The 68,683-nt window shown below is 41.0% G+C and overlaps 3 pseudogenes; 2 read left to right on the top strand and 1 right to left on the bottom strand.

The window, feature by feature from the left end:
* Window positions 1–15,545: 15,545 nt before the first annotated feature.
* LOC119514717 lies at window positions 15,546–37,551 on the top strand (annotated as a pseudogene).
* Window positions 37,552–56,384: 18,833 nt separating this feature from the next.
* LOC119514045 lies at window positions 56,385–56,903 on the top strand (annotated as a pseudogene).
* A 35-nt stretch (window positions 56,904–56,938) lies between these two features.
* On the bottom strand, window positions 56,939–57,532 carry LOC119514715 (annotated as a pseudogene).
* Between the last annotated feature and the right edge of the window lie 11,151 nt (window positions 57,533–68,683).

The raw sequence follows: 68,683 nt of genomic DNA, 5'->3' as shown, positions 1-68,683 counted from the left end.
TGCAAAACACCAGAAATGGACTGCCTTTTATAAAGGGGGTTTATTTGGTTACACAGTTACAGTCTTAAGGCCATAAAATGTGCAAGGTAATGCGTTAACAATTGGGTACCTTCCCTGGAGAATGGCCAATGGTGTCTGAAAAACCTCTGCTAGCTGGGAAGGTACATGGCTGGTGTCTGCTCCAAACTTCTGGGTTCAAAATGGCTTTCTCCGAGGACGTTCCTCTCTAGGCTGCAGTTCCTCAAAAATGTCACTCTTAGTTGTTCTTGGGGTGTTTGTCCTCTCTTAGCTTCTCTGGACCAAGAGTCTGCTTTCAGCGGCCGTCTTCCAACTGTCTCTCATCTGCAGCTACTCTCTCAGCTTCTGTGCATTCTCCCAACTGTCCCTCTTGGCTGTAGCTCCTCTTCAATATGTCACTCTCAGCTGCAGTGAGTTCCCTCTGTTTGTCAGCCCATATATATGGCTCCAGTGATTTAATTTAGACCCACCCTGAATGGGTGGGGTAACACCTCCATGGAAATGATCCAATCAGAGTCATCACTCACAGGTGGGTGGGGCACATCTCCACGGAAACACTCAAAGGATTCCAATCTAATCAGCACTAAAATGTCTGCCCCACAAGATTGCATCAAAAAATATGGCTTTTTCTGGGGGACATAATACATTCAAACCAGCACACCCACCCACTGCTTAGAGTGCTGCCCAAAAAAGACCAGGGCTTCCCCCAGACTGAAGCTTGGAGCACTGGTGTACACACATGGGTTTTAGAGTCAGGTGTGACAAGTTTCAATCATAGGCTCTAACACTTATCAGAAATGTGATTTGGGCAAGTTAACTGATGTTTCTTCTCTAAAATGGAAATAACAATATTATGTCCCTTAGATGGTTGATGTAAAGATTAAATGCTGTTTTTCATATGCTTGGAACAAACATAAGTGTCAACAAACAGTAGCTGTTAAATTACTAGCAAATGCTCAGTATCTGGCATATGGTCAAAAAATGCAGTGATTGGGAGAAGTTACTTTGTCATTATTATCTAAGTTTTCTGGAGCTTAGTTTCTATCTAAGGATAAACAACGTACTATAAAATGCTTAGCACAGCATTTGGCACAAGACTATGTCCTCAGTGAATGGTGGCTACTAAGACATCCCCTGGAAACTGCCAGATATTTCTTCTTTTTTTCCCCCAATCATCTTAGAATTTTATTCTCTGTTAGTTTATACTAGACTTTGTTCCAAACATGCTTGGAGGCAGCCACTCCTTGGCTTGACATTCAAGGCTCTTCACAAGCTGGCTCCACCTCCTTCTTGGGTCTCCTTTCTGGATACAATTTTTTTTTTTTTAAATAAATTCAAAGTTATAGGAACAGTTGCAAAAACAATACTAGCCCCATACACAGAATTCCATTATACCCTGACCCCCCTCCCCCGATAGCCCAATCCACCAACTTTAACATGCTGTCACATCGCTATTTCTTTCCCTCCCTAACTATCATCCATCTTCTATTGCTCTGTCTTCTGAACATACGAGAGCTAGCTGCACACACACTTGAACAAACAGTATAATTCACATATACACTTCCCATGAATAAGAACATTCTTTTATGCAATCCCATTAAGCGCAGCTAAGAAGTACAAGAGATTCAACAATGATACAAAGCTTACATTCTATATTTCCTTTTCCTTATGTCTCAACTGTGACCCTTTGAGCCTCCTGTCCTCCATCCTCCAATCCCATCCAGGTTCATCCTTGGCATTCAATTGTCGTCTATTTAGACTGTCTTTTTTTTTTTCTTTCAATTGTGGAAACATATTTACAGCCTAAATCTTCCCATTCCACCCCCTCCCTAGCCTTCCATTAGTGGGATTAATCACGTTTAGAATGTTGTAATGCTCTTTCCCACCACCCATTACTAGAAATTTCCCTTCACCTCAAACAACAACCCTACACTCATTTCTTAACTCCCCATTGCCCCTTCCCCCATTTCTCTTAACCCATACTCTACTTTTCATCTCTATGGTTATATTCTCTATTAATTTCTTTGTGTTTACTGTGGGGCTTAAAATTAACCTCTTAAATCCATAACAATCTTGTTTTTCTTTGATACCACCTTCACTTCAATAGGACACATAAACTATGTTCCTATACTCCTCCATTCCCCCACCTTTATATAGTTGTCTAAAATTACATATTTTACATTGAGTTCAAAACCACTGATTTGTCCTTAGAGTTTGTGTATTTTATATCATGTTGGAAGTAAATAGTGGAGTTACAGTTCAAAAATTATTGACTTCTATTTGTATTCCATTGTGTTTGGAGAATGTGCTTTGAGTATATTCAATTTTTTTTTTTTTAATTTCTTGAGGCTTGTTTTATGTCCCAGCTTATGGTCACTTCTGGAGAAAGATCCGTGATTACTAGAGAAAAATGAGTGTCCTGGTGATTTGGGATGTACGGTACTATATATGTCTGTTAAAATTCTCTATATCCCTTTCTCCTTTCTTTGTTTCTCTGTTGGTAGGGCTCCCTTTAGTATCTGAAGTAGGGCACGTCTTTTATTGGCAAAGTTTGTCTGTGAAACAAAGTCTGTGAGAAACTCAGCATTTGTTTGTGAAAAATTTAAGCTCTCCCTCAAATGTGAAGGAGAGTTTTGCTGGATAAAGTATTCTTGGTAGATATTTCTCACTGAACAGTTTTCAACTATGATTTTTGGAAGCTTTGTCACCTGAGTAATTTGTATGTTGTAAAATTTCCTGCAATCAGAAAATTATCCACTCTGTCACATCTAGACAAAGTCCTGAAGTGATAAAGCTGGCAGTATGGGAACAAGATTTCATACAAATTGGATTTATGCAGCAGTCTGTAGTACTAATTTCTATGATGATCTGCCACCATACATAGTTTGCCAAGAGACTGTGATAATGGGAGACAGGAAATGGGAGTCCTGTAGTTCCCAAACCTGACTGACCAAAGGGTCGCCTGGGGATCTTAAAATATAGATTCCTTGGCACCACCACTTGAGGGTCTAATGCAGCATGCTTTAGGGGTGCCCTAGGATCTGCATTTAAAAAAAAAGATTGCCAGAAGACAGAAATTTGGGAACTAATTATCTGGTTCATGATATCTCAAACTCAATTCCCTCTAGTGCATAACACCTTTTCTTATAACTGATCAAAGAAAAATTTTTCATGCAGTTTAGGATATCACAGCTTTATTGAGTGATTCATGAATCAGGCAGCAACCATTTACAAAGTAGAAGAGAGCTCTGCTGAGGGGCTGGAAAGAGGGAGCTTATATAGGGCAAATGCAGAAGCAAGTGAAGAAATATTTTGATAGGCTGATGTTATGTTTCCAGTTTACATAGGGGGGTCTTACAAAGTGGGGAGCAGATATATATTGGTTAATATAGCATATGCTGGTTACTATAGTCATACACCATGCAAAGAGCAAAGAAACTGCCCATCTCTGCCAGATTTTCCAGAGGATGGGGTGGTTATGTATGAAAAAAGAATAAAAATTTAGATCAAGATGTAAAACAAAACAAATAAAATAAAGAGCAATTATGAACACTCTTACAGTGTTTCAGGTTTGGGAGAAACAATATTTAGCAGCACAAAGCAATGGTTCTGGACCAAGGACAGCGAGTGGTTTCTGCTCTTCATGCCCAACATTTTTGGATTTGCCAAGGTGTCCATTGACATCCTCTTTCCAGACTCCTAGAGACGGAAATCCACTTCCTCAAATCTAATGGCTTAACTGGCACTAGAATTTGATACATAAATGTCCTATATATGTGTAAATGTCTACCAAGGGCCCTTAAGTTATTAGATAATGACTACCCCAATTAAGATTTTTATTTTTTTCCCCTGACATAACTGAGGTCTTTGCATTCAATTGGATATTAAATTTGTATTTAAAATGTGTATTTTGAAAACAATCTGTGAATACTAAACATTTTCCAAGCTTGGTAAGTTCCATTTTAGTAGACTTTATTATCATGGAACAAATTATAATTGAAACAACATGCTACACTGTATGCTCACAGAGCAACAATCTATTATCCTTGTATAAAAATCAATTTATCAGGAATTCTATGAACAATTTGAAGAATAGATAATTCCAACACTATTTAAATTGTTCTAGAGCCTTAGAAAAAGAAGGAAAATTACTAAGTTATTTTTTAAGTGGGAGTAACAGTAATTGCAAAACTGAACAAAGATAACACACACAAAAGAATCTCAAACTGATCTTACATGAGGATACAAAGATAGAACTCTAGGAAAATGCAAGGAAAGATCAACATTAAAAGGGTTATTAGAATTCATCATGTCTATATTTCTATGCAGAAAAATTATATGGTTGTCTTCTAATACACTGACAAGGCATTTGAAAAATCTCAATATATATTCTTGATTTTAAAAAGCCTCTCAATAAAATAGGAACTCATAGATAACTTTAATATTATATTTATATGTCTATATCTATGTATCTATATCCCTCAAAGACCTTCATGTTAATGGGGAAATACTAGAGGAATTCTATTAAATTCAGGAAAAAAACAATCATGCACTATTGCAACTGCTATATAATATTCATTGGTCAATGCAATTATATAGGAAAGAAATTAGAGGAATAAAAATTGAAGAAGATACGATTATATATCTGGAAAATCCAAGAGAATCAAGTGAAAGACTACTATCAAAATAAAATAATTCAGAATTAATATAAATAATTAATTAATATTACTATTAATGTTATATGTTGATACAAATATTATCATCATTATATTATAATACAAATATTATATTATATAGTATTATAAGAAGAATAATGGAAATTAATATGCAGAATTCAGTATCCTTCATATAACACATAATGAAAGAAAATACCAAATTTATAACAGCAACAAAAAGTTAAAATACCTAGGGTAAACCTATCTGAGGAAAACTTTAAAACAATACTGAAGGACACAAAAGAATAGTGAACAATTTAAAACGTGTATGTTCATGGAAGAGAAAGCATCATAAAGTTGTCATTTCTCCCTAAATTAATTTTTAAATGTAATGAAACAGCATTTTAAAACCCAAGAGATTAATTTAACCTAGAGAAGCTAATTCTAAAGTTCCAATGGAAAATTAAACAAGCAAGAAGAGTCGGGCGGTGGGGCGGGCGGTACCTCAAAAGAATGATTAATATTAAATCATTAAAATCTCGGATTAAAATAGAGCTGTGCTGGCATATATTTAGGCCAATGGAGAAGAATAGGAGGACAGGAAATAGATGCAAATACATATGAGAATTTAGTTTATGATGGAATTTGCCTCTCAAACAAATGGAGAAAATGGATGTTTCAGTAAAGGTATTAGGATAACTGGGTGACTATTTTTTTTAAGTGGGATCCATACTTTAAGCTATATGACAATATATATTCTAAATGGATCAAGGATTTTAGAAGAAAACATGGGTAATTAGAAAATATCAAGATTCAAAATACAAGGTTCAAAATAATAAACATTGAGTATGTTTAGTCACTAAAAACATAGCCAAAGAGCTGTTGAGCTACTTGAAAAACTATTTTCAACTCAAATCACTACAAAAGTGCAATGTCTCTAATATATAAAGAGATTCCAGAAGTCAATAAAGAAAAATCAACAAAGACATTTCCGAGAAAATGAAGGTCAAATGGCTCTCAAACATTTGAAGTGCTAAACATAATAAAAATGAGAGACATGCAAATTAAAACTGAGGTATCATATCCACCCATTAGATTAGAAAAAACAAAGATTTCCAGCATTATCTTTTATTTGCCAGGCTTTGGGGAAAAAAGCTTTCTCATACATACCTAGTGGTGGTGCATATTGGTACAATCTTTTTTTTTAAATCATTTTAAAAATTGTAGAATATAACTTATATACATAGAAGTGATAACTTTCCAAGTGCAATTTAACAAGTAGTTAGAGAGCAAATTTCAAAGATATTATAGGTTACAGTTCCACAGTTTCAGTTATTTCCTTAATGTGAAATATAACATATATACAGAAAGGTAATATCTTTCAAAGTATGATTTAACAAATATTATATAGGAAATTTCCAAAGCTGTTATGAGTTACAGTACCACCATTTCAATTCTTTCCTTCTAACTATTCTAATACCCCAGCAACTAAAAAAAAAGAAAATTATATAGAGATTCAGTATTTGTAATCCTTTATTAAATTCCATCTTATATGTTGCTCCCCCTTTCTCTAGTTTAATCACTTTCCCTATCTTCAGGGATGTCTAGGCAGTGACCACCCTAACTAGTTCATGTTGAAAAGGGGTGTTGACTATATGAGCAAAGGGGATGCATCTAGTTGATGTTCTTGAAGAGGCTATTGCCTCTGGGTTTTGAGACTTAGTTGGCATAGAAGCTCTCTGAAGGATTTAAACGTTTCTGAAAAATAAACTTAGGGAGTGAAACTTTTATAGTCTCACATAGGGATCTGGGTATTCTTTAAGGTTTTGGGGACTACTGTTGACTTGGGCTTATCATAGTGTGATCACTTGGCATATCTAGGTGAAACTTGCATAGGAGTAACCTCCAGGATAGGCTCTTAACTCCATTTGAATTCTATTCGCCACTGCAACCTTATTTTGTTGCCTTTCTTTTCCCCCTTATAGTCAAAAAGGCACTCTCAACCCCTGAATGCCAGGATCAGGCTCATTCCTGGAATCTGTGTCCCATGTCGCCAGGAAGACTTATTCATCTTGGGGGTCCTGTCCCACGTCAGAGGGGAGGGTGATGAATTTATTTGCACAGTTAGCGTTAGAGAGAGAAAGTCCATATTTGAGCAACAAAAGAGGTTCTCTGAAGATGATTCCGAGGCATAATTATAGGTGGGCTTAGCCCCCCAGGCTCTGGGGTCTGGTTCTGAATGGGAGGCCAGTAGTAGAGCTGGTACCACCTCCTTCCTCTTAGAGAAGATACACCCCCTAGGGAGTATTAATTTGCATTTAAATAAGCTCATCTTTCTGACTCAGCTATCTCCACCCTGTTCTGGGTCAGAGAGCTGCGAACTGAAAATGGCTGCAGCTTTCTCCACTGGGCTGCCCAGGTTGAGAGAGAGAAAAAGGGACAGAAAGCCCCCTTTCAGGGCCAGTCCATGGTCCCCCCAGCTTCACCCGCTGGCCAGAGATAGCACCCAGTCCTGTGGGCTCCCTCTCCCGGGACAGAGAAGTCCGCCAGCTTTTTTTTTTTTTTCTTTTTTTTGCATGAATGATTACAGCACCTTTATTTATAATAGTCAGAAATTAAAACAACCTAGATGTTCGTTCTTCAATAGATTAATGTTCATCAGGGACAATGTGATATATGCAACAACCCAGTTGAATCCCTGAGAATTTTGCTGTGTGAAAAAAGACAATCCCTGAAGGTTGTAAACTGAATGATTCAATTTATCTAACATTTTAGAAATGAAAAAACTATAGAAATGGAGAACAGAAACAATTGCCAAGGGTTAAGGAGAGTGAGGCGGTTGACAAGTGTAGCTGTAAAAGGGCAATGTGAAGGATCTCTGTGGTGATGGAAATGTTCTTTATCTTGACTATATTCATGTCAATGAAGTCAATATCCTGGTTGTGATATTATACCTGGTTGTGATATTGTACTACAGTTTTGTAAAATTTTATCACTGGGAGAAAATGGATAAAGGGTAAACAGGATCTCATCTATATTAATTTTTACAACTGCACTTTAGCATCAGACTTATTTTAATAAAGACAGCTACCAACATCATTAATCTTTTGATTGAGTAAAGAAGTAAAAATTTAAAATTTATATAAGTTAAACATTTTCTAAAATCAACATGCTTTACTAAAGAAAAAAAATTAACTGGCATTAACATTTTCAAAGCACTCATGGGACAACTTTTTTCCCCAATATTTTATTATACAAATTTTCAAACAGAAAAATTTATGAAACAACTTTTAAAAATTGTGACAAGAAATGGCAACATGTTCTATATACTTTCAGCAGTAGCCACTCTCAGTTGTTTGAAGGTGGATATGATTTTTACAAAGAGTTCAAAATAATTTAGAACTCTTTCTGATAAATAAGGCAGGTAATCACAATGAGGTAACAAAACAAGGGCAGCAAGTTACTTTTTTGAACCTCAGTTTCCTCATCTGAAGGAAATTTGAAAAGAGGGAAAAAATACATTTTGATCAAGCATATAGTCTCTCTAAAACACTACTCAGAAGGACAATTATTTAGTTACACTTAATTAAAACCACTTCCATTATTATAGCCATAAAAAGCATTTGGCAAAATGCCTGACACCTTAATAAGCATTCAATAAATGTTAGCTGCTATTATTAGCTATTGGTAGTTATATTTCAAAAGGATATATTTCAAAAGGATAATTGAATCTCACAAAATTAAAACTTAACAGTTATTCTTTTGATTTACAATACTAGCTGTATTTCTTAGGAAAAATGGAATATATTGAGTATAATCATTAAATTAAGACTAGAAAGAACCGTCATCACTGGAATAATCTGTTAAATTGTTGTGCAGCCTTGTAAGGGACCTTTAACATTTATAGTATCTATTGACATTTATCCTAGTTCCTATGACAGGTTGGAAAAATTCTAAGAGACTACAGAATTGAGCACCATAGTGAAAACCAAGAAGTGTAGAGGTCCTCTACAAAATTATTCCAAAACACCTCAGACTAATTTTAATTACAGCCTCACTTCTCTCCACTCTTCTTTGGAATGCATTATGTGCCATCATACTTATTAATTATATACATTTTTTTTAAAGTCACAGCCAAAGTGTAAACCATCTTCTGGCATCTAGGAGCAGGGATACCTCTAATGTAGGTGTAGTAAGTCTATGTGGCACAGTGAGAAGGGCATAGAATTAGAATCAGACTTGCATTTGAACCAGGACTCTACCATTTACGAGCAGGTGTGACTCTCAGCAAGTTACTTCCCTGAATCTTTGTTTCCTTATTTGTATATAAAAAGGGAAAATAATAGCTATCTTATAGGGTTGTTGAGAAAATTCAATAAAAATATATGCAAAATGCCTACCACATAACAGGTAGTCAATAAATGGCAGCTATTATTATTGCCAAATTTTCATTCTCTTTTATAGCTGTGGATAAATTGTATTCCTTACTTATCAGAGTTTACAACCCCAAAAGATACTATCTTTTTCAACTTAAAATTTAAATAGAAGTAACAAGAAAATATTCAATATATAAAACCAGAATTTCACAGATGCATTGAGACTTTCCTAACTTCTTTTAAAATGTTTTTGAAAACAGAAGTACTAAATTAGCTATGATTTCTTATTTTCAAAGGTCAAAAGCAGAAACATTTATATATAGTTTATGTTTCCATAATAGTATTGATTCTCCCACTGTCAAATGAAAATGTATGGTATTTTATGCTAGCAGACTTCTAAAAGCATACTTTGGATGCTAGAGAAGTTATTTCTGCCACAAGAATGGCTTCTTTAAGCCAAAAAAGGGGGGAGGGGTGAGAGAGAACAGGTTGCCCAGATTCAAAACAGAAGAAGTCCTAAAGAAAATGCTTATTCCAATTTACACAGTAAACAGCAGGATAGCTATAAATAAATGAATTCCTTTTCCTGGAACAAGGCTCATCTGGCTTTTTCTGTTATTTCTCAGAAAACAATCAAATGGCCACACCAGTACTTCAAATAATCTAATGCCAATTAATATTAACTGCACACATTTTTTGTTTCCTTCTGTTTATTTTTTTACCATGAAAAGCCATGGTCTGAAGCAGCCGATCAGCCACCTCCTGTGGGAAAACTCCAGGTTCCTGAAGACACAATGTTCCATCTTGTCTTGCTGAACAGAACTTCTCGAGGTGAGTAGTCAGGAAATTCAAGCAGATATCAAGTAAGGAAGAGGGAGACGCTTCCTCCCTTTCTGTGTAGTCCACTAGCTTCCTCAACTTTCAGTTTAAGATTATGATACTTGTCAGATAAGAAGATGAGACCACAAAGTGATTCAAGCATCTACTTGGGCATGGCTGCGCCGGTCTGGTCCTCGGGCATGCAGCCTCCGTCCCGGGTTCGGCGGCGGGCCGAACCTGAGCCCGCCCCCAGGCTGAGCTGGCGCGGGGGCTCCAGCAGGCTCGGTCGAGCTGCGGCTCCGGGCTCGGCCCAGGCCTCAGCCTCCTTCCCTTAGAAGCTGCAAGTCCCGCCAGCTTTTTAAGGTCAGTCATCACTAAAAGATGCTGTCTGCTTCTTGGGGATTTGTAGCTTGTATTGAGCAGTCCATGTTTGTTAATCAAAACCCCAGTTGGAGCTGGTCTGAGGTATATTCGCTTGCTTGAGAGTGCTGCTCTCTATCACAGTGAGGCTTTGCAGTTTGGACTGCCATGGGGGAGGGGCTCTCGGTGTGGGTCCAGTATTTACTCATAGATTTTATGCTGCAATCTCAGGCATTCCTCCCAATCCTGGTTGGTGTATGATGTGTGGACAGTCACGTTTGTCCCCCAGCAGTTATTCCAGATTATTTACCGGTTGGTCCTGGTTGTTTATTAGTTGTTCCAGCAGGACAAACTAACTTCCACTCTTCTCTATGCTGCCATCTTCTTTCTCCTCTCTGTTGCTTTTTTGTTCTCCAGCTCATTTATTTCTGCTTTAATCTTTGTTATTTCCTTTCTTTTACTAGCTTTAGGGTTAGTTTGCTGATCATTCACTAGCCTCTTCAGTTGTTCAGTTAGGTCTTTGGTTTTAGCTCTTTCTTCCCTTTTGATATATGCATTTAGAGCTATAAATTTCCCTTTCAGCACTGCCTTCACTGTACCCCACAGGTTTTGATATTTTGTGTTCTTGTTTTCATTTGTCTCTAGATATTTACTAATTTCTCTTGCAATTTCTTCTTTCCCACTGGTTTCTTAGGAGTATGTTTAACCTCCATACATTTGTGAAAGATCTGGTTCTTTGGTGGTTATTGATTTCTACTTGCATTCCATTGTGGTCAGAGAATGTGCTTTAAATATTTTCAATCTTTTAAAATTTATTAAGACTTGTTGTGTGCCCCAGCATATGATCTATCCCGGATAATGTTCCATGGGCACTAGAAAAGAATGTATATCCTGGTACTTTGGGCTGTCATGATCGATATATGTCTGTTAAGTCTAATTTATTTATCACATTGTTTAGGTTCTCAATTTCCTCATTGGTCCTCTATCTAGTTGTTCTATCTATAGAAGAGAGTGGTGTATTGAAGTCTCCCACTATTATTGTAGATGTGTCTATTGCTCCCTTCAGTTTAGCCAATGTTTGTCTCATGTATTTTGGAGCTCCTTGACTGGGTGCATAAACATTTATGATTGTTATTTCTTCTTGGTGAATGCCCCTTTTATTACTATATAGTGTCCTTCTTTATCTCTTATGACATCTTTGCATTTAAAGTCTATTTTTTCTGATATTACTGTAGTTTCCCCTGCTTTCCTTTGATTGCAGTTTGTATAGAATTTCTTTTCCATCCTTTCATTTTCAGTCTCTTTGTGTTGCAGAGTCCAAGATGAGTCTCCTGTAAACAGCATAGTGATGGGTCATATTTTTAAATCCATTCTACTGGTCTGTATCTTTTAATTGGAGAGCTTAAATCCATTCACATTCAAAGTTATTACTGTGAAGGGAGTTCTTGAACTAGACAGTTTATCCTTTGGTTTTTAGTTGTTAGATCTATTTTTTTCCCTCTCTGTCTTTTTTTTCTTTAAGTCACCCTTACTGTTCAGTTCTGTGCTCTTTCCCAGACTTCTCTCTCCTTTCCTTTTTTCTCAGCTGGTAGATCTCCCTTTATTATTCCTGCAGGATAGTTCTCTTGTTAACAATTCTCTCAGTGTTTGTTTGTCTGTGAAAATGTTAAACTCTCCCTCAATTTTGAAGGGGAGCTTTGCTGGATAAAGAATTCTTGGTTGGCAATTTTTCTCTTTCAGAATTTTAAATATGTCATACCACTGCCTTCTTGCATTTATGGTGCCCACTGAGTAGTCAGTACTTAATCTTATGTTGTTTCCTTTGTATGTGGTAAATTGCTTCTCTCTTGCTGCTTTCAGAACTGTCTCCTTCTCTTCTGCATTTGACAATCTAATCAGAATATGTCTCAGAGTAGGTTTACTTGGATTTATTCTATTTGGAGTTCATTGGGCATCTTTGATTTGCATATTTATGTCATTTATAAGACTTGGGAAGTTTTCCTCAACTATGTCTTGAAACATTCTTCCTAGCCCTTTACCCTTCTCTTCTCCTTCTGAAACACCAGTGATTCTTATATTTGTTCGCTTCATGTTGTCCATCATTTTTCTGTGATCCATTTCCAATTTTGCAATCTTTTCCCATTTGTTCTTTTATGTGCTCACATTCAATTATTCTGTCTTCAAGTTCATGTATCCTTTCTTCTGCCTTTTCAAATCTGCTATTGTGTGTCTCTAGTATATTTTTAATTTGATCCACAGTGTCTTTCATTTCCATAAGGTCTGCTATTTTTTTATTTACTCTTTCAAATTCTTCTTTACGGTCTTATAGAGTCTCCTTGATTTCCTTTATGTCTTCAGCCATCTTGTTGAAATTGTTTTGGAGATTTGTTTGTACTTTAATTGCTCCAAATTTTGTATCTTTTGTGGCTTTTTAATTTGTTCATTTGGCTTGTCCATGTCTTCTAGATTCTTCATGTGCTTTGTAATTTTCTGTTGGCTTCAGGGCATTTGCTTTGTCTTGATAAGGTTATTTTAGGAAATGCAGGAGTATTTGAGCATTTATATATAATTTGGTAAAGCTACAGCTTGCTGTAGTGCAGTTTCCCTAACCTACCAGCAGGTGGCGCTGACAAGTCGGTCTTCCCTGAACTTCTCCTTGCGGTGGGCAGAGTCCAAACCAGGTGGGGAACCGATCAGTGCACCAGATCTCCATGTGCCCTGGGGACTGCCAGACCTGGGACTGTTAGGTTGGCCCTGAGCAGGTAAGTAGGGAGTCTGTGCAAGGGTACCCTGCAGATGGAATGTGGGCCCTGCCTGCCCACCTTCCTCCTGTGAGTATCTAGGGTATGGGAGGGGCTCCTGATCATCAGTATGGTGCCTCTCCCTTCCGCTGCTTCTCGCTGGTGGACCCCCCTCCCCGGTCTTCTGTGCAGGGAGAGCTAAAGCTGCCTGCTGGGTTCCCTCACGGAAGCTCCCCACCATCTGGCTGTGGAGAGTCACCTCCCTAGCCAACTGTCAAGGTAGGTGCACTGGAGTAAAGAGCTGCTGCTCACTCCCTTGTCCAGGGGTGATCTCACTGCTGGTGGCCTGGGAGGCTGTCCAGAGGGGAACAAACTCACCCTGTCCCTTGAGCTGCCATGTCTCTTGTGATTTTTGTCGGTGTCCCCTACATGTACAGTGGGGGGCCCTCTATGGCCTGTCACACCCTGAAACCACAGCCCCTGGTGACCTCCAGCCCCTCTCTAGTTACTTTCACAGAGAAACCCATTCTGTCTAATCTACTCACCATCTTCCCGGAATTTTGGTACAATCCTAATGGAGGACAATTTGGCTATATTTATTGTAACTACAAATGAATTTACCCTTTGACACAGTAATCCCACTGCTGGGAATTTATCTATACATATAAGTGCATGAATACCAAATGTACAAGATTACTCATTGCAGTTTTGTTTTAATAGCAATGATTGGGGGAAAACCCCAAACACCCATCAGTAGAGATTAGTTAAATAAATGATAATGTATCTATAAAATGTTATATTATATAGTTTGTTTTAAAAAAAGAACAAGAAAGTTCTTTATGTACTGATATTGAAAGATCTCCGACATACATTAAGTGAAAAAAAAGTAGGCATCAAATAATTTGCTACCTATTGTGTAAGAAAGGGGGGTAATATTTGCTTGTGTTTTCATAAAGAAATTCTGGAGGGATAAGCAAGAAAATAAAAAAATTTAAACTGTGATAGGGAAGCAAGTGGGGGGTGGGAAGTCAGTAATGGGGCAAAAGGGGTGGGGGTATTTTGGTATTTGAACTATGGGAATGCATTACCTAATCAAAGTTTATTTTTTAAAAAGCGCTTTTTAATTGTCAGGGTTCTGTTACTATTATTAGATTCTGAACATTAATGGTGATAAGTGAAATGTTTGTTTTCTATTTTGCAATTTGATCCCAAATATTAAAAAGAGATGCTCTCAGCACATTTTCACTGTTGAACAGCTCTAAAATCTGGATGCATCTCCTAATAGATACCATCCCATGATCACTGTCATCTAGGTTGCAAGCATAATCAAGTGGATGAATACCTGGTACAAATAATAAAGCACCAGCAATAATTAACAATAAATAATTACTCAATGAAATGTGGGTAATTTCATTTGAAAACCACTACAAATCTTTATTCTACTTTTAATCTGATACCACAGCAGAATGAAAATGATCACTTCATTTTTCTTCCTTTGGAAAAAAATGATCAATGAAATAGGTTTAAAACCCTACAGGCCAAGTATATCCTAGTGTCATATAATTGTTCCTTGTTCTCTGTGACAAAGCGAAGACTTCTGTGATGAGTAGAGTTTCACATTGGTCTATAAGTGGATGATGGATGAGTTCTGCTTCAGCACCATTAGCTCAGGGACTAACCTAAGGGTCTCTTAGTCCAGAACTAATTCCCTGCTAATAAAAGCTTTACAAGACTTGATCTTCTCCACAAATATGGCATTAATGTGCACCTTCTTCCTTGGTGGGCTCCTTCTACTCCCACCAAAGGGGACTATTTAAGGATATTTTGTGATTCAGATACTTTGAGGGTAAGAAGGAGCTCAGAACTAACAATTTCCCTAGCAGCTAAAATGAGCCAGGCACTTTATGCCGTTTTGTTTACTCCTCACCATAGAAGATGTGCAGTTGTTAGCTTTGTTTTACAGAGTCTTAAAAACTTAAGGAATTTCCCAGGTTCATAAACACAATAAGCATTGTGGGGAACTGAGTCTTCCATGTTGCCTGAGGCATATCTGGGGTGGTGGCTTAGAACGCTGAGCCGCAGGCCTGCATAGAATGCCATGCAGGCTCGCCCTGTAAAGATGTGTGTCTTGTGACTACCATTGTCTTAAACCTAGATTGTATTCACCTGATGTAAACCTAGATTGTATACACCTGATGTAAACATAGGTATTGTGGGCTCTCCCCCACCTGAGCACCTTTAGCATATATACCTGATCTTCTGAAATAAATAGCTGGAGCAAGGCTGCATTGTCGTCCACTTAGCACGAGATGCAAGTGGGCCCCCTGCTCCCTTAATTCTTAGCTTTGTGTCTGTGTCTCATTCCTGCGTCGCCCTGTCAGCAATAAAGCATATGGGTTTAGATGAGATGGGACAAATTTTTAAAGGCTTCTTTTCCTTTGTATGTGTATTATAATAATATTTATGAAAGAATATTTATAAAATATCTGTAAGTGATTAATCATAATAATAAATATGATTTTTTCAATGAGTCATAATTGTTTCTATGTCTAGTACCATCAGAATGTTTGTGATGCACTCCAGAATCCCTCTGGAAGGAGCTGTCCTCACATCATGAACGCCCAGAGTTGTTAATAAATAAGCAAAAGCATTCTTTCTCATGGAGAATTTTGAGCTTTTCTAGAAGCTTGGCTGTGGACCTGAAATTGGAAGACAAGCAGGGAGTCATCTGTGATGCTCTGCTGATAGCACAGAACAGGTCCTCTCTACACCATTCTCTGAAAGCAGGATGCAGAGGGGCACGACCATGACACCTGCATTGCCTTTACTTTAAAGCAGAAGCTGGCGACCCTGGGTGGCTATGCGGGGGAAGTGAGCATCCTGACCAAGGTCCTTTACCCGAGTCCTGAGAGTGATGTGAGTCCTTAGAGTGATGCAGAGTCCTTAGAGGTTCAGGGTCTCTGATACATTCCCTGGGTCCTATCTTGCAAACACCCAGCAAATGGAAGCCTCATTGTAGTCCCTCGTGATTGTCTTGCTTGGCTTCACATCTTTCCTGAGAGGCCAGCTTAGCTCAACTTTAAATATATTCACAACCTCACAGTATGAGATATTTTCAGAAAACCTCCTCAAGAACAGAGCATTATTTATCCATGGCTTCACCTAGGTCAGGGAAAATAATCACGGCCATGAAGATCATGGAGAAGATCAGTACTATATTAATTGTAAGCCAAATAAAATTTTCTTTTTATGAAAACTAGCTTCTGAGGAACTTTTTCAGGTGAGCGGTTGGATCTTATTGTCATCAAAGGAGACTGAGTCTGGATTCACTTCACCATCCCCAAACCAAGTAACATTGACTGTTAGATAGCATAATTAATTTGTGATAGATACTGAATGCAGAACAATTTAACAGACAAATGTGCTTCCTTTGTTTTAATTGGAGAAAACCCGTATTTGTTGTTTTCATCTTTACAGTCATAAAAATATCTGCCAGGCCTTGACTCAAAAAAACATTCATGACAAAAGACATTAGGAACACTAACTACATCATCATCAGTGAAGCTCAGAATTCCTACATTGAAGAGCATGGGAAGGCAAAAAAAAAATCACCCAATGAAAGAGGATTGCCCAGAAAATCTCTGGATCTGCCTGGACTACTTTCAGACCAACCACTTGGATTCCAGTGGCCTCTCCCTATCTCAGCCTAGGATCCGAGAGAAGAGCTCACCAGCATAGTCTGCAATGCAGACCCAGTAGCCATACGTGCATGAAGAAATGCAGAAAATCAGAACGACTCCTCCAGTTAACGGCCCGCCCCCTGGGTCCCTGAAGATACTTCTTGAAGCTCAGAACCTTTAAATCTAAGAAAGACTTAACTCTGGAGCAAATAGTGACCTGTGTGGCAGAAACCTGTAAGCTTCTCTTTGAAAGGGGCTGTTCTCCCAAGGATGTTGCTGTGCTTGTCAGCACCGCGAGAGAAGTAGAGTATTAAAAGTATGATCTCTTGAGAGCCCTGATGAGAAAAAGTGTAGTGCAGCTCAGTGATGCGTGTGACACGTTCGGTGTTCACATTGTGTTGGACAGCGTCCAGCGATTCTCAGGCCTGGAAAGGAACATCGAGTTGGGGATCCATTAAGGACAACTGAATCAGCTTATCTTACACAACATTATGGTCTGTCTGTCTTCCAGGGCAAAGCAATGGCTCTATGTTCTGTGGCATGGCAACTGTGAGGAAGAACCCAAACCAAAATGCGGTGAGATGATTACAATCTAAATGTGGGTAGTTGAGTCTGATCGTTATTGGCAGAAACTTTTCTTCTGTGGTCAACAGGTCAGCTAGAGAGTTGGACAGAATTGACAGCATTTGGAGCTCCCCGTCTCTGACTTCTTTGCGGGACACTGATTACGTGCTTTAACTTGGCGGGCCTGGGCTGGGGGACCAGATCCACCCCTGGGGAGGGTAGTGGGTACGGGTGAGTGCGCCTTCTACAGCCCCCCGGGCCTGGGAAAGTGAGGCCGGAGGCAGGCCCCATTTCCTCACCCAAAATACACCACTGTTAGGGGAGGCTTGCCGGAGGGAACCGCCTTTTCCCCACCCCCTTATCTTGCCCGGACACTCCCCGTTGCCAGCGCAACTCCCATCACCACCGGTGCGCATACATTGTTGCCGGACACCGTTACGGGAGCAACTCTCGCCCCTTTTCAATCAACCTCCGCGCCCTCTCAGAACCAATCCAAGCCTTTAACCCCTACAGCTACCCCGCCCTCTAAACGCCCGATATAAGCTTGTACTCTCCCCTAATAAACTCTCTTGGTTTCTTCACCCTAAAAGAAGCGTGTCCCGCCTGTTCCTTTCTCGCCGCCCTCCATACTTTGCGCGCCTCCCGCCGGGGACCTGGCCAAGTCCCCTGCCTCGCCCTCGCCTCCGGGAAAGAGCCCCCGCCGCCGGTACCCTCGGAGTAATCCTGGGAGCCTAGGATTTATCAACCGGCCGCCACCCTCCCCCAGACGAGTCAACTGCGACCGCAACTGGCGCCCAACGTGGGGCCCCTGGAATTAAAAGTCCTCTCCACGCAGCGGTCCAGTGAAACCACCCGCTCGCCCGGACGCCTCTCCAGCTCCCCTTCTCCTCGCCTGCAAAGTAAGGGCCGCCTCTCCCTCGCCGCCCCGCGGAGCCGCCCCTCCCTCGCCGCTCCACGTCTGGAGCCGCCTCTCCCACGCCGCTCCGCGCCCGGGCCGCTCTTCCTTTCCCGCATTAACCTAACTCTTGCCCCCGACTACCTTTCGTCTTCTCTTCCTATATCCCCCACATTCCTCCTAACACTCTTCCTCCAGTAGCTTTCCCTCTTCCCCTCCATTACTTTGCTGTGGTCCTCTGTGTCTTTGTTTCTTTGTTTCGCGCGGTGTGCCTCTTTGCAACCGCCCCCCCCCCCCAAACTGCTCTCGCTACTGGAGGCTCCTGCCTTCTATTCTCACCGTCTCCTTCGGCCTCGCTGCCACAGTTTACCTCATTTTCTTTACTCAATAATCAACCCCTCTTTTTTCTCTTTTCTCACTCCGCTATGGGTAATCGTCTATCTGCACGCCAAGCACCCCAAGTTCGCGCTCTGGCGGGTCTCCTAGACACACATCGCTGTAAAGTGTCTGTCCGGCAGCTGCAGGTATACTGGGACCTCCTGCTGCCCTTTAACCCATGGCTCACCACTTGCCATCTTTGGGACCCTGTTACTTATGATCGCCTTATAAATCGGGTCACCAATGCCATGGAACATGAGAGCAAGCACCTTAATAACCGTCCGCTCCTGCCTTCAAGGCTCCCTCCCCCCTGATCGAGGCCCCATTAAATCCAAGGAGGCCCTATCAACCCAGCCAACAGATTCAGACAGCGATACTAATGTAGACCACGATTCGGACACAGAATCCTTAGTCGAGCAAATTAACAACGCGCTCGAAATCGCCCCCCAAAAACAAAGCAATACTAAGCCTCGCCAAGATGGCGAACTTCCTCCTTCTTCTTCCATCGAGGGGAGGAAGTGCTCCGGCAATGACGTCAGCCCTAAGCTGGGCCGGAAACCGCATGCGCTTTACCCTGCCCTTTCACAGGGCGGAGTTAGTCCACCATCTTATGCCTTAGCCACTCCCACCGCGCCGCCGTCTTGCGACGCTTGGGGCCTCCCACTTCCGCCTCCCCCTCCGGCGAGCTCCCCCTCGGAGCCGCTACCGGCAGCTGCCGCCGCTCCTCCCACCCTGCCGACTAACAACCCCTGGCTGCCTTCTACACCTCAAGGCAACCCTTGGGGCAACGCTCCCCCTACCCCCACTCCCGCGCCAAGCCCTCTGCAAGCGCGTCCTCCTTTCTCTCGTGCCTTTCGCTGCTTTCCTCTTAACCTTACCCCCACACCACAGAAACCGTATGACTGGTATCCCATTGACTCTAATACGATTAAGCAGCTTCGCAGGGCCGTCAAGGAGGACGGGTTGGGTAGCCCATACGCTTCCCAAATACTGCAGGATCTCGGCATGGACTTTTGCATCCCCCAAGACTGGGCCTCGCTTGCCCGTTCCATTCTTAACCCCGGCCAGTTTATTGATTGGCGTGCTCACTTCCAGGAGGAAGCAGCTAAGCAAAGTGAGCAAGACGCAGCCACTGGAGTCTATCATCCCCCCGAAGCCTATTTAGGCACGGGAGCGTTTCTAAATGCGTCTGCTTATATTAATGTCCCTGCCACCTTCTGGACTATCCTCAGAGGCATCGCCTTACGCGCGTTTGCCAACTGCTCTGCCCGTCAACCTGACAGCTTTACCAAGCTCCTCCAGGAGCCAAACGAACCTTTCGCCACCTTCGTATCCAGAGTCGAAGAAACCTGCGCTAGAAAAGTTAGCAACCCCCAAGCCCAGCTAGCTCTCACCCGAGAACTCATTCTAGAAGGGGCTAACCCCCCCTGTAAGCAAGCCATTCTCCCCTTGAGGGAAAAAAGTCTAGATGACTGGGTTCTCGCCTGCAGCGCCTTTGACCCAGCTGCCGCGTCCCTAGCCCAGGCTGTCTCTGGCGCTGTCACTGCCGCCTTAGCCGCCACCACCGGTTGTTTTAAGTGCGGGCAGAGCGGTCATTTTGCACGGGAGTGCCCCAATGCAGAAATCAACCGCCTACCTTTCATGCAGCGTAATGGGCGCCCCCCTCCCACTCCTTGCCCACGCTGCCAGCGTGGCTATCACTGGGCGCGCGACTGCAAGAGCAGCCCCAGAGATCTTAGCAAGAATAGCTTAAAAAACCTCTGCTATCCCTGGTGCCCTGATGGCAGTCAGCGCCAGGGCACTGAGCAAGCTTTAAACTCCAAGCGGGGCAAGCCTCAGCCCCGCCCCTAAGAGGCAGCGTGCCGGCCGGTTCTAATAAAACTAATCACTTCACCGGCAGTAAAACGCTTCTCTGGACAGTCCCTATCACCCCAGAAAAGCCTACTCGTAAGTTAAGAATAGAGGGGCAATGGTACACGGGCACGCTCGATTCAGGGGCAGAGGTCTCTTGCATGCCCGCTCAGTATGCCACCATGTGCATGGTTCTCGATGGTCCCTCGGTAGTGGGAGCCACTGGTACCTCCACCTCTCTTCAGGCCATAAGGCCCATTAAGTGGGAGGATGAAGAGGGCCACTCAGGCACCTTCCGCCCGTTATTTCTACACACCATAGACCAAATTTTATGGGGCCGTGACATCCTCGCCGCCTCTGGGGCAGTGCTTACCACGCAGCCCCCCCAATAATGTGCGCCACTGCTCGTTTAACACCTCCAGCGCCCGTTCCTCTGCAGTGGGATACTGAGGAACCTATATGGGTGGAGCAGTGGCCCCTTCCCACGCATAAATTAGTAACACTCCAAGCCCTTGTCCAAGAACAATTGGACGCTGGCCACATAGAGCCTTCTACTAGTCCCTATAATTCGCCAGTGTTTGTTATTCATAAAAAAGCCACAGGGAAATTTAGGCTCCTCAATGATCTGCGGGAAATCAATAAGCATATTCTTCCCATGGGTTCCCCGCAGCCTGGCCTCCCCCATCCGGTAGCCATCCCGGCCCACTATCATGTAGCCACCATTGACATCAAAGACTGTTTCTTTTCCATCCCGCTACATGAGCGAGACCGCCCGCGCTTTGCCTTTACAGTTCCCGTCCCCAATCACGCGGGCGCGGCTAGCAGGTACCAATGGAAAGTCCTCCCTCAAGGGATGCGTAACAGTCCGGCCATCTGCCAAATGTATGTTAATCACGCAGTGGCCCCCCTGCGAAAGCAGGCCATGCTCATCCATTACATGGATGACATCTTGGTGGCCTCTGAGGACGCCGAGGCACTTCCTCTAATCCTCAAAGACCTCACCACTAATTTAGCTGACCTCGGCCTTACGGTTCAGCCCAATAAAGTTCAAATTGTGCCACCATTAGCCTTCTTAGGGTTTAGTATTGATAAAACCATTACCCCGTCCGCTCCCCAGCTGGACATACCGGATCGGGTCACTATCACTGAGCTTCAACAGCTCTGCGGTCAGATCAATTGGCTCCGCTCTGCGTTGCCGATCACCACCGCCCAGCTCCAACCACTTTTTATGCTGCTGAGTGTCCCTGAAGCCCCGCCGCTAGCAATCTCCCGGCGCATTAAGCTCACCCAGGAGGCAAAGGAAGCCATTGCCGCAATTAACAAGGCACTCGCCGCCTGCTGTCTCAACAGGTTCAGCACTAAAGAGGGCAATCTTATAGCACTCATCCTTCCTACGCCCGGCACACCCATGGGCTGCCTGTGGCAGGAAGGCCCTCTACTTTGGGTGCACCCTGCTAAAAGCCGGCTTAGAAAAATTTGCCCCGCCGTGCGGCTCTGGATCAGCCTAGCTTCAGATCTAGTCACCCTGGCTGTTCATGTATTCGGAGAGCCGCCAGAAAAAATTGTTTGGCCCCTAGACGCGGGCCAAACCCGCCTGCTTATACGTGACAACCCGGACATGCAAATCCTTTTAGAAGGATTTCATGGAGAATTCAGCTGCCACTATCCTAGCCATCGGCTGTTACAGGGACTCGCCAAGCTTCCCTTCCGCAGCCCCTTCCATCCTTTCCCCTCCTCTGCACCCATCCCGGGTGCCACTACCGTCTTTACTGACGCCTCCAAAACCCGTTTCGCCTTCCTCTCTTATTCGCAGGACCATCCGGAACCCCGCCTATTCAGTTATGTCAACCTTCATTCAGTCCAAGTGGGGGAAATTCTGGCAGTGTCATACGCGCTAAACGCCCACTGCAACCACCCAGTAAACATTTTCACTGACAGCCTCTACACGTATCAGGTCTGCCGAGTCCTTGCATTTTCCACCTTTTTCCCCGGGAACTCGGCCATCGATAAAGCACTTTCTGACCTCAGAAGCATCTTAGAGCATAGACAGGATCCTTGGTTCGTTAGCCACATTCGTAGTCACTCAGGCCTTCCAGGGCCCTTGGCTAATGGCAACAGTATAGTAGACCAAGCGGTCTCAGCTCAGACTACCCAAGCTATGCTAACTCACACAGCGGCCCCTCCGGGGGACGCTGTTAACCAGGCCAAGTTATTGCATTCCAGGTTTCACTTTTCGGCTACGTCATTGCACCATTTATGTGGCCTCCCCCTAGATACCTGTAAACATCTTGTCCGCAATTGTGCAACTTGTGCGCCCTTTGCGCCGCTTGGCCCCCTGCAACCTCAGGGAGTCAACCCACGAGGCCTAAAACCCAATTCTAGATGGCAAATGGATGTAACTCATGTTCCGTCCTTTGGGCGCCTCAAGTATGTACATGTAATGATTGACACCTTCTCAGCCATGTGTTATGCAGTCCCCCTCGCCGGGGAAACGGCCAAACACTGTATCAAGGCCCTAAGACAGGGAATTCTCTTCATGGGAGTCCCCTGGGACATAAAAACGGACAATGGGCCTGCCTATCGCAGTGCCTCCTTTGCGGCCTTTCTTCAGTTATATAACATCACCCACCATTTCGGCATCCCCTATAATCCACAGGGGCAAGCCATTGTGGAAGCAGTCCATCGCCGCTTAAAAACACAAGTTGAAAAAGAGAGGGCAATGCTCCCCCAGGCAACTCCAGGGGACCTTATCATAGCAGCCCTTATTCACCTTAATCTACTCACATTCAATAAGGAAGGGCTTTCGCCCCTACATAAACATTGGGGGCCCTCGTATAGGCCCACCCAGGCCCCGATGGTCTACTGGAAGGACCCAGAGAATAATGCCTGGAAGGGTCCCTCCCCACTCCTCGCCCAGGGGCGCGGGTTTGCTTGTGTTTTCCCAGATGATGCAGCACAACCAATCTGGATCCCAGGAAGGGGAATCCGGCCCGCCACCAGCAGCCACGCGTCTGACGAGACGAGAACGCCGTCGTCTCCGCAGCATAACGCACCAGATGACAACAGTACACCTGAGCCTGGACCCCAGTCTGGGTGAAACCCCGGAGAAACAAGAAATCAGAGAAATTATACGCCTCTATAAACGGGCAAAAGCCAGCCCCCTGCACCTCCATAACCCTCACCCAAGCATAGCTTCTCTTCTAATAGCCATGTTAACCCTCGCCTCTTCCACCCAGGCCAACTCTCTACACCAACCTTTTAACTGGACAGTCCATATCATAGGGGGAATAGAGAAGGACCTCCTCTATAATGTTACAGCCGAGGCTCCTTCGTTCACTGCCAGCATTTGTGATTTTGTTCAATTCACAGGCTTATACAACGATAATTGGTTACGTAATCAATGTCAAGGCGGCCTCGTTTCTGGTTATTACATGTGTCCCTCCACAGGCAAAGGCTGTGCTGACCCCTCGCATTTTTATTGCCCCTCCTGGGGGTGTGAAACAATGGCCTACGGATGGTCTGAAGCTCCCAATAAAGATCAGCACCTCCAAGTGTCATGGACAAAGCCAAATTGGCGCAATATAACCCTTAAGGTAAAAAACCCCGGCGAAGACAATTGGCTTAGTGGCCGCACATATGGCCTCCGCCTCTACATGGAGGGCTATGATTGGGGTGGTCTTTTCTCTATACAAAAAAGACACCCCACCGCCACCGATCCGAGCGGCGTTGGCCCCAACAAAGTCATTAACCCCCTTTTTCCACAGCCCCCCAGCCGCACCTCAGGTACAAGCAGCGCGACCGGAAGCCGTACCTCAACTGCAAACAATGCATCGCCAACCCCACCACCCCAACCTCTTCTACCCCCCTCTCGCTACTCCTCTCGCTACTCTTCTCCCCTCCTCGGCCTTATCCAAGTGGCCTTCACCTCAGTGAATTCCTCCAACCCCAATCTTACCTCCTCTTGTTGGCTTTGCCTCTCCACCTCCTCCCCCCTGTATGAGCCAGTTGCCTCCAACCTCTCCTTTTCAGAAAACACAGAGGACAGCCCCTCGGAATGCAATTGGAATACCTCTGCCGTCCCCCTAACCTTTCATTCAGTCTCCTTTACAGGAAAGTGCATCCGCCCTCGCTCAAGTAACTCTCCCAACCTCACAGCTTGCGCCGACTACTCATCTCCCAGCAGCTCTGCAAAATTTCTCATTCCTCATAACTCCTCCCAATGGCTCTGCTCCTCTACAGGGCTTACCCCCTGCCTTAACGTGCAAACCCTCAATACAACTAATGAAACTTGCCTCCTAATTGTCCTCATCCCTAGGGTCCTATACCACAGCGAGGAAGACTTCTTCCTCCGCCTGGAAACAACTGCAGCTTCTGCCCCACTGCAAAAGCGAGAGCCCATCACCGTCCTCACGATTGCCTCCCTCCTAGGTCTTGCAGGCGCTGGCACCGGAATCGCTGCATTAGCCAGTCAAGGCTCCGCCCTAACTCACCTCCGGGCGGCTGTTGACGAGGACATTCGTCACCTACAAAACGCTATTTCCCATCTTAAAAATTCTGTCAATTCCCTCTCTGAAGTCGTGCTCCAAAACCGCCGAGGTCTCGACCTTCTCCTCCTCAAAGAAGGAGGCCTCTGCGCCGCCCTAGGAGAAGAGTGCTGTGTATATGCCAATTCCACAGGTCTCGCCAAGGACAGCCTAAAAAAGGTCCGAGAGGGACTGGAACAACGCAAAAGAGACCGTGAAGCCACCAGCTATTGGTCCCACATCTTTACCCCCCTCCTCCCATACCTCCTCCCTCTCCTCGGCCCCCTACTAATGATTATTCTAGCTCTCACCTTAGGACCCTGCATTATCCGCAGAATTGTCCAGCTTGTAAGGAAACAAACGGATGCTATTTTTTCCTCGTTCGTGCAAGTCCAGTACCAGCGACTCGCCACCTCTGACGCTCCCTACTCCGAGATGACAACCAACCCTCCGCGACCTCGCCGCCACCGGTCAACCCGCCGACCGCGAGGCCCTTCTCGATCGCCTGAACATCGCACCAACCTCGAGCTCCAGCTTCTCTGAACCTCCAACTTTAAACCCCCCACCCTCGTCCATCCCGCAAGCAGCAAGGCCCCTGTCAAGCGCCCGGGCGCCACACCAACGCCGAGCTCCAGCCTCGCTGAGCCACCGTCAACCCCTTTTCCCCTCCCCGACCTCCCCCTTCCCTCATCCCTTAGCGGACCTCTCCGGTAAGCTTCTTCCTTTAATTAGAAAAGAAGGGGGAAATGCGGGACACTGATTACGTGCTTTAACTTGGCGGGCCTGGGCTGGGGGACCGGATCCACCCCTGGGGAGGGTAGTGGGTACGGGTGAGTGCGCCTTCTACAGCCCCCCGGGCCTGGGAAAGTGAGGCCGGAGGCAGGCCCCATTTCCTCACCCAAAATACACCACTGTTAGGGGAGGCTTGCCGGAGGGAACCGCCTTTTCCCCACCCCCTTATCTTGCCCGGACACTCCCCGTTGCCAGCGCAACTCCCATCACCACCGGTGCGCATACATTGTTGCCGGACACCGTTACGGGAGCAACTCTCGCCCCTTTTCAATCAACCTCCGCGCCCTCTCAGAACCAATCCAAGCCTTTAACCCCTACAGCTACCCCGCCCTCTAAACGCCCGATATAAGCTTGTACTCTCCCCTAATAAACTCTCTTGGTTTCTTCACCCTAAAAGAAGCGTGTCCCGCCTGTTCCTTTCTCGCCGCCCTCCATACTTTGCGTGCCTCCCGCCGGGGACCTGGCCAAGTACCCCGCCTCGCCCTCGCCTCCGGGAAAGAGCCCCCGCCGCCGGTACCCTCGGAGTAATCCTGGGAGCCTAGGATTTATCAACCGGCCGCCACCCTCCCCCAGACGAGTCAACTGCGACCGCACTTCTTCCTTTCAGGGATTTCTCCCCCACCTCTCTCCAGTCACTGTGGTTGCCCAAATTCTGTCCCCTGATTCTTCCAGCCAAAAAAGATTGTGGTTTTCTACAGGAGTTTTAGCAGCTCTGCACAGCACAGACTGTGGCCTGTCCTCGGGCTAAAAGCCTTAAAAATAGGAAACTCATCCTGGGGCCTTTCCTCTTCCAAGTCTAGATTACGCTCAGTGCCCTCATGTGTTTTTAAAATTTTGTCCAGGGTTTTTGGTTATCTGCATACAGGTGGTTTGGTAGGCGCTAACTTGGCCATACCAGAAGTGGAACATTTTTCTAAATTCTTGATATTTACTTTTGCTATCCTGATTCAGAACTTGGGTGATTCCCAAGATAATTCAGTCACTGACTGAATGGTCACTGACCAAATGGTTAAGTGGTTCTTAACCATTTAGAGAGATCAGACACACTGGAATGATTATTTAGTCCTTTAAAATTGTAATCTCTAATTTTTGTTCTCACAAAGTCCCAGACCAAGACTTAATTGTGATAGTAAACATTAATTGTCACTTAACAAAGCAATAAATTTTTAACTGTCTTCTATAGTTTTCATTGAGAGATAGTATTAGAGACTAAAATCTGGTTCTAAGGGTGTGTTTCAGTCCTAAGTGAACAGAACTAGGAAAGATATAGTCTTTAAAAATCAAAGAGTTTATATTACAACTCCTCGGCTTAGCTCTACTTAGTGCTCTAAAACGTATCTATTTAAATTGACAATCTTTCCTGAATTGTATTTTTTCCCTTTAGTTTTGTAATTTGGTGCACCATACAATTATCTTTCTAATTGAAAATACTGATACTTAACAAGTAAGTAATTATAATTGCAATTATTTGTTTTTCTGTCTACACAAATACTAACAAAATATTCAGAAGGTGCCACAAAATACATGAGAGAAACACTGGCAAAACTAAAGGAAGCAATTGATGTTTCCACAATAATTGTGGGAGACTTCAACACATCACTCTCTCCTATAGATAGATCAACCAGACAGAAGACCAGTAAGGAAACTGAAAACCTAAACAATCTGATAAATGAATTAGATTTAACAGACATATACAGGACATTACATCCCAAATCACCAGGATACACATACTTTTCTAGTGCTCACGGAACTTTCTCCAGAATAGATCATATGCTGGGACATAAAACAAGCCTCAATAAATTTAAAAAGATTGAAATTATTCAAAGCACATTCTCTGACCACAATGGAATACAATTAGAAGTCAATAACCATCAGAGACTTAGAAAATTCACAAATACCTGGAGGTTAAACAACACACTCCTGAACAATCAGTGGGTTAAAGAAGAAATAGCAAGAGAAATTGCTAAATATATAGAGACGAATGAAAATGAGAACACAACATACCAAAACCTATGGGATGCAGCAAAAGCAGTGCTAAGGGGGAAATTTATAGCACTAAATGCATATATTAAAAAGGAAGAAAGAGCCAAAATCAAAGAACTAATGGATCAACTGAAGAAGCTAGAAAATGAACAGCAAACCAATCCTAAACCAAGTACAAGAAAAGAAATAACAAGGATTAAAGCAGAAATAAATGACATAGAGAACAAAAAAACAATAGAAAGGATAAATATCACCAAAAGTTGGTTCTTTGAGAAGATCAACAAGATTGACAAGCCCCTAGCTAGACTGACAAAATCAAAAAGAGAGAAGACCCATATAAACAAAATAATGAATGAAAAAGGTGACATAACTGCAGATCCTGAAGAAATTAAAAAAATTATAAGAGGATATTATGAACAACTGTATGGCAACAAACTGGATAATGTAGAAGAAATGGACAATTTCCTGGAAACATATGAACAACCTAGACTGACCAGAGAAGAAACAGAAGACCTCAACCAACCCATCACAAGCAAAGAGATCCAATCAGTCATCAAAAATCTTCCCACAAATAAATGCCCAGGGCCAGATGGCTTCACAGGGGAATTCTACCAACCTTTCCAGAAAGAACTGACACCAATCTTACTCAAACTCTTTCAAAACATTGAAGAAAATGGAACACTACCTAACTCATTTTATGAAGCTAACATCAATCTAATACCAAAACCAGGCAAAGATGCTACAAAAAAGGAAAACTACCAGCCAATCTCCCTAATGAATATAGATGCAAAAATCCTCAACAAAATACTTGCAAATCGAATCCAAAGACACGTTAAAAAAATCATACACCATGACCAAGTGGGGTTCATTCCAGGCATGCAAGGATGGTTCAACATAAGAAAAACAATCAATGTATTACAACACATTAAAAACTCGAAAGGGAAAAATCAATTGATCATCTCAATAGATGCTGAAAAAGCATTTGACAAAATCCAACATCCCTTTTTGATAAAAACACTTCAAAAGGTAGGAATTGAAGGAAACTTCCTCAACATGATAAAGAGCATATATGAAAAACCCACAGCCAGCATAGTACTCAATGGTGAGAGACTGAAAGCCTTCCCCCTAAGATCAGGAACAAGACAAGGATGCCTGCTGTCACCACTGTTATTCAACATTGTGCTGGAAGTGCTAGCCAGGGCAATCCGGCAAGACAAAGAAATAAAAGGCATCCAAATTGGAAAAGAAGAAGTAAAACTGTCATTGTTTGCAGATGATATGATCTTATATCTAGAAAACCCTGAGAAATCGACGATACAGCTACTAGAGCTAATAAACAAATTTAGCAAAGTAGCGGGATACAAGATTAATGCACATAAGTCAGTAATGTTTCTATATGCTAGAAATGAACAAACTGAAGAGACACAAGAAAAAGATACCATTTTCAATAGCAAGTAAAAAAATCAAGTACCTAGGAATCAACTTAACCAAAGATGTAAAAGACCTATACAAAGAAAACTACATAACTCTACTAAAAGAAATAGAAGGGGACCTTAAAAGATGGAAAAATATTCCATGTTCATGGATAGGAAGGCTAAATGTCATTAAGATGTCAATTCTACCCAAACTCATCTACAGATTCAATGCAATCCCAATCAAAATTCCAACAACCTACTTTGCAGACTTGGAAAAGCTAGTTATCAAATTTATTTGGAAAGGGAAGATGCCTCGAATTGCTAAAGACACTCTAAAAAAGAAAAACGAAGTGGGAGGACTTACACTCCCTGACTTTGAAGCTTATTATAAAGCCACAGTTGCCAAAACAGCATGGTACTGGCACAAAGATAGACATATAGATCAATGGAATCGAATTGAGAATCCAGAGATAGACCCTCAGATCTATGGCCGACTGATCTTTGATAAGGCCCCCAAAGTCACTGAACTGAGTCATAATGGTCTTTTCAACAAATGGGGCTGGGAGAGTTGAATATCCATATCCAAAAGAATGAAATAGGACCCCTACCTCACACCCTACACAAAAATTAACTCAAAATGGACAAAAGATCTCAATATAAAAGAAAGTACCATAAAACTCCTAGAAGATAATGTAGGAAAACATCTTCAAGACCTTGTATTAGGCAGCCACTTCCTAGACTTTACACCTAAAGCACGAGCAACAAAAGAAAAAATAGATAAATGGGAACTCCTCAAGCTTAGAAGTTTCTGCACCTCAAAGGAATTTCTCAAAAAGGTAAAGAGGCAGCCAACTCAATGGGAAAAAATTTTTGGAAACCACGTATCTGACAAAAGACTGATATCTTGCATATACAAAGAAATCCTACAACTCAATGACAATAGTACAGACAGCCCAATTATAAAATGGGCAAAAGATATGAAAAGACAGTTCTCTGAAGAGGAAATACAAATGGCCAAGAAACACATGAAAAAATGTTCAGCTTCACTAGCTATTAGAGAGATGCAAATTAAGACCACAATGAGATACCATCTAACACTGGTTAGAATGGCTGCCATTAAACAAACAGGAAACTACAAATGCTGGAGGGGATGTGGAGAAATTGGAACTCTTATTCACTGTTGGTGGGACTGTATAATGGTTCAGCCACTCTGGAAGTCAGTCTGGCAGTTCCTTAGAAAACTAGATATAGAGTTACCATTCGATCCAGCGATTGCACTTCTCGGTATATACCCGGAAGATCGGAAAGCAGTGACACAAACAGATATCTGCACGCCAATGTTCATAGCAGCATTATTCACAATTGCCAAGAGATGGAAACAACCCAAATGTCCTTCAACAGATGAGTGGATAAATAAAATGTGGTATATACACACGATGGAATACTACGCGGCAGTAAGAAGGAACGATCTCGTGAAACATATGACAACATGGATGAACCTTGAAGACATAATGCTGAGTGAAATAAGCCAGGCACAAAAAGAGAAATATTATATGCTACCACTAATTTGAACTTTGAAAAATGTAAAACAAATGGTTTATAATGTAGAATGTAGGGGAACTAGCAGTAGACAGCAATTAAGGAAGGGGGAACAATAATCCAAGAAGAACAGATAAGCTATTTAATGTTCTGGGGATGCCCAGAAATGAATATGGTCTGTTAATTTCTGATGGATATAGTAGGAACAAGTTCACAGAAATGTTGCTATATTATGTAACTTTCTTGGGGTAAAGTAGGAACATGTTGGAAGTTAAGCAGTTATCTTAGGTTAGTTGTCTTTTTCTTACTCCCTTGTTATGGTCTCTTTGAAATGTTCTTTTATTGTATGTTTGTTTTCTTTTTAACTTTTTTTTTCATACAGTTTATTTAAAAAAGAAAGGAAAGTTTAAAAAAAAAAAAAAGAAAAACAAGAAAAAAAAAAAGATGTAGTGCCCCCTTGAGGAGCCTGTGGAGAATGCAGGGGTATTCGCCTACCCCACCTCCATGGTTGCTAACATGACCACAGACATAGGGGACTGGTGGTTTGATGGGTTGAGCCCTCTACCATAAGTTTTACCCTTGGGAAGACGGTTGCTGCAAAGGAGAGGCTAGGCCTCCCTATATTTGTGCCTAAGAGTCTCCTCCTGAATGCCTCTTTGTTGCTCACATGTGGCCCTCTCTCTCTAGCTAAGCCAACTTGAAAGGTGAAATCACTGCCCTCCCCCCTACGTGGGATCAGACACCCAGGGGAGTGAATCTCCCTGGCAACGTGGAATATGACTCCCGGGGAGGAATGTAGACCCGGCATTGTGGGACGGAGAACATCTTCTTGACCAAAAGGGGGATGTGAAAGGAAATGAAATAAGCTTCAGTGGCAGAGAGATTCCAAAAGGAGCCGAGAGGTCACTCTGGTGGGCACTCTTACGCACACTTTAGACAACCCTTTTTAGGTTCTAAAGAATTGGGGTAGCTGGTGGTGGATACCTGAAACTATCAAACTGCAACCCGGAACCCATGAATCTCGAAGACAGTTGTATAAAAATGTAGCTTATGAGGGGTGACAATGGGATTGGGAAAGCCATAAGGACCACACTCCACTTTGTCTAGTTTATGGATGGATGTGTAGAAAAATAGGGGAAGGAAACAAACAGACAAAGGTACCCAGTGTTCTTTTTTACTTCAATTGCTCTTTTTCACTCTAATTATTATTCTTGTTATTTTTGTGTGTGTGCTAATGAAGGTGTCAGGGATTGATTTAGGTGATGAATGTACAACTATGTAATGGTACTGTAAACAATCGAAAGTACGATTTGTTTTGTATGACTGCGTGGTATGTGAATATATCTCAATAAAATGATGATTTAAAAAAAATATTCAGATGACAAACAGAAATTTAAAATATTACATGACTCATAGTCCATTTATTAATAATTCTATTCTGCTACTTTCCCCCCATGTTGTCAGTTTTGAATGTCTCTGGGCTGCCTTTCTCCCATCTGTGCTTACTCACGGAATTCTAGTATCTTTCTTCAAAATTGTAGGTTCTTCTAACTTGAGCAAAACAAGACATAGCGGCAAAATGAGGAGAAAATGTTCCTTCTTTCTTGCTGGCTGTATTATATCAGATACAACTCAGCATCAAAAAGCTATCTTTGTAAATGTTTTTTACTAATAAATTAGCCTTGTAAGATCCCTGGATTTCAGAGTTGTTGCTATATCCTGGGAAAGTAATCTTTCAAAAGTCTAATTCTTGCCTAACGTATTATTTAATAATTTGTTGTCCTGGTAATGATATTTAAAACAATGCCATTTTCAAAATTATACAAACACTTACGAGTTTTTCGTTCAGCCCAAAGAGGATTGATAATGCATCATTCTTTTTCCATATGAATGAGTAAAGCTTTAGCTTATATCTCTGCTGCATTTCTCTTTTAAGTAAAAAAAATGGAAAGTTTGTGTGTCCTTAAACTGAAAAATGGTGCTGTAAAATTAATGGTTAAATGGGGGAAAGTGGGAAGACTGAGGCCAGGGACTCCATGAGAGGCCAAATATGAGGCAGCAAAAGGTTATGGTTTTGAGGAGGAAGACCACGGAGATGAAGGGCCATTCTCATCACATCATAAGGGTACCTGCTATCAAGAGGGCTTATTACTAATGTTACCCTTGATCCCCTGACTGAGATAATGTTTGCCAGGTTTATCCACCATAAAGTTATTACCCCCACCCCCATCCCCCTTTCCATGCTCTTTGGCAAGTGTCTAAGTGCAGCACACATCCAAGGGGTGGGGAATGAAGCTCCACCTCCTTGAAAGGGGAATTCTACATAAATTATTTGGAATTCTTTGATCTGAGAGACTTGTCTTTTCTCCCGCATCAGTTTATTGATTTATTCATTTATTTATATGTATGATTTATTCATTTATTTATATGTATGGACTCATGCTTTGGGTTTTAATCCAATAGCACATTATTTATTCTACTGCTCTTTTTAGGTGGCTTCTGTGTCCCTTTGACACACCCCCATCCTTTTATTTTGTGAATGCATCCTTAGTTTCAGGCACTACAACATGCTCCAGGCCTGTCTCGGATATCCCCTGCCCCAGGACTGGTTTTGGCCACTTCTCTAAGGTTCTCAGGTTCCTTTTATTGGAAAATGGTATTAGAAACTAAGATCTGGATTCTGTGTGTGCTCTTTGCTATTTGTTTGATTTTTTGATTTGTTGATGTTGACTGTTGCACCTTTTGCCAGGTGTCAGTGTGTGTGGCTGCACCGTCCACTATGGTAGCTATTAGCCATGTGTGGCTAATGAGTCCCTGCAATGTGGCCAGTCCAAAGTGAGATGGGCTGTAAGTGTAAAATACACACCAGATTTCAAAAGCTTAGTATGAAAACAGGAATGAAAATATCACATAAATAATTTTTATGTTGATTATACATTGAAATAATAATGTTTTGGAAATATTGGGTTAGATAAAATATTAAGGGTAAGTTTGCCTGCTTTTTTACTTTTTTAAAATGTGGTTATTAGAAAAGTTAAAATTTCTTACCTAGCTCACTTTATGTTTCTATTGGGCAGCACTGGTATATGGATCATTAAAATAAAAGGAATCTGCTCATTGTTAGACTAGAGCAGTGTTCATAATAAGAGAAGAAGGGGGAGGAAGAGAGGGGATTTGCTTGTCAGGGGACATAATATCTGGAGATATTTCTGATTGTCACAGCTTAGGGAGAGCATGTTGATAGTATCTAATAGTTAATTCCCAACTCATTTTATGAGGCTGCTATAACCCAGACACCAACATCTGTGAAGGATAATAAGAGAAATTAAATTTTTCAAGGTAATCTCACTCATGATCCTAAATACAAAATCTTAAACAAGATATTAGCAAATCAAATTCAGTAATAAGAAATGATGACATCTCATAACCAAGTTGTGTTTGTTCCAGGAATGCAAGGTTAATTTACTATAAGAATATCACTTAATATAATGCATAATATAAACATATTAAAGTAGAAAATATGATCACCCCCATTGTTGCTGGTCTCCCCTGGAAGCCAACTGCTGGGGTCAGGGTCACCCGGCTTCCAGCTGAGGGGGAGAGACAAGTTTGTGCTGCGGGAGGATGGGGTATTTATACAACCCAGCACTCTGCCACTGAGAGTTCCTGCCCTGAAGAGTAGCTGGGGATGCTTGTTCCCAATTTCTGGGTTTAAGGTATGGTCAGGCTGTAACATTGGAAGTAACTTCTCTCCGGGGTGCAGAATGGAAACCTACTGAAGTACCTGCACAAAAAGAAAAGGAGAGTGGTAGGCCAGGCCTGGAAGATGGCTGCTGAGCATGTCCGTGACTTCCCCAGCAGAACCATAGAAACTAAATGTCACAGTCGCTTGATCTCCCAATGCTTTGCCCATCACCCTGTGCCACTCCTGATGATAATTTGTGTGATGTGATGCCACAGGATGTGTTTGTGTGTGTGTAAAACTATTAACAAATAGCCTGAAAGAATTCCAGCCATAGTCATGACAGCTAGTGCTGCTGGGGAGAGGAGAGAGAAATTGGATGGGAAAGAGAAGAAAGAGGAATTTGAATTAGTTGCATTTTATTTCTTTTATTTAAAAAAAAAGCTTCCAGCAAATATGACAAAATGTTAACACTTATAATCCCCAATGGCAACAGTTTATTATATTATTTTTGTATTTTTTATATTTTTTACAATTTTATCCTGTCCCCACCTCCACACATGCCCACCCATTATTCATTATGATCATGAGGGATTTATCCCAGGTTCCAGGTTGATTTAAAACTGAGAAAGTAACTCATTAAACCATTCCATGAAAAAGTAAATACACACACAAATATGGCAAATCACCTCAGAAAATACTCAAAAAATTTTAAATGTACAGAATACAAAAATAACAAAAAGTAAAAACATTTTTTTTCACCCTGGCAACCTTTTGCCTTCTCTCAGAGTCAAACCACTGTTAGCAGTTTTTTAGTATATTTCCAAAGACATACTATGCATTTACGAGCACATACCTATATTTATTCTATAAGCATAAGATAGGCATTTTTCTGCACCTTGCTTTTTCACCCTACAATATATCTTAAACATAGTCTCACATCAGTGCATATAGAGAGCCCACTTTTTGTTTTGTTTTGTTTTGTTTTTTTGGCTTCATGGTGTTACAATGTGTTGACATGCCATCAGTTTATTAGTTGATTCCTTTTGAATGATTAGTTACTCTTTTGCAGTCTTCTGTTATTAGATGTAAAGTGGCATTCAATTTACCTGTGTAGAATATGCATATAAAGTAAATTCCTAAAAGAGGAATTCCTGGATAAAGAGAAATGTGCACTGAAAATTTTGATAGCTACTGCCAGATTGTTCTCCACAGAAGTCGTATTAATTTACAGAAATCTAAGTGCCTTTACTCCTGCTAAACAGTATGTTATCAAACTTACTGATCTTGTCAATCTAAGTAAAAAAAGTATCTTATTTTTAATTAATACTTCTATCATGAGTAAAGTTTCCTTATAGTTTTCTTCATATAGAAGTTGCACATTTCTTCTTACAGTTGTTCTTAATTTTTTAATCTTTATTTGTTGGAATTTCAAAAACATTTTTTTCTTCTATTACATCTTCTAACTAGATGCAGTTTGCATATATGAAGGCTAACAACTTAGGGCAATTAGAAAATAAATGTTAATTTTGACTTAACCTTATGTTTTACTGATTCATTTGTTCACCATTCCTTCTTGATCCCACTACTTTCTTTTCAGTTCGTTTTTCCCTTGCTGGAGTGCATTTTTCAGTGACTTTTTTCAGAGACAGGCTATGAGTGATTGGAAAAAAAAAAACAAAACTCACGTTGTCACAAGTCTGAACATGTCCTTAATCCTGAATAATCAGGGAGAGAAGTCTAGGTTCACAGTTTTCCACAGCAGTTGAAACACACTGCCCATTTTTTCTTGTTGCATTCAGTTTTGCTAATGAAGTATCTACTGTCAAATTCATTCTTGTTTTTGTAGATTATCTGAACTTTTTTCTCTTTAAGATTAAAAAAAAGAAACTTTAATGTTCTGAATCTTGAGCATAATGTGTTACGTGTTTGACTTATGTATTTTACCCACTATTCTGGAAACTCTTTTAGTTTTAGTTTGAGGAGGTATAGTGGTGGTTCTCAACAGGGGGAAATTTGCTGCCCGATCCATCCACCCCACTTCCCGCAGATATTTGACAAAGTTGGGAGATGTTTTTGGTTGTGTCACAACTGGGTGGAGTGGGGGGAGGATCTTTACTACCGACATCCAGAGGGTAGAGTCCAGAGATGCTGCTTAAAGTGGGGTCCCTTTCCCTGGATCCCAAAACATCTGCAAAGCAACAGTGTTGTGTAGACAGCATTGGGCCATGAGGAGAGGGGAGTGAAACTGGGCCTGTACCAGTTAAAAGAAGCAAAACTTTACTGCTTAAGGGAGGCAAAGCTGCAGTTGCACGCATCAGCCAAGCATAACCCTTTTAGCAATAACTCCTCCAAGTCCAAGTAAAACTTTTTGTAACCCTTTAATAATCAATAGCTGCTCCAGTTCCAAGTGAAACTCTGTGAAATTGTTTTTGTGAAATTGTTTTTTATGATCAATAACTGCTCCAGCTCCAAGTAAAACTCTTTGTAAAATTGTTTTTTGTGATCAAGAGCTAACTGCCAACTCTGCTTCTGTTAGACTAGCTTGCTTGCATTTTTAAGATACGGTTTCTGTCTATGTAAGGCACCGGCGCACACAGGTCGGGGCTGCTGCTTACTGAACTCGCTGCACGGAGTGACAGGCAGCAGTCGCCAGCCGGCTAAACAAAAGGCTCCTTAAATTCTGTTTGGCTGTCTCGTACTTTAACTCGCGGGCTCCGTAACATTTGGAGGCCCCAGCGAGATCTCCTTGGTGTTTGCTGAGGCTCATCACTCAAGACAAAGGTCTGACTACCGGCCCTCCCCCAGGGGGGTGCGCTGAGAGACGTTCCTCAGCCTCGGTGGAGAACCAGGTGGTCAAGCCTCGAAATTCAAAAATCCACCTCTGGAGCCATCTGGACGTGGGCCCACAACGGTAAGAGATCTCTAATCTGGTCTGGTGGGGTACCCCTTTAGGGTCTTTAGGAGGGCTGGACGCAGCCATAACTCCAAGACCCAGCCTCGGACCACGACGGTGACTGGTGGCCTCTGGTTCAGGTTCTGGTTAGTCTCTGTTTTGTGTTTTGTTGTTAGTGTCTTTGTTCTGTTCTGTTTCTGTTTTGTCAACCATCAGTCCCACAATGGGTCAGTCTCTGTCTGCTTCTGCTTGCTCTTCGTTGCAGTGTTTCTTAAAAAATTTTCAGAACTTCCACCGATGAGCTGCAGGGTCGGGGGCTACGGTCAACCCAGGAACTCTTTGGGCCCTTTGCAAATTCAAATGGCCAGCCTTTCCAAATTCTAATTGGCCCCCCGAGGACACTCTAAATTTGCTAATTACCTTTCAGGTTCAAAGAGTCATTTACAGGAGTGCAGGACACCCGGATCAGATTCCCTATATTGAAACCTGGATCGGCATCCTCACTGACTGCCCCAAATGGCTTAATCATTTTCCTGCATATTGCTGTCCACAGGCTCCAGGAGGGCTGGGGTGGGGGTAAACAGGCCCTTTGTCTGGAGGCAGCGGCACGTGGCTACAGACTTGAGTGTTGCCTTCCTGCTGCTGGGCCAGGCGGGCAAGCCTATCCCCACAGTTTGAGCTCTGGTAAACAAGTGCTGGAGTGGTGAGCAGGTGCCAAAACCTGCCTCTGGCCAGGGCGCAGGCTTTCCCCTGTGAAACGGGCCACCAGTGAATTATTTGTCAATGATCAGCAGTCACCAGCTGGACACTGACTGGAGAGAGCAGAGACGGGTCCCCAAGTATGTGAGCCAGAGAGTGGTCCCCAGCATCCTTTGTTTTTGATATTTCTGTTCCATCATGAGTCACAGGACATCTGTCTGCTTGTACATCCAGGGATGTCCAGGAGCCAGTGTGTTCCCAGATCCTGGAGACATGCCAGCCCCCTGGGAGGTGGTGCTGACTGCTGGCCTGGTGCTTAAAAAGTGGCTCATCTTTTCTTAGTGACACCACTTGCTTTTCATCTTGTAGCCTCTGACCTCAGAGGATCCTTTTGTACTTTCTAGAAACGGCAGACCACTATTGGGGAGTGTCGGCCAGAGCCCCACTGAACAGCGTATTTGGGCATCAGAAACAGCCACATGGAAAGGCTGAGGTCTGGGGGGGGGGTGGTTAGTGAAGACAAGTGGCTTCTCTGCGTTCAGCCAGGAGGTGGGGGTGGAGGCAGAGGCTCCCCATGGGGCACAGTAAGCCTCATGCTCGTCCCTGTGACTGAGCTGTGCTGAAGCTGACCCGCCAGGTGACAGCTGTCCTGGTGGAGCCCACCTGTCTATGTCTGAGGCACCATAATGGTACAAGTGCTGCATGTCCTCATGGGAACCCTGCTGGGGGCCAGAGGCCACTTCCCTGGGCAGGGGGCGAGGCAGGCCACCTAAGGGCAGGGAGGCGCGGGTTGCCACTCGGCTCCCTGGGACTAAAATTGTTCAACACCTAAACCGTCCAAAAAGCAAGATGTGCTCATTCTAAAGGGCCACCCAAAAGGCCCCCAGTCCTCGACCCCCCACAGGATAGTCCCCCCTTATCACAGCCCCCACCTTATTCCATAGGACCCTCTGCCCCTAGCATGGGGCCCTTTCCGGAAATAGTTCAGGCTCCTCCCTACCCTAAGTTCAGGAGGACCCCTTGTTCCCACTCCGGAGTTTGTAAATATCTTTTAATACTCATTTTCAAAGTGGTTTTATATTGCAGAAGTTCATGGTATGTCATTAAATGCAAAAATGAAACCATTTTACTTCAATGTTATTAAAAAGGTTTGTTTTATTAGGAAGTAAATGTGTTGTTGCAGTGTTTTGTAGCCTGTTTAAAGGCTTTTGTTTAGCAAAGTGAATGTAAAATACAGTAAAATGTTAAGTTGCCATCTACTTTATAAAATCCATCAACTTGAAATTTTTTTAAACCCTGTCAAGAAAGTGAGATGTGCAATAAATAGTAAGTATGCAATCATGTTTTTATGTCATGTTTAAAAATCCATAAATTGTTCCACTTACTGGATTTTTGCTGATGGCTGAATTGTGGATTAATAATAGAATCATGCCCTTAGCAAATATTTAGTTTTGTTTTAAAATTTAAGTTAAGAGATTTCTAAATGCCTTTCCCCACCCCACCCCTCATCTTGGGATGAGATGATTTATACATATATATATATGCAGTATTTATTTAACTATTCTATAAAATTATTGAGAGCCGGGTAAGGCCTTTAAACATTCCTTTCCATGGTTCTTAAATGACATAAAGTAATTGTGCAATGTTGCTGATGGTGAACCTAGCAAGCTGCATTCAAATTCAAATATGTTGGAATAAGTAATCCAACAGAATTCTATTTGAATCAAATCCTCATCCCTTGACTTTGTGTGAAAGGAGTACTCTCCTTCCAGTGAAAAATTATCACAGGTTCATTAAATGAGACTCTGACCCAGTGTTCTTACTGTATTTTACATGTGCCCCCCTCCGAACTCCCAGCGCCGCGGCCCACCTGAAGCCAAGTCTGAGGCGCCATGCCCCTCGGGGAGAGACTCAGTCCTTTATTCATTCAGGCCCCTAATGCTGGGGCCCGGCTGCTCTACCTCACCGGGCTGGGCAGGGGTCCCTGCTGCTAACCCCCTCCTCAAGGAGGGACCCAAAATTTAGTTTCTGGTCTCTCCATCCAACCAAAAGCTAAAACTTTTGGTATTTATTCTGGGCAAAAACCCAGACAGTATACTTTATATTGATTGCTTCAATTTATATTTATTAAGCACCTACTGTTTTAGGTGCTGGGGATACAAGAGGGTCAAAACCCCCAAGAACTAATCTTTTTGTTAGAGTCCGTTCTCTTTACCCATCAAGCCCACATGGGACAACTGTCAACAACTTCTGCAAACCCTTTTCATGTCAGAAGAGAGAGAGAATCTGTGCCCAAGGACGGAAACTAGTCGTGGGGCCAGACGGTCTGCCAACCATGGAGGTAGACTGCCTCAAGGCTGTTTTTCCCTTCACCCGACCCCGGTGGAACCCTAACACTAATCAAGGTAAGGAGGCTCTTGAACGGTACCACCAGACTCTAATGGGGGCTCTCCGAGCAGCAGTGCAGAGGCCTACAAATATGTCCAAGGTAACTAAGGTGACTCAGGGGGCCACTGAGTCCCCTGCCGCTTTTCTAGAGCACCTCCAGGAGGCTTACCAATTATACACCCCTATAGATCTGGAGGCGCCAGAAAACAGGCGAACAATTAATATTGCTTTTGTCGCCCAGTCAGCCCCAGATATAAAAAAAAAGTTACAAAAGTTAAAAGACTTTAAAGGAAAAGTACTAAGCGAGTTGGTGGGAGTTGCTCAACGAGTCTTCAATAATAAGGAAAGTTCCAAAAACTTAAACAAAAATGGCAAAGGTCCTACTTCCATAAGTGAAGACCAGGCACAAAATAAAAACCGAAAAAGGAACCAGAAATTCCAAGAAAAGTCAGGAGGAGTAATAGACTGTCCAGTGGAAAAGGAGGACGAAGAGGGCCCCCTCTAAGCCAAAACCAATGCACGTTCTGTAAGAAGGAGGGAGCCTTTCAAATTCTAAAAAAGGCACTCACTCAGACCCCAGCCTTAGCACTCCCAAATCTCAAAAAGCCGTTCCAGCTGCATGTAGCCGAGGCACAAAGGGCAGCAAAAGGAGTGTTAACACAGTGCTTGGGGCCATGGAAATGGGTTGTAGCCTATCTTTCAAAGCGCCTCAATCTGGTTACGGCAGGCTAGCCTAACTGTCTACACAGACAGCCGGTATGCATTTGCCACCGCACACGTGCATAAAACCATCTACCAGGAATGTGGTCTCCTAACCTCTGAAAAAAAAAATACGCCCAAAGCCAAGGGAAATGCTTTCGCCAACCAGACGGCCAAAGAAGCAGCCCTAAAACCAGTGGGGCCTCTTCAAGTTTTGCCCCTCCTACCACCCCGGGTACTAAAAACTGCCCCAACTTATTCAAACTCTGACATTCGTCTAAGTCAAGTGCTCCAAGCTAAAGATAATTCAAAGGGGTGGAAAGTCCTCCCTGACTCTAGAATCCTCCTACCAGAAGCACTGGGAAAAAACTTAATTTTCCAAACGCATCAAAGTACACACTTGGAAAGGATAAAATTAGCTAAACTACTAAAAACTGACTTTTACATATCTAAGCTTTTTCAGGTAGCAAAGAAGGTAAGCAGAAAATGTCACATCTGCACTCAAGTCAACTCAAGTCATGTAAGTACCCCTGCTGCTCCCGGTCACCACCTAAGAGGTCAACTCCCAGGATAGCAATGGGAAATAGACTTCACGGAACTGCCTCCTGGACCAGGGGGATACAAGTACTTACTTGTGCTGGTGAACACCTTCTCAGGATGGGTTAAAGCCTACCCAACTCAGTCAAAGTCAGCTCAGGTAGTAGCTAAGAAAGTATTAGCCAAAATTATCCCTCGGTTTGGCCTACCGATAGCAATGGGGTCTGACAATGATCCAGCTTTTATAACCCAAATTACTCAAAATTTGGCAAAAGCATTAGGAATTAAATGAAAGTCACACTGCGTTTACAAACCGCAAAGCTCAGGGCAAGTAGAAAAAATGAATCTAACACTAAAAAAACCCTCACCAAACTAAAAATAGAGACTGGCAGAAACTGGGTGAGCCTCCTTCCATTTGCCTTGCTCAAAGCTAAATGCACTCCTTATGTAAAAGGTATTACCCCATATAAAGCCATGTTCAGCAGGCCACCCCCACTTCTCCCCAAAATAGGGGAGAAACAGCTCACCCTTTTAACTAACTCTGAACTTCTCAAGTCCTTACAGGCCTTGCACTATAACTCCAAAAACAACCACTGCACCATCCGCGCCCACCACCCGAAACCTAACGCCGCGAGAACAGAGACCCCTACGGCTGACTCTTAAGGGTAAACTAAAACTTACCGGAAGTGGTCAATACATACCTAGGTGAGGAACGTGCGGAATTACAAAGCTTTGGCTGTAAAAACCTAAACTTGAAACAGGGACTATGAAATAGTCAGCACTATATCTGTCCACAAAAAAGTACCTCAGCAGCATGTGGGGGAGAAAATAATTATTTCTGTTACAGTTAGGGCTGTAAAGCTATAGCCCCATAAAAAAATGTAAACTGTCTGTTAAGGGTCACAGGGAATAAAAGGCCAAAAGCTCCTACTAAAAATTGTGCAATTAAAAGCTATAACCCTGTTACTTTTAAACCACAGCAGTTTTGAAAAGATTCCCAGTGGTTGAAGGGAAAAAAAACGTGGGAATTGCGCCTATATGTATCAGGACTTTAAGTAACTTTCAAAAACAAAAAAACATGTTTCCAGTCCCCTCAATTCCCCCTATCTACTTCTCCTTATGCTAATCCTTGTGCCTCTGTACTACTCTGGCGAGGGAGGTAGAAAGCACCTCAGGCTAACTAGCCTCCAACGAGTCAAGCAAGGAGGACCAGTATTAGTGCCAGTACTCCTTGGGCTTAAAGTAACCGGGGCAGCCGCAGTAAAAACCACAACACTTGGCACAGGGAACCAAAACTTTAAAATCCTTAGTAAACTCATGGTTTTGCAATCTCAATATCAATACCTATCCTCAAAAGAAACAATGATTTGATTCTCCCTAAAAACCAGTGGGGAATAAAGTGGGGTCCCTTTCCCTTGATCCCAAAACATCTGCAAAGCAACAGTGTTGTGTAGATAGCATTAGGCCATGGGGGGGGGGCAGTGAGACTGGGCCTGTACCAGTTAAAGAAATCAAAACTTTACCGTTTAGGGGAGGCAAAGCTGTGGTTGCACGCATCAGCCAAGCATAACCCTTTTAGCAATAACTCCTCCAAGTCCAAGTAAAACTTTGTAACCCTTTAATAATCAATAGCTGCTCCAGTTCCAAGTGAAACTCTTTGTGAAATTATTTTTGTGAAATTGTTTTTTATGATCAATAACTGCTCCAGCTCCAAGTAAAACTCTTTGTAAAATTGTTTTTTGTGATCAAGAGCTAACTGCCAACTCTGCTTCTGTTAGACTAGCTTGCTTGCGTTTCTAAGATACGGTTTCTGTCTATATAAGGCACCAGCGCACACAGGTCGGGGCTGCTGCTTACTGAGCTCGCTGCACGGAGTGACAGGCAGCAGTCGCCGGCTAAACAAAAGGCTCTTTAAATTCTGTTTGGCTGTCTCGTACTTTAACTCGCGGGCACCGTAACACTGCTAAACATCCTGCCATGTGCAAGACAGCCCCTCACCAAAAAGTCAATAGTGCTAACGTTAAGAAACACTGAGGTGTGAGTATTCTAGTTTTGGGTCTTGGTCTGGCCTAGTGGGAGCGAATGGATTTGGCCTCAGCCTCAGGGCAGTAACATCTGGCTGGCGAATTCAGTCTTGGCTTTGCAACAATGGTCTGCTGCCCTGTGGTGGTGGCAGCCCCAGTTTATTAGCCCCCATTGTTTCCTATTTGTACGCCTGCCTTACGAGTTTTGTTCTATAGAGAGGTGCTTTTCTTGTTTGGGCCCATGGCTATATATGATAATGCTTTAAAATCTCTTTCCATTATTTCTGTGAGTTTTGTTTTGTGAGAGGAAGGTTTCAGCATTCAATCTGCAAGGCCTTTATACAAAAGCACATATTAAATAAAATAAATTCTAGCAATACAGAAAAGTAAAAGGAAGCAATAAGTCACCCATAATCCCACCAACCAAAAAACATTCAAGGTTAACAATATTCCAAACACCTGTTTTTAATCAATCAGAGAAAATATAAGAACTAGATAAAATTTACTACATAAAATGGAAAGATATTGTATATACCATTTTAAAATAAATTTTAAATATTATTTTGCTTGAACTTAACTGAAGAAAAGGCAACCTTAATAAAATTGAAGGGAGAGCTAAACTACAGATATGTTTCTTCAACCCAAGAAATTTTAGTTACTGAAAGATTTCTCCAAGATTAAAATAACTAAGTTGCAAAAAGCATTAAAAAAGGTTGTAGTCATTTTTAAACATGTCTAAATGTGTATTAGCATTGATCAACTCCTTGCCATGAAAGATGACATAAACATTCAAATTTCCTCCTCCCTTTCCCCGATTTCCTAAATTTTGCTAATTATTTTAATGAGCATTTGTCATCTTGACCGACCCAGCAACCCTTTGCCTACATTGGTAACTGATATTCCTTCGGGGAACTAACATTTCCCCTTTACATGAAGACTTCTGGAGATTTCCAATCAATACACCCACCCTATGCTATCTAAGAATTGAGTAAGGTATCCAAGCTAAGCAAATCCAGCTCTCTCACTGTAATTTGACCTTCATAGAATAAGTAAATTACTGGGACTACCAAGTTCATTGGCGTTTCCCATATACCTATCCTTTCTGAGGCCTACTTGGTCAGTGTATCCTTCATTTCTGTTTGTGGTCCCCCTCATGACCCCAAAAATTCTGTTTTTCTTTATTTAAATTATCTACAGCCTGCTTTTATTAATTGAAACAAACAAATTCTATCTGATATAAAAATGTTTTTACTTTGTCAAGGTTCATAACATTCTTTTCTGTAATAATTATTCCTATGTATTTTAATTAAGCATATGAATGGATTTAAAGTTTAACTCTAGTCCAATTACCATTACCCATTGCTGGGTTCTTTATTTTCACATATTGCTTGCTTCAGTAGATTTCTTCACTGAGTAATTTTTCTTCAACAATGACTCATGGGTTGTGTATTTCCAGATTTCTTTCATGTTAAAAAACATACATGTGTTGCCTTTGTATTTGAACAATATTTTGGCTGAGTTTAATATTTTTAAGTCAAAATGGCTTTCCTTAAGACCTGTATACATCTATCTTCATTGTTGTCTTTGGTGTTTCTGCTTCTGGCCAGAATGGAGTAATAGGGACAACATTTACCTTCCCTTCTAAAACAACCACAAAATCAGATAAAATCTATGAAAACAACAGATCTCAAGACATTGGCATCCAGTCAGCGAAGGCCTGTGACCCCTGGGATATGGGAAATAAATGAAGTAATCTCTATGATTGCCCCAATTTACTGCCTGTAGAAGGGAGGGATGACTCAGGCACAGCCTGGAGGTGTTCCTGAGGTGAACAAACAGAGTTGGGGGTGTGGGGAGTCCCAGGCAGTTAGAATTCACAGGGAAGCAAGCTAGAGAGGAGAGAGCTGCACAGGAGACTCCAAAATCTGCAGAGCATCCCCTCAGGTATTCAGCTGAGTCGTGATCAGCTCAGGCCTGGGGGGAAACACTGGAGGATAGGGAAAGAACCACCCAAAAGAGCATCAGTGACTTATGGGACCAAGTTAAGTGGCCTAATACACATATAATTGGAGAGGAAAGGGAGGCAGAGAATAGATTGGAAGAAAGAATGCCTTAAATGTTTCCAAATTTGATGAAACTATAAACCCACAGATCCAAAGAGCTCTCAACAAACCTTAAGCACAAGAAATGTTTTTGAAAATCACCAAAGGTTATCATAACTAAATTGCTTAAAACCAATAACAAGGAGAAAAATCTTAAAAACAGTCAGAGAAAAATGACACATTGGTACAGAGAACAAAGATAAGAATGAGTTCAGATCTATTATTGGAAATACCATAAGCTAGAAGACAGTGGGGCACCTTCTTTAATTTACTGGAAGAAAAACTGCAAACCTAGATTGCTTTACCCACCAAAGCTTTGTCTTTCAGTAAAAATGTGCAATGAATATTTTTTTCAGACATAAAATCTGGAAGAATTCATCACAAGCAAGAGCTATATTACAAAAAAACGTTAAAGAAAGCCCTTCAAGCAGAAGGAAAATGACACCAGATAGAAATCTGGATTTACAGAAAGGAATAAAGAGCACCAGAAATGGTAACTGCATAGGTAAGTGTAAATTTTTTTCATATTATATAAATCTTTTGAAAAGATATATTGTGGAGTTTATAATACAGAGAGAAGTAAAATGTATACCAACAATAACACAAAGCCTTGGGTAGGAGAAGTGGAAACAGGCTGTTGCAAAGTTCCTATACTCCACATGAAGTGGTATAATATCACTTGAAGGTAGACTGTTTTAAGTTAATATGTATACTGTAAACTTTAGCGCAAATGTTAAAATAACAAAACAAAGACTTATAGCTAAGAGGCCAACAAAGAAGATAAAATAGAATCCTTTAAAATGCACAATTAAGCCAAAAGGGTGCAGAAAAACAGGAAAAAGGAAACAGAACAGATGAGATAAATAGAAAATCAACAGCAGTGGGGTAGATTAAATCCCACCCATAACAATAATCACACTAAAAGTAAATACTCTAGAAACTGAGTGAAAGACACAGGGGACCTCTCCATACTACTCTTTACTGCCTTTGTAACTTCCTGTGAATCTATAATTATTTCAAAATAAAAAGTTTTTTTTTTAAGTCTAAACACCTCAATTAGAATGTAGAGATTGCCAGATTGGATAAAAAAGCAAATGAGTGAAAATGAAAACAAAACATACCCATTGTCTTCTACTGAATATTGCTCTGGAGAAATCTGAGGCCAGAATCATGGCTCCTAATTACAGAAAATTGGAAAAATTCTGTAAGTATTGCATAGATTGTCAAGAATTCTCAATCTGAGAATTTATTTTGGGAAAATGTTCCCATATTAGAACTTAGAATACCTTACTGCTCCATTTATTAAGTTCTCTATTTCATAGCCACCACTTATTCTGGTAGATTATTACGCTCTAGATATATCTTCCTTATAACTGCCTTTAATGTGTCTTATTCTTCTCCACTTCTTGTGATTATCTCAAACCTTCCTGTGTGCCAGGAATTGGGTTTTCAGTTTCTTGTTACTTCTAACTTATTTTTCTTCCACAATATTTCACAATCTATTTCCTTAGCAACATCCTGCTTTATTTCTTTCGGCTATATTATAATTGTGTCTTTCAAACCTTATTTTATTGCATTTATGGTCTTCACAAATTCTATAGCATAAAACACTTGTGGGGAGTTTTCTTCTGTCGCTTGAATTATATTTCCATTCAGGGTAGGTTCTTCATCTGGCTCATACCATGTTTCTTTTCTACATTTTCCCTTGTAGTCTTTCTGCCTAGTTATTTTTGTTTTTAACCTTAATAAGGGCAGCTCGATGCAGTCTTTCAATTTACCTGAAGATAGTATGAGAGGACACTCTGATAGCCTTCTTATATCAGATAGAGCTTGTTTGTCTTCCTCTCCAATGTATAGTTGCAGATCTGGGTGGTATTCTCCGTCTACTCTTCTGTAGCCTGATTTCATTGGGTGTTTTATGAAGCCCTTACTGTTAACCTGGTTTGCACTCTTGATTGTTGCCGGTGAGATTCCATTAAAGCCACCATACCAGCAGGGCTGGATCTCACTCCTATACGCTTTGCCTCCTTTGAATCCATGTGAAACCCTGAAAAATACTTCCTATCTCCACAGAGAATCCTTGCGTCAGAGGGCTTCCATGCTTGAGGATTTTGCCTAATGTTTCCCAGGGCTGCATACTCAGTGCCTCAGCTGCAACTCTTTAAATTGGGCATATTAATGAGAATTCTTGCTTTCTTTTTTTCATGTACCCTATTACTCAGCAATACTTTGGGCAGGTGAGATAGTAGCTGTGCCTTGATATAAATCATTTTTATTCTATTTTTTTAAATATCCACACACATCTATTGTATGTTTATGGCATCAGGTTGAACTCCATTCTTTGTTTCTCTGTTGCTTGTAAATTTTCAGCTGTGTTTTTACAAATTTTGATTATTCTTTTGGGAATTGGTAAAGGGAGAGTCCATGATCTGGATTTGTTCAGATCTTTATTCAGAATAGCCAGTTTCATATTAATCATTTTATTTAAAATGTCTCCATATATACCATCCTAGATAAGTGATTTATAATATAAGCAAAGTTAGCTGTAAATCATTTCACAATAGACTAATCCCATACTTTCCTGTGGACATGTCTTATAATTTAAAAAGTAAACTTCTTAATATTGTTCCTAGCTGCTAGTAGTAAACCAAATCCAGCTTCAAGTCCATACTTTTTTTTCTTTTTTTAATCATATTTTTTTTATTGTAGAATATAACATACATACATAGAAGTGATAACTTTCCAAGTGCAATTTAACAAGTAGTTAGCAAATTTCAAAGAATATGATAGGTTGCAGGTCCACCGTTTCAGTTATTTCCTTAATGTGGAGTATAACATATATACAAAAAGGTAATATCTTTGAAAGTATGATTTAACAAGTAATTATATAGGAAATATCCAAAGTTGTTATGAGTTATAGTACCATAGTTTCAGTTATTTCCTTATTGTGAAGTATAACATATATACAAAAAGGTGATAGCTTTCAAATTACAATTTAACAAGTAGCTGTAGAACAAATTTCAAAGGTAGCTATGTGTTACAGTTCCACCATTTCAGTTCTTTCCTTCTAGCTATTTGAATACCCTAGCAACTAAGAAAAAGAAAATTATATAGAGATTCAGTATTCAGATGCCTTTGTTAAATTCCATCTTGTCTGTTGCTATCCCTTCCTCTAGTTTAATCACTTTCCGATCTTCGGGGATGTCTAGGAAGTGACCACCCTAACTTGTTCATGTTGAAAAGGGGTGTCAACTTTATGAGCAAAGGGGACACATCTAGTTGATGTTATTGAAGAGGCTATTGCCTTTGGGTTTGGGGACTTAGCTGGCATGAGAGTTCTCTGAAGGATTTAAGTTTCTGAAGAATAAACTTAGTGAGCAAAACTTTTATAGTGTCTCAGGTAGGGATCCGGGTATTCTTTAAGGTTTTCAGGACTACTGTTGAAAGTCCATACTTCTTACAATGAAAATTTTAAATTTCCCTATTTTTAGGAAATAGCAGTGTCTTGCTGTATTTAATAGATAATTAATTCTTTGATTATTTTTTAGTTTTTGTTTCTCAGAAGACAAGAATTTGTTTGGCTTTAGATGTTGAGTAAGGTTCTGAGAGAACTTTGACAAAACAAGGAATTTAAGAGACCAGCTGAAATCCTGAAGACTCAACAGAACAAAGATACTGGATTCACTTTACCATTTTATTGGTTATTAAATTAAATAGAAAATAAAATGCAATCTTTGAATCCAGCAGATTCACCCTATTAGGTTTTTTCTCATGTTAAAATCAATAAACAAAACACAACGTGTCTCTCTGGGACTGTGGCAATCTTACCTTCATGCAGTAACCTAAGATTCCATATAGGAATGATGTTTAAGTTGTGCTAAAGAGCAGAGATTCTAAATAACCAAAGGGAAACAATGTATTTTAAAAGTTAGTGATCCTTTAATTATTATTCTTGTTATTTTTGGGTGTGTGCTAATGAAGGTGTCAGGGATTGATTTAGGTGATGAATGTACAACTATGTAATGGTACTGTGAACAATCGAATGTATGATTTGTTTTGTATGACTGCGTGGTATGTGAATATATCTCAATAAAATGAAGATAAAAAAAGTTAGTGATCAAAAACACTAAAGCAATTTAATGTAGTGGAAAAGAGTGAAGTAATGTAATATAGTCTTTCAAAAAATTATTGTTCGTAGTTTGTGGTCATACATTTCTAACCACTCCTGGCCCCTACAAGGCCCGAAACACTACCCCCTCCATCCTTAATACACTCCCTGCATGTCACACTCGAGTATTTCTGCACAATCACTCTGTTAAAAATAATAAAAATATTTAAGTCTGCCTGGTATATGCAGCTCAGAGATCTTTTTTTAATTATTAGAGAAGTTGTGGATTTATAGAAAAATCATGCATAGAATACAGGGTTCCCATATACCACCCTATTATTAACACCTTGCATTGATGTGGTACATTTGTTATAACTGATGAACAGCTCAGCGATCTTTATGACTAGTTCTTTCCTTGCTGAGCACTGCCATAATCACCCTGAATAAACAGCCCCTCTCTCTACCCTCTACCTACATGTACATGCACATACACACAAACACACACACAATCTGAGTCCCAGGGCCCTGTAACCACTATACTTTGTTATCCCTTATTCCTATGTGAAACTCCTGGTACTTGTATTTGTTTACTTGTGTGTAGTCTGTCTCTGCCTTTTAAAATGAAGGATCTCGTACGTGTTGTTTGCCACCCTAACCCCAGTCGCCAGCACCTGGAGGAGTACATGGCTCATAGTGAGCCCTTATTAAATATTTGTCAGTTAAACGTTTAGATCCAGTAGTTTTCAAAGTTAAGTAGAGGTGGGAGCTACCTCCCTCGTTGCTTAGACTGGGGTCTTCCTATCAGAAACCTTGAGAATATACAGATGTTTTTTCACCCTGGAAGCCAGGCAGAGCAGAAGATTGTGGAAGACCGTAGGCTCACTGCGCTTGGATTAATTCCAAACACGATGTTTTGTTCTAGGCCTGAAAATCGATGGACACTGTCTATCACAATGTGATTGGCCAAAATATCTGATGCATCCTTGATCTGTCCTAACAGATCAGATATATCACTGAGCTGCTTTATTTTTCTCTTCCTCATTGCTCTTAGAAACCTACCTTTATATTTTTCCACTTCACTTGCTTTGCTGAAAAGTTATCTTTGAGAGAATAACCCTTCCTCAAGAGAAACTGGCACTTCTCTGCTACTTTGGTCACCATCTCCCTCAAGTTTAAGTACCCCAAAATCTCTAACTTGCCTGGAACACCAAGCCAGGATGGTCTTCCCTGATCCAGGTAAGCCATGAATGAACAGCTCTCTGGTCTTGTGAAGTTTCTTTGAAAGCAACTCATACTGCTTATCTGTGAGTAGACTCAAAACCTCAGAGCCCAGCTCTTCACTTAATAAAGATCTGAAACCAAGCAAGAGTATCACAAGGGACTGTAACAAAGCTTCCAGGTGCTGGGTGGTTCTAAGTTTATAGGACTCGGGGTGAATTTGCAAATCTGAACTGTGAAGGGCCTTTACTGCCCTGTCAGGATTCAGCAGGAAGGCCAAGGGAATGACGCACAGTCTCCCAGTGTGGCCACCCATGTTCACCAGCTTCTGCTCTAAAGAATGGGCAATTACCATGGAATAGCCCTTCCACCCCGCATCCCACTTGCTGAGGATGGTGTGGAGGATTGGGGTGTTGTTCTGGAAATGGGAAGAGCGTCACAGATGACTCCCTGCTCCTCTTGCAGACCCAAGTCCATGGCTCAGCTTCGAGAAAAAGTCAATACTCCTTGAAAGACAGGGTGCATTTCCTTATTTATTAAGTCTCTGGGTCCTTTGTGTTGTGAGAACAGCTCCTTGCAGAGGCTTTCTGGAGTATATAGCACTCTGTTTGATAATACTAAACAGGGAAAGAATTGGAATGAATTACAGAATCCCCAGACAAGTTAGTAATCATCATTATAACAGATTTAATCAGCATTTGGGCCCCACCATGTGTTAGCCTTAGGTTTCGCATTAGTAATATAAAATGATGGCATGGCTAGTTGACTGGCATAAACAGAGACAAACAATAATTATGATACAAAGTGATAAGTGTAACAAGAGAAAGGCACACAAAGCATCATGGAGAGGTACAGCTTAAGAGAGAAGAAAACCTGAAAGTTTCTGTGAAGTAGACTCCTGAGCTGATTCTGAAAGGATGACTGAGAGTTAGCCAGTTGAAGCAGGGATGGGGTGGGGAAGAGAGAGAAAGGCAAAAGGTCATTCAAGAGGAAAGCACAGACACAAGAAGTGGCCAGCTGTGTTCACGCTACTCCAAGCAGGTTGTGTTGCTGACTTCTAAAATGAAAGGCGAGCGATGAAGATGAGGAGGTTGGGGAGGAAAGCATAATAGGAGGAGGATGGGGAGGAAGGCATAATAGTGCCTTTGGCAAAGGTTACATTCTGTAGGATTTCCTTTATAGGGCATTCTATAAAAAACAAAACTATGATAATGGAAAGCAGATCAATGGCTGCCAGGGGTTATATATTGGGAGAGGGTTTGACAACAGAGGGGTGGCATGCAGGAGGTTTTGTGGGTCATGGAACTATTCTGTATCTTGGTTGTGGTGGAGATTACATAAATCTATATATGTTTTAAGACTCTTATAACTGTATACCCCCCAAAAGCCAATTTTATGTATATGAATTTTTAAAATAATTCTTAAGTGCTTAAAAAAAAAGCTTTGGCTTTTTCTGCATATAATAGAAGTTCTTAAATATTTTGGCGATCACAAGCCCAAATTTAGAATCTGACTAAAACAAATACATGCAAAATTCGAATTTTGATTTTAGGGAACTGTTAGATACCTTGAAGACCATCCATGGATTATACCCTCCACCCCCAGGGTAGAGAGAAGAGTCAAGAATAAATTCAGATTTCTAAGCTTGACTGGATGGAGGATGGAGTCTCCAATTGACAGAGATTATGCAGAAAAAATAGCAGGAAAATAATACTTAATGCAGAATATTATACAGAATAAAGAGAAGAAATGGCAGATTGTCGGAGTGAGAGACCAACTCTGGAAACGCCCAGTTTGGGATACCTGTGGTACATCAAGCCATCCAGCAAGCATTTGGACACACCAGTAAAATGTGTCCAGGCTCAGAAAAATACTATAGTTGTTGGTTATTAATATTATAAAAAGTAGACTCAACTAAAGGTATCTCCTACTGCTATTAATTTAACATTGTTCTGGACTTATTAGCTGATGAACCGAACAAGTAAAAGAAATAAAATGTGCCAATATAGGTAAGGGTAGTTCAAAATTATCTTTGCTTTTGCATTAATAGATTATTAAATAAAATGGTTAGAAATGGTATAATGTATATTTTAAAGCCAAGGGCTTGTCTATGTAAATCATCAATTCACAATCAGAAATTATTTTCATATTAGGATCCCATTCTGGAAATAAATTTGTGTGTGTGTGTGTTTATACACATACATACACATATCCATATGTATACACATACACATACAATATGGATAAAACTTGAAAACAATTGAGAGAGCTATGTAGTATATTGCATTAATTATAAACGTACTTTTTAATGTATCTGAAATCAGATACATCTTACCTTTTAATCAAGAGTTTTTTCCTTTCTTGGTGGTAAGTAAAACAATACTGCAATTATTTTTGTCTTAAAATTGATGAAATATGGTAAAAGCAGACCTGAGTAAGTGACCAAACCATGCCATGTTCAACTATGGGAAAATTCACTGTTGTAAAAGTGACTACGCTTTCTAAATTAATTTATCAATCTAAAGTAATTGCCATTAAGATCATCTGGTTGTTTTTTTTCTTTTTGGTAAAACAAAATGATTCTAAGCTTCTAGAAGAGAGAGGCTACGATAACACTATATTGGGAAAAGTGTATTCTGGTATGTTTTGGGTTTCAATTTGTCAATGTCCGTCTAAATTTACAAACAATTGTTACTATTTGGAATTTATCCTTAATGCACACCTGTACAAGCATGTAAAGATATTTGTAGAAAAATGTATGTTATAGCACTTTTGTATCTGAAAATATTAGACATCATCTAAAAGTCCATCAAAAAGGGATTGGTTAAAGAAGGGATTGCAAAGGGGTCCATTTCTTGACCTGTGTGGTAGTTACACAGGTTTCATTCCATAAGTATTAAATTATGTCTTTTTTCCATAGACTTTCTGTATGCATAAAACAGCTAAAAATGAGGACATCCGTGTTTAGTAATACCATGAAATACTATATGATCATTAAAAGAATCAGGTAAATCTTTGAGTAAGGTCATGACAAGCTCTACATACATATTACTCAGATTTAGTCCTGCGTTTGCATGTAGCTGTAATGCATTCATTTTCACTGCTAAATAATATTCCACTATCTGAATAAACCATAATATATTTATCCATTCTTATGAAAATAGATATTTTGTTTGTTTCCTGTTTTGTACTATTACAAATAGTGCATCTATGAGCACTTATGGGTTTATCTTCAATTATACATTCCTCTTGATGCACACATACATGTGTTTTTTTAGAAACTAGAAAGAATTGCTGAATGATAGAATTTATAAATGACAGACTAACCAAGGTAATGCCAAATTGTTTTCCAAAAGGATTAGATGAACTTAAACTCCCAGGAGCAATGTACAAAATATCCTGTTTACCCACAACCTATCCAACACCTGATTTGTCAGTTCAGTGGTATATAATGATATCTTATGGTCTTAATTTGCACTACCCTCATTAGTAATGGGTCTACTATCTCTTCATAAGTTTATTGGACATCTATGTTTCCTTTTCTAAGAAACAGATCTTTATAACTATTGCCCACTTTTCTATTGGGTTGTTTATCTTTTTAAAATATGTATATACTTTATTCTTGATGCCAATCCTTTGTCAGTTACATGGATTACAAATATGTTCTTCCAGTTTGTAGTTACTCTTTTCACTTTCTTAGATTTAAGGGAGTCAAATTTATCAATGTTTTTGTTTAAGCTTAATACTTTGTGTCTTGTTTAGGAAATTCTTTCCTACCCCAATGACAAAATTATTCACATGTATTTTCTACTAAAAGATGTTTTTGACATTAGGTCAATAAACCCTCTGGAACTGATTTAGTGTTTAATATAAAATATGGATCCAATTTTATTTTTTCCATATGGATGAATAACCAAAAGCTCCAAAGCAACCAGAAATGAACAGTTACTTTGAAAGTAACGCTTCTGCTGTTCTTTCAGACATTCTAAATTCTTATGGGTACACACAGTCCTGCTGCAGGGTGTAGAGGATGACAAACTCAGCACAAGGACCATCTCAGGCAACCTAGAAAGATCTTAGGAAACAAGAAGTAAGGGTTCAATATTCGACAAGGCAGACCCCAACTTAGAGCTGAACTGTATTGCTCTAAGCCTTGTCCCATAGATAGTTGTGTTGAGATCCCAGGTCAGCTCAGGAAAAACTACTGAGGTCTTAGGGGAAAAAATACAGTGTGGAGCAACAATTTTAAATTCTATACTATTGAACCAAAAATATTTTTTATTTTTAGAATGCTTACTTTTTTGAAGAAATATGATTAGAAGATGTGAGGGTCAGTAGATATAAATGTCTTAGCAGATTCTAAAATGGACTTTGTTTTTCTCGGTAATTGTGGAATAGTTACCATTGAGATTTTTGAAATCTAATTTCATCCTGGGCTTTCCTTTTCCAATGTAGTGCATGTCACTAACACAACCCTTTGGCTTATCAGGGATGGTTAGCGTCACATTTTGGCTCCCAAATGGAAAAGTAGAAAGAAGAGGGACAGTCGTGGTTTGGTAATGTTTTGCCTCAAAAATGGAAGTGAGGCAATGAGAGAGGGAGAAATATTTAATCCAGGGAATTAGACAAGAATGGGAAGACAAGGGAAGTTGACAGTAAGTAAAAGAGACTACATATGTGCATGTGAGAGAGGACTTGCTTGAGTAATTAAACGTGAGTTCATAATCACAAAGGAAAAAGAAAAGATTTGGATATGAACACAAGAGAGGATGTGAAAGTAGAAATACTAGGTCAGACAGCCCCCTCTACCACTGTCTGGGGCAGGAGTCGGGGTGGGGTTGCTGGCCCAGGGCAACAGTTTGCTGAATGCAGAATGTGCAAAGTACCTCCCAGATTCCAAAGAATGCCTTCCTCTCCTCCCCCTTGAGCACACTTTTTAACCCTTGTCAATCCTGTTCCCTGACCTGGGTCAGTGTCCATCATCCAAGCTGCTCAGTTCTCTGCGGGCAGCTGTATCACACGGTTGTCCTTCACCTGCCAGGAGCCAGGTACTTTGGCAAGCACTGCGCAGCAGAATTGTTCCACCTTGACTGCACAGACATATTCATAGAGATCCCCCAGCTTGTGTACTTCAAGGAATTTGATGGTGTGTTTTATCCCACTCCTCTTTGTACAGAAATGATGGACAGGCAACTTCCTAATACAGTGATCAATAAAAGCCTTCAAAGTGTTGAGATCTATTTTCTCTTTTTCATGTTCAATGACTTCATGGGTCACATCATTCACACCAAAAAATACATACCCCTCTTCAGTGTTTGCACATGCAGAAACACACTTGGGGAGACTCTCTTTACAGTATTGTGACACCTCTGTTAAGAACATTTTAAATTCAACATGCCTGCCTTCCTTTCAGCCAGAACTGCCATCTTGCAGTAATTTGCCAAAATGAGGGACACAAAGGGAAAGAGGAGAGGCACCTGCTATATGTTTTCTAGGCCTTTTAGGAAACATGGAGTTGTTCCTTTGGCCACGCATATGCGAATCTACAAGAAAGCTGATATTGTAGATATCAAGGGGATGAGCACTGTTCAAAAAGGAATGCCTCGCAAGTGTTACCATGGCAAAACCGGAAGAGTCTACAGTATTACCCAGCAAGCTGTTGGTATCGTTGTAAACAAACAAGTGAAGGGCAAAATTCTTGCCAAGAGAATTAATGTGCATATTGAGCATATTAAACACTCTAAGAGCCGAGATAGCTTCTTGAAGCGTGTGAAGGAAAATGATCAGAAAAAAAAAGGAAGCCAAAGAGAAAGTCACCTGGGTTCAACTGAAGCACCAGCCTGCTCCACCCAGAGCAGCACACTTTGTGAGAACCAATGGAAAGGAGCCTGAGCTACTGGAGCCCATTCCCTATGAATTCATGGCATAAAAGGTGTAAAAAATAAATAAAAGACTTGTGGATTGTAAATAAATAAATAAGTAAATAAATAAACAAATTCAACATGCATGGACTCAGTGAAGTTGAGTTTTTGCAGGTACTGAAGCTGCACTCTATCAAATAAAGCAGCTGCCGAGGACTTTATGTTCCCTTCCCCTTGAACACCTTTCTGTAGACTTAATGAATTGGAAAGAGTAATATTTTTGAGAATCTGAGTCCTCCGTTTGAGGAATACTAGTGCTTCCTGGGAATTCAGGATATTAGGAGATGCTTTATATTGGTGGTACAAATTGGAACACCAGGTAGCAAGACGTACACCAGAGGCCTCCGAGTTCCATGATTTCACAAAAATCAAAAAGAGGTTTCCCTGCTGCATGTCATCTCAATAACTCTTAAAATTGAAGACAGATTCAATCCCACTCCATGACTTTTATAACTGTAGTCTTGTTTTCAATCTCAGCCTTGATGACCCTCCACCAGAATTCAGCACAGCACATACTGCTTGCAAAATGGTTTCATTCTGTTTCTCCCTCAGTTGAGGGTTCATTTCATTCCTTTGCTTCATCCTAAAGATAACTTTTCATACATCTACAATGTGTTCAGCAAAGTTCATTTCCGTATCAATCTTAAGGCTCGTCTTCTCAGCACTCATCCTATTCTTATCTTGAAATGTTCTCTGAAAAACAGGAAAACAGTAACATTAGAATAGGACAAGGCTAGAGGAAGTGGGCAAATCCACAGTTTAAGGCCATCTTCTCAGGTGGGTCACTTCCTTTATTCCCACAAAGCTTGAGATCAGATTAGTGCATGAGTTAAATGTGTAGGATAGGTTGAGGCGCTATATCTGCTGGAAGCCCACCACCAATGCAGAAATCACTGAGGAGCCATTTTTATGCTGTGATTTTAGTGACTGTATCTACCAAGTTCTCTGAGTGGCAAGGTCCCCCAGGTCACCTGAGGAAAACAGGAAATTTTATGAATATACATGGAGACTGGGGCTGGAAAGCAACAGGAGAGTTTTCATGATCATAGGAAGCGTCATGATCTCCGGGGTGTGTTGATGTTTATTGTTTTTCTTGGTGCTTTGTCTTTGTTCTATCACTGAGACCTAGGCAATTCTCAGATTATTTTATAGCCCAGTTTTGGGAAGGAGTGAATCTGATTGAGTTGGTAATTTACCACTGTTGCTGTGGAGCAGGTCCTTTATCTTCTCCTGGTCCAAGCATTTCCTATCTCGTTGAACATATATCCCGGCTCTGTTTCTGTGAGCAGGAGCCAGAGAGGGGCAGTTTCAGCTACTAGGGGCATAGGCAAGACTGAGAATGACGTTGTAGGGCCATAGTCAGCTTTCCTGGACTGCCCCATAGTGACTCTTCAAAACATAAAGCACTGGTGTAAATAGGTAATTTACTTCAGTGGAGGAATAGGATCTGAGCTCCTTTACGTCAGTAAATCACAGGTACCCGATGCAGACATTGAAAGAAGAGCTCAAGTTGTTGCTGGAGAATTGCTAGGAAAAGCCACAGGCCCGGCTGCCAAGAATTGCCACTGGATGGTGGGTCTTTGGTGAATTTAACCAGATTTTGTCTTGGCCTTATAGGCCCATGAAATCAGTCTCTTTAGGACCTCCAAACTTGATAGGTCTGAGAAAAGCTGACTAACTAACCAAAGTTCAAAGTAGACTGAAGTAATTAGCCACAATGTAATTGATTACTTTTCACTGAGAAATGTAACTGTCAAGGAGCTCAGCTATTTACTTCAAACTTCTCTCTTACTCTCTTCCTATAAGTATAGAGCACATGATGCTAGATTTCAGAAGGCTGCTTGATAAGCATGGAATCAGATCAAGGGTTCTTGTTAGGACTTGATTGGCATCAGTATCTGGTAATGCCATGCAGCCCCAGAGCAACAATCAAAGTGGAGATGGCATAGCATAATAGGAAATGGCGAGGGCTCTGGAGTGAAAAAAACTCAATTTACACTTCTCTCTCATTCTTTGCTAGCTTTGTGTCTTTGGGAAAATGACATACTCTCTGAATATCAATATACTCTAAAATAGGGGGAAAAGAACTAACTTGATAGTATTTTGTGAAATTAAACTGAAAAAAATAGGCATATATCCTAGAGACGTGTGCCACGTGTGTATATCAGGAGACGTGTATAAGGATGTTCAGAGCATGGCTATTCAAAATAGCAAAGGATTGGAAATAAATTGTAGTATAGTTATATTAGGTATAAAAGACAACATTTACTTGCACTGTTACATGCATCATTTTGAATGAATTTAAAAAAAAACTAATGTTGAATAAAATATACAAATCACAAAAGAGTACATCTAGTATGATTCTATTTTATAAAGTTCAAAAACAGGCAATGTATTACCTTAGGGACACATATAAAAGTGGTAATATTATAAAGGAAAACATGGAAATAATAAATAAAATATTCAAAATTGTGGTTATGTATGGTGAGGGGAGGAAGGGGATGAAATTAGAAAGGAGCAGAAATAGAGGAGGAAAATACACCGGGCTTCTAAGCTTTTAGAAATGTATTTTTAAATCCACAATGTACACTTTAATATTATTTAATGAAATAAATAATTTGAAAATATATGAAAATTCAATTTGTATTAACTTTTGATTGTATGATATATTTACAATAAAATTACCCAGCCCCAAAAGAAATGGGTTTTCAAAAAAATTTGCTCAGGGATTGATATACAAGTACAAGCTTCAGCTCAGGCAGACAATGGTCCCTGCAAGACTCCCTCTATTTTTCCACATGTGCCTTTTTATCCCTAGTTATAACCCTAAATCTCTACCTCCCAACCCTGAGAGGCACACAGGCTAGTCAGGTTCTGTTAAAACATGCACACACACACACCGTATTGATTTTTTCCTAAGACCAGATTCAGTGTTCCCTACATTGTTTTTATTTCATTATAGATTTTTCCAGTAGTGAAATTGATATATTCTCAATGTAAAAAGAAATTAGAAAATTCAGGAAAACAATTGAAAGCAGGATTAAAGGAAAAGAACACTTAAGAGAATCACCTTTTAAAGATTTAGCATTTCTGATGCACTTCCTTCTGGTGTTTTCTTCGAATACTTTTTTGTTGATGATTTGCAGAACTGCCATCAAACAAGACCTTAACTTTTTTTAACACTGTTTTTCCTCCAATTATAAGAACAGGAATTTCCAATTTAAGAATCTCAGTAAAGATATCTGCACCTTCTTCTCCCCTCATAAGCTATCAGAAAAAAAGTGAGTAAAAAAACGTCTATAATCTTAACCGCAACATACATGAAGAAGTAATGTCAAATGCAGTGAAATTTTGACCAGGGAGGTTGAAGACACCAAGAGAAAATACCCACAGCGGCCGATGCTGGGAATTGCGATAGGACTTAGAGTTCTCTGAAGAAGGAAGAAAATCAATGACTACTTGTTTGGAACAACCAGGCTGGGAGGGCTTTAGGTATTTCCTAAACCCCGACTGACAACAAGGAATCATAGAAGAGGGAAAGCTGAGTTAGAGCTTGTAGACACATCATCTTTGCAACTACACTGCAGGGCTGAGAAGCAGGTGTGAGTGGTACACATCCCTGCAGCTTATAGCAGCTGAGCTCGGCGACAGGCGCACAGGAGACAGACGGACAGCCCAGGGAGGCAGCAGTGTCGCCTACACGGACCCGGAAGCACGCCTGCAAAGACAACAGTCGCGGTTACCTCTAGGTGGCTACGGGTGGGTCGAGTGTTTTGGGGGTGGGGTGGACTTGATTACGTCTCCGTATTTCCTGTTTAATTTTTCTTAGTCTTCCAGCTTCTACCCTCCACCCAGGCGTACGGCATCCAGAAGAGGGACCCGGGTGCTGCGTCCTCCACCCCTCCCCCGTCCCGCTCCACCTTTTCCCGGGACGCCCCAGGCTCCGGAGCGCCCCCACGAGTCTCGCACACCAGCGTCTCCACCCTCTGGGTTCCTGCTCCAAGTGCCGGGTCCGCGGCTGAGCTCTTCACCTGGGGGAAGCCAATCGTGAGAGCGTTGGACCCAGCGGGAGGCAGAAAATTAAACCGCGCTTTCGTGCTTGCCGCCCTCCCACCAATAATTCGAGAAAGCTGGTTCCGCAGGGTTGTTTTCCTTTTTTTCTTTTTTTCCCCTCGAGTACTTTAATTTGCAAAGGGGCTGTCGACTGCAGCTTAGGCAAGGCTCGGGCGATGGCATTTTGGTAATGTGAGAAAGAAACTGTCCTTTTAATTCTTCCTTTTGACTCACTACAGACCTTCATTAGCCACCGTCTTGTGCAGGACCGACAGTTTTTAGTTCTTTCCTCTTAATGCAATTACCAAACGTCTTCTGGGTGCCCGCAGTGGGTCCGGCTCCGCATCGGACCCCCCGCGCTTACTGCGCGCGCTGCTGCCTCGGGGTCGCGGGTGCTGGGGACCCAAGGGGGAGCGGCAGGACCGCGAGGCAGGAGGGCACAGACCGCGAGGAGAGGGCTGCGCCGGGCTGACTCGAGCTCCACCCCCCCTCCCCAGGAGTGTAAGTAGCATCTTGGGGACCCGTAGTACATTCAGTCCGACCCCAGCTCCACTGCTCCTCTCCCGGGGAGCCCTCCTGTCTTCCTCGTCCCCCTTAACATTCTGCTGAATGTGTTTCTCCGTTTCATCACGTCCACTCCTGCGCCCAGAATCCGGAGGACCCCAGAAGTCCCCCAGCAAACTCGCTCCCACCTTTTCCTCAAGAACCTGAGGGCTCAGGAGACCTGGTTGAACAAACTGAGGCCGTCTATCGAGACAGGGGTGGGCAGGGATTGAACCGAAGTCTGACTCGAGGGCGCTTGCTTTTCCAGACGTGTTTCAAGGATCAAGCCAGAACCGAGGGGACTGAAAGAATCCGAAGCTTTGAGCTAATGGAAAAGGAGCTGGATAAAGCTCTCTACAGGATCGCAGAGGCCCAAGTGCATTCAAATCCCCGCCCAGAAAGGAGGCAGCGCCTGCGGGCCTGGCCCATGCTGGGACTAGGACATGTCACCCTGAGCTGGGGGCGAGGCAGAGACCGGCAGCCCGGGAGTCTAGGATGCCAGTTTCCTGGAAGTCAGAGTATGAAAGCCTGTTGTCACTCCTGTGGACTGGGATTAGGGGGATGACTCTAATTTTCAATTGTATTGTAAAAGAGCTAAAGTGTACAGAAAGTACAAAAAGTAATAAATTGAATACCATGTTCTTCACCAGCCTGCTTAAAAAAAATTAAACAGTAGTACATTTGAAGCTTTCCGTATACCCCCAGCTAAATCCCATTATTTCATCCCACCCCTCTCCTACACACCAGAAAACCAAACCAATTTTCTGAATTTGAAGCCACTATTCCCATGCAATCTTTATATCCCTAATCAGTATGTCCTTAATCAGTACATGACATTGTTTCACGTATTATGTATGTTCAAAGCCAGATGTCAGAGATGTGTGAAATTGTAAGACAATTTTACTCTTCTCATTAAAATTTCTGTTTGGGGGAAATATTGTAATTTTTAATTAAAATATGTTATTAATGTTATATCATTTATAGTATTTTACTAACTTGTTATTTTAGATGAGTTAATAAATAAATATTTTTAAATATATCAGTTTTAATCTCTAAGATAATAAATATTGATAAAAAGCAGCTATCCTTAGGTCCAAATTGGCTGCATTTTTGGAGATTTAGAAAAACCAATTTATAAAGGCATTATTTATTTAAATTGTAACTTGATTTAGTTAACTCCTACATTTGTATTTATAAGCCCTTATATATTTTTGTGTAAGTAATCTGACCTATGTGGCAACTGTAAAGGATTTAGAACACTTCCCAACCCCTTTTCCTCCTCCCCTACATAGCAAAAAGCTCCAGTCTTGCATTTAAATAAAAATGACATTGTTGTTTTTTTATGTCACATCCTGGTAAAATCAATGAGAACGAATCTAGCCATCTTTTAAACCCCAGAATCAAAAAATGTAATACAGCAAAAAGTTTACATAATAAGCTGTTGAACTTAAATTACATCAATTTCTACTCTATTTTATACAGTAATGTTATAGGTGCTCTTAATTGCCTTCCTTTTTTATTTCTTTAATAACTATTTATTGGAGAGAGCTGATGAGGTGTCTAGTGGTATAGGGACCAAGAAGTGGGCTGGTGTGCTTGGAAAATTGGATACATAAAAATGGAATGATCATATAAAGGATTGGAGGTAAAGGGGGCCCAGTTTCTCACTGTTAAAGAGAATTGCAAATATAGAAAGGGAGAAGTCTAGAATAAACTCTATGGTTTTGCATTGGAATTGGTGAGCCCATGATTTTTAATAGATATATCTAAAAATTTATATACATACATGCTGTGTGTACACATATCTAGAATTCCTAGCTCTGTCCACTTGAAAGGATCTAGATGCAATGAAACTCCAGTAGCAATGAGCATACCGAGCACCAGGACAGAGGCTTCTAAAAACTGTTCTCCACAAAAAGGAACCAGAGCTCCTTGGAGAAATGGCTGCTTCCAGGGCTGGGGCAGACCAAGTACAAAGATGAGCCTCGAACATCTTTTTGTGCCAGAAGTAAGGAAATAAAGAATGATGGGGACATGACAAATGGACTCAGCATCCAACTTTAGGAACTCCCATTTGCTGAATCTAAGACAATTTTAGCATCAAAAGAAATAGCCATAGTAATGGATTATTGTTCACCCTTGAAGGTTGCTAGAGCACCAATTCGTTATTTGGAAAATTGATAAAGGAGAAGTAATCAAGCATTTATTCTTCCTTTCCTGTATGAACTCCATTTTTAGGGCAACTAAAGAGATGATGAGGGAAGTTCTTGACAAAAACATTCCTGGTAATAATTTCAGAAGGAATGATAAAATTAGGGGAATCACCGTTTTGCAAGCCTTTATGAAATAATGGATCTAGGGGACAATCAATGAACACTAAAAACTGCCAGAATAGTTTCTCAACCTTGGCTGCCCTGGAGAGCTGTTAAAAATCAGAGTGCTGGCTGCGCTACAGACCAATTAAATAAGAATCTCTGAGGTGGTTTTAAAGCTCCCCATATGATTCCAATGTGCAGCCAAGATTGACAACCACTTCACTAGGTGAAAAGTTGATAGAGAACTTTATAATAGATGAATCAGACTGACAGCAACTCAACCTAATAATGACCTGTCATTATTAAAAGAGTGGGACAACTAGACCTATATATATTAGCAAGAACGCAGTAACACCTGTTACGTATTCTAGCAAATGGCCACCCCACCCCCAAAGTGGATCTAATTTCCAGTTTAGAGGAAACAGGTAGCACAGGGGAAGAAGTTAAATGGCACCATGAGAAGCAATCAGCTGAATATGGGAAACTCAACATGATAAATGAACTGGATTTTTCAACAAATAAATAAAGAGCAAAGAGAGGGATAATGCTAGAATTTCTATTGACTAAAAGAGATTTAAGTCACTTATTAACTAAATGCAAAAGTCCTGAATTAAGCAAACAAAAAGTGAAAACAACAAGAACAACAACCGTGACAATCTGAAAACTCTTTGACTGGGTATTAGATTATAATAATAAATTATAATTAGTTTTGTTAAGTGTGATAATGGCATGGTGAGTATACATTTTTAAAGTCCTTATCTGTTAGAGATACCTGTTGAAATGTTTATGAGACAGATGATTGGGAAAATGATGATAAATGTTGAAGCGGAATGATGAACATGTGGGGGTTCACTATATTATTGTCTCCACTTTTGTGTTTATTTGAAAATTTTCATAACAAAAAGTTAAATTTATGTGTGTACATAGATATACATATGTACATACATAATCAAATGCATTTATTGTTTTAAAAAAGCAAGTTGCCAGATATATAGTATGATAACTTCTATCTGAAGAAAATACCAAAAATAATTCTCTACATTTTATTTATAACTACATTTATATGTTCAATTTTAAAGATCTGGTGCACACTAAACTAAAAAAGACAGGTATGAATGTGTATGTATAAAGCTGGAGAGTGGGGATAATGGGACATGTGATTGGAATTGTACTCAAAGGGGCCTTTAGTTTTATTTGTAATGTTCTGGTTTTTAAAAAATAAGAATGGATTAATTATTAATTTATTTGATTATAAATGAATTTTAGGCTAAATTTAAAATTAAGTAGAATAAAACAGAAGCCAAAGAGTGAATGATTTGTTGATTGCTACGAAGTAGCAAGGGCCTTACACATATTTTCTCAGACTGGGGCTTGAGCTTTTTCCTCTTCTTTCAGCCAGTTGTATGGATTTCTCTTTGCTCCCTTCCCACCCATGTGCCCCACCCCCATACAGCCATACGGGCAAACTGACTGTGGTGGGTGATCTGGTGGTCTGGCTGCCTGCTCATGCAACTTACTTGTGCCCTCTGGTCCTGCTCAGGTTCAATCCTGGAATTATCATTTCCATCTTATGATGAACTGCTGCTAGGACTATCCAACTTTAGGACTTGATGGATAATGAACAGTTCCAGATACACGGACAGTTGGTGTGTCATGGTCAACTGCTTGGTATCTACCAGGGCCCAGCAACACACCAAGAGCTGTATATCAAAGGGATGTGTGAACTTGCTCTTTAAGGATGAGAAGGAGTTCATAGATGAATAAGTTGAGAATAGCATTAGAGGAGAAAAAAAGGTTTGCAGGCAAGTTGTTCCTAAACTACTGGGGAGTGATGAATATCCTTACGTAGCTGATGGCAAATGTATTGGCAAATGCTATGTGAAATAAACAAAAGACATCACAGAAGCACTTTCTGCCCTCAAGGATCATATAATTTTCTTGAAAATATATGCATTGTACAATTAAAGAAAAAAAAAACTGATGAATCCTGTGTGCCACCTAACTAATGCACGTCCTGCGTGTGCAGTATCTGTTAAAGACTGAGGCTGGACCTTGGTAGTATTGTGCTTAACTGCAGAATTTCCACTTGGTGGTGGGATGCTAAATATATTGCAGTGTTCTGACATAATGTCTTCATTTATTCTGAAATCTGCAGTATGCTTACAAATCACCTGGGAGTCTTGTTAAAAATGCAGGTTCTGACTCAGTAGCTTTGGGGATTAGATCTAAGATTCTGCATTTCTAAAAAGCTCCTAAGTGATGCTTGGAGGACTTAGAGGACACTGGGCAAACATCTGTCACCTTCCTCTGCCCAGACTACTGCCTTTGCTGCATTCTTTTGTTGCCAAGACCAGAGATTCACCATTAAAGAATAGTTCTTTTGGATCTTGAATACATTTTTCCATTCAGTATGATTTTCTTTTCTCTAAGTCTCATTAGCACTTTGCTTGTGGTTTTTTAGGGAACTGAGCACATTCCTTTTCCATATTTACCTATTTATTTCTCATTCCCCCAACATGCCCTCTCTTCACCTCCACTGTCCCAAACCTCATACCAGATTAGGGCCTCCTAAATGTTCTCATGGGTTTCTGTGCTTTTCATTAATAGGCCTTGTAACAACTCTATTTGTAAAAAACTCCCATTTGAGATATCTAGCCTTCAAAACCTTAAAGTTTTTTCCTGTGCATTAGAACCTTGACTTTCAATGCATTTTGTGTCAGTTCACATGAAAGTAACTATATTCAAATTGGCAACTCTCTTCCATTTATAAAAGCTCTTGTTTGCCAAAAGAACCTCAGAGAACGCTACAACATCTCATGCTTTTAGGCTTAAAGGAAATTAACAAATTGGTGACAAGTGAAATTTTTTTCTAAAAATAATGTTAGAGATTTTGTTCCATGAAGATATAAGCCAAGAAGTTTGAAAAACCAAGAGGAGAGGCTTTCAAAGTATGTACAAAATCAAAATGAACTTAATTAAAAACCAAGAACTCAGATGAATAAATACAGAGAGAAAAATCAGAAAATTTACCCAAGTATTTTTAGAAGCACTGGCCCTTTTGTTGCAGGAGAACTTCTGTAAACCTTCAAAATATCATATAATTCCAGCCAAATTGGCAATTTAGTACCAACTGCTAGCTCCTATCATCAAGATCAGCGCTGGAGGAACTATAGAGAGAAACATCACAAACCCTAGAAAATAACAGGAAAAGGCTGCCAGAAGCTCCTAGAGAAGGTTATTTTGAACTGGTGAGTGTCTGCGTGAGTAAGAGGAGGTAGCTGCTGTCTGAGGCAGAGAAGCCTAGAATAACTACAGAAAATAACTCGGGAGAAAAGAGATTTTAATGTAGACATAGCATTTGGAACACCATCAGTTTATTTAATATCACAAAATTTAATCCTATCTTTTACCAAAGCGTTCTTGAATTTGAGGGACATTATATGAGTTAAAGGGTATTGGAGGCTTCTTTGGGGGCTTCTTTTCAGGTATTTGTCCCCCATATCTTTTAAGTATTGGCGCGGAGGGCACATGCTTGCAATCACTAAATAGCCGTTGCTCCTAGATGTACATAAACAAAGGCCACCACCCAAACTCCAACCAGGTGAAGTTTCCGAATCTGATGTGATTTGTTCTAAACTGATCATCATTTAAAAACTGAAATAACAAAGACATTGACCTTTTAAAAAAAAATATTTCAGTTCTACTCTGCCTCCTCCCACCCCTGCCTGCCCCTGCCCCACTACACATGATTGCCTGTGGCAATGGTATGGATATCCACAGGATGAAAAGCAGAGCTCCTAGATGATGAGTTAGGGATCTTCTAACTCAGTCACTCGTTACCCCCACCCTCCTTTCGTCGAACCCTCAGAGCCATTGGTTTTCAATCTGGGAAGAGCCTCCCTTAAACTGATTCTTGCTGGGGTGCTGAGGATAAAGCCCTGACCTGAAGAGTTGCTTGGCAGAGTGATGCTAAACTAAAGTTTCTAAATACGATTTACTGGTATTTGGGGTTCTCCAGACTAGTACTCGTCCCCTCCACTCCACTCTCCACACAGGGTATCTGGTACCCCCAGGAGAACACGAGCACACAGACTGAAATACAGGACATTCTGCACAAAAACCGCTTCACACGAAAATCAACAAGATGGATTAGATATCATTGGAATGAGAGTTGTTAGAGCAGTTGGACCAAGATTTAGAATAAATGTAATAAACATACTAAAAGAGAGAAGATAGTAGAAATATGGAACAAGAATGAGACTAAGAAAAAACAAGTAAAACTATTCGTTATGAAAAATATAATAGATGAAGTGAAGAACACAAAAGATGAGATAAATCATAGAATGAATAAAGATTTTAACAAATCCTGAATTAGATCATTGCATTGAGGAATCCTCGTAGGAGAAATCGGGGAAGGATGAAGAGAAAGAAAATCAAAAGGAAACTTGAGGGACATACAGAATAGATGTAGAAGGGTCATTCAGCTAAAATGAGTCCAAGATGGAGCTACAAACCCTATTTTTTTCTTTCCTAAACAAACAACAAAAACAAAAACAACAAAAAACACCCAATATATTAGTGAGAAAATTGAATTTCCAATAAAGTCTGTTGTTAATTAATAATATTATACCAACGTTAATGTCCTGATCTTTTATACTATGGTTTTGAGGGAAGCAGGGCAAGGGATATGAGGGAACTCTGTAATATTTTTAGAATTTTGCTGTGAGTCTAAATTAGTTCAAAATAATTTTTTTTTCAAAATTCAGTGTTCTCTACATTTTTCAAGTTCATTTTATTTTCTCCCATTGGGAAACATACACTATCAATATTGAAAATTTTGAAAATTCAGAGAAAAATTTATAGAAGGGGGAAAAACAGACTTACCATAGAAAGACTGTTGGCATTTTGA

Source organism: Choloepus didactylus, chromosome 18 (genome assembly GCF_015220235.1).
Source record: "Choloepus didactylus isolate mChoDid1 chromosome 18, mChoDid1.pri, whole genome shotgun sequence".
NCBI classification, from domain to species: Eukaryota; Metazoa; Chordata; class Mammalia; order Pilosa; family Megalonychidae; genus Choloepus; species Choloepus didactylus.
Note: the sequence above shows the minus strand (reverse complement) of the source record. Positions and strands in the feature narration are given on the sequence as shown.